A 72089-nucleotide genomic window follows, 5' to 3' on the forward strand; every position below is an offset into this window, starting at 1 on the left:
CACCTTCACATGTGTGAGACTTTTAACAGCAGCTGGCCACATACAGAGGGCCCCAACATGCAGGGAGCACCTTCAGGCGTTCTGGAGCACCCAGGCCAATTCTGACATTTCTCTCCTACATGGAAAAATCATCATTTATTTGCTAGAATATGACATAGAACCCCAAAACATTATGCATGTTTTTTTTTAGCAAACACCTTAGAGAATACAGTGGTGGTCGTTGCAACTTTTTATCTCGCACGGTATTTGCGCAGCAATTTTTAAAATGCTTTTTTTTTTTTAAAAAACAGTAAAGTTAGCCCAATGTTTTTGCATAATGTGAAAGATGAAGTTATGCCAAGTAGATAGATACCCAACACGTCACCCTTCTAAATTGCACACACTCGAGGAATGGCGCCAAACTTCGCTACTTAAAAATCCCCATAGGCGACGCTTTATTTTTTTACTGGTTACATGATTTGAATTACAGAGGAGGTCTAGGGCCAAAATGATTACTCTCGCTCTAACATTCGCAGCGATACCTCACATGTGTGGTTTGAACACCGTTTTTATATGTGGGCGGGACTTACGAATGCGTTCGCATCTGCATGCAAGCACACGGGGATAGGGACAGTCGAACAGCCCGCTAGGATCATTCTATGGTGTAGGGAATCGCTGGCTGAAAAAGTTGATAACTGAATGTTGCCTGTAGCTGCACCCATCATTCAGATATCCCCGCACAAATGTCAAGGACGTCCTATGACGGCCGGCGGGCGGGAAGTGGTCAAAACGCATTTTTTTTTAACACAAAGTTGTCCATTTATACAATATTTCTAACACATAGCATGTACATACCATAAATGACAAAATACATTCTCCTCCTCCTCCTGAGTACGGCGATACCACATGTGTGAGACTTCCACAGCCTGGCCACATATAGAGGCCGAGTACAGCAGAGCATGGCCGAGTACAGCAGAGCATGGCAGAGTGCGGCCGGGTATGGCAGATTACAGCAGAGCATGGCAGAGTATGGCTGGGTATGGCAGAGTACAGCAGAGCATGGCAGAGTGCGGCCGGGTATGGCAGATTACAGCAGAGCATGGCAGAGTATGGCTGGGTATGGCAGAGTACAGCAGAGTGCGGCCGGGTATGGCAGAGTGCGGCCGGGTATGGCAGAGTGCGGCCGGGTATGGTAGAGTATGGATGAGCATGGAGGGATGACTGAGCATGGAGGGATGGATGTGACTGCAATTGTCACTGAGCGCTGTGGGCACTACAGATCCAGCCCACAGTGCTGCTGCCACAATCTCTCCTCTCACACTGTACCGATCGGTCCACAGAGGGGGAGAGAGGAAGCGGCGTCAGGACATGGCGCCGGTTTGTTTACAAGTGATCGCTCTGTCATTTGATGGAGCGATCACGTGGTAAACGGCCGCTATCAGGCGCCATTTTCCATGATTGACGTCCACCCAGGGCATGCGATTCTGGGATGACGTCAATGTACGCACTGAACCGCTCTGTAGTCGTCAGTTGGCTATGGGCCGGTCGTTAAGTGGGTAACACTAAATATATTCCACCACCCATACTGCTCACTGATTGGTCCAGAGTAGGGCGGGGACTGGGTGATAATCTTCCCTCTCTGTGCTGCAGACACAATTTATGTCTCTAGACTGGATTTATGGAGATTCTGGGGTTCAGAAAAAGATTGATTTTCACCATAGATGTTGCTCTACCTAGGCACCTGGTGTATGTGCTTTGGGTCTTCTACCCCATACCCGGGTCTAGCATGATCTCTGACAGAACAATTCTCCCAGGATTACTTGTTCTGTTGTCTGCTGTCTGTGCCGGGTGGAGGGATATGTCTATATAGTCTCAGACCCAAGTCACTGAGTGCAGTCTCAGGAGATGGGAGGCAGCGGTGTGGGATCTCTGCAACTTGTCTCCAGTAAACATTTAATCTTCCACTGATTACTGAATACCAATATTATGAATCCTGATCCCTTACACTGTATAATTTATATTGTACATTACATACTCCTGACCCCTGCACCATATATTCTATGTTGTACATTACATAGTCCTGACCCCTGCACTATATACTATGGTGTACATTACATAATTCTGATACTATATAGTCCTATCTGTTGCATCTTATACAATATGTTGTAGATTACATAGTCCTGACTTCTCCTCTCTCCCCTCTACCCACTGCTATATATACACATAATATGTATTCTCTTTTCATACACCACATTTCTACCAGCTGGACATTTTATATCTGATGATGTGATTGGAGCACAGACTTTTAAGTGGTGATAATAATGTGATAACATCCTCAAACTTTGGAACCTTAAACAGAAAGTGATAATGAGGGAGGAGTCAATAACCCAATGATGGTGGTCTTCAGGATCAGTCAGTCTTCATCTTGGTTGTTCTCCCCCATCCTCACTCTCTGACCTCTGGTGGGGCTCAGCACCGCTGTTATTCATGACTAAATCATGGACTAAATAAGGAAGTGCAGGAAGATGGCAATGAGTGATAGAGGGGGTGGGGACACTCGTCTTATAATCCCCTCATCACTGTCACTCCTATAAAAGACAGTTCTCGTTGTTTCCTCACTCTCTGACTAAGGTCCATGAATAAAGAAATTATCTGGTAGGAGATCAGAGGACCATTACTAGTTACCTTGAGGGGGGAATTGTAAGATCCTCAGAGACAAAGCTGTATGATGTGGGCGGAGTCCTGGTTTAGGGGGAACCAATCAGCTCATGTCTAGTAATAATCTTTGTATTTCTAATTTTAGTAGATGGACGGGGAGATGAGGAAAAACCTCCAGAGGATTGTCTCACTTTGTCTCCAGACTGTAAAGTAGAAGATGAGGACATCACACAGTATAGTCCAGGAGAAACCGCACTACCTCAAATGTCCATCCGGCACCACACAGTGTAGATGTACCATCGTATTCCTCTTATCCTGAGGAACCTCAGACTGTGCGGGACGGTGCTGGACCATCGTATTCCTCTTATCCTGAGGAACCTCAGACTGTGAGGGACGGCGCCGTCCTTCCAACAGAGAAGAGGTTTTCCTGTTCTGAGTGCGGGAAGTGTTTCCGATTGAAATCTGATATTAACGTGCATAAAAGATCTCACACAGGGGAAAAGCCGTATTCCTGTACTGAGTGCAGAAAATGTTTTTCAGATAAGTCCAGTCTTTCCACACATCAGAGATCTCACACAGGGGAGAAGCCGTATTCCTGTCCTGAGTGCGGGAAATGTTTTTCACAGAAGTCTGATGTTTCCAAACATCAGAGATCTCACACGGGGGAGAAGCCGTATTCCTGTCCTGAGTGTGGGAAATGTTTTTCAGTGAAGTCCAGTCTTTACACACATCGGAGATCTCACACAGGGGAGAAGCCGTATTCCTGTCCTGAGTGTGGGAAATGTTTTTCACAGACGTCCAGTCTTTCCAAACATCAGAGATCTCACACGGGGGAAAAGCCGTATTCCTGTACTGAGTGCAGAAAATGTTTTTCAGATAAGTCCAGTCTTTCCACACATCAGAGATCTCACACAGGGGAGAAGCCGTATTCCTGTCCTGAGTGCGGGAAATGTTTTTCAGAGAAGTCCAGTTTTTCCAAACATCAGAGATCTCACACGGGGGAGAAGCTGTATTCCTGTCCTGAGTGCGGGAAATGTTTTTTCACAGAAGTCTGATGTTTCCAAACATCAGAGATCTCACACGGGGGAGAAGCCGTATTCCTGTCCTGAGTGCGGGAAATGTTTTTCACAGAAGTCCAATCTTTCCACACATCAGAGATCTCACATGGGCGAGAAGCTCCTGTCATGAGTAAGGGAATTGCTCCTCACTGAAGTCCTTTCTTCCTGTACATCAGGGATCCCACACAACCCTCGAGGTGTATTAGTGAGTGCGGGAAAAGTCTTGTATATGAATGTTGCTGGACATCACAGCTCTCATGTGGGGAAGAAGCACACCCTGATATACACCTCAGATATACTCCATGGCTGATCTTCATCATGGAAGAAACAGTCATAAGGAGATCAGAGATCACCAAATGACATGGATGAAGTGTTGTACCGTGTTGGCCATTGATAGCAGAGAAAAAATAAAAATGAGTCATGACCTCTCATTGGCTGAGTACATTTTGGGGTGGAAGATTTCACAAACACTTAGAGGTCGGTATAAAATAAAAATAGTTGAATGAATGTGAGCGGCCATGATGAATATTGGATGTATTTTATTTCATATACTGATTTCCTTGGCTCCATCTAGTGGCCATAAAGCTTTATGTGCTATTTTTACTGATTGAGGGTATTTAATGAAAAATACTGTTTTATGGCCACTAGATGGAGCTGACAATCATAGGAAATCACTGTGTTACATTCTAGCAATATGTGTAAGAGCTGAATGAATTTCCTATAAGGTAGAGCCCTCAGTTTGCTCTGTCAGACATGATTTCATACTAATACCTGAGATCATACTCATACACTTATCAGTACAGCAGATATTGGGGGATAGAAGGGAAAGTGTATGGGAAGCCTCACCTTCTAATACAACCCATTCAGTTTATAATAGAAATGAAAGGCAAAACATTTGTGTATAGATATAAAATATATTAGAAGTACTTTTCTCCCCTTTTTTATAAGTGATCACATTCCCTCTGTTCTCAGCTGCATAAGATTTGGGATAGGAGAAACAGCAACACACCGGTCTTCCCAGTGAATGGCTGTGCAGGGGGGAGGTTGTAAGCACAAGTCTGATCTTTGGAGGAGAGCAGGTGTACTTCCAAGCACAGCCAGCAAACTGACCATGTTGTGCTCTCCTGCCTAGCGTGGTCAGTTCTTAACCGGAAAGTAGAGGGAGTGGCAGGATCACCAGGGATTTCACACAAAGGAAGCAATACAAAGAGAACAGGAGACTTCTTCATACCAGTACATGGGACAGCAGACACAGATCAGGAAGAGGAAATGTTGAACTTATATATTCTTTACCCAGTTCAGCCTTGGGAAGGTTTTACCCCCCTCCCTTCATGACCAGCCCAGGCCATTGTTTGCTATTTAACACTGCGCTCCTTTACCTGGTAATTGCTCAGTCATGTGACGCTGTACACAAATGACATTTATATTATTGTTTCCCACCAATAGAGATTTCTTTTGGTGTTTTTTGATCACCTCTGCGTTCTTTTATTTTTTATTATATAAACAAAAAAAATTAAATTTAAAAACAAAAACAATATTTTTACTTTCCGCTATAAAACATCCAACAGAACAATAAAAACATTGAATTTCTTTATACATTTTGGCCAAAATCTATTCTGCTCCATGTCTTTGGTAAATAAATCCTAATAAGTGGATATAGACTGGTTTGTGTGAAAGTTCTAATGTCTACAAACTATGGAATATATTGGAATTTTTATTTGTTTATACTACTAATGGTGGTGATCAGCGACTTCTAATGGGACTGCCATAGTGTGACGGAAATCTGACACTAACTGATGCTGGGGGGGGGGAACTGACACTCACTGACATCACCAGTGACACCAATACAGAGATCAGTGATAATACTATGCACTGTCACTGTACTAATGACACCGGCTGGGAACTGACATCACCAGTGACACCAATACAGAGATCAGTGATAATACTATGCACTGTCACTGTACTAATGACACCGGCTGGGAACTGACATCACCAGTGACACCAATACAGAGATCAGTGATAATACTATACACTGTCACTGTACTAATGACACCGGCTGGGAACTGACATCACCAGTGACACCAATACAGAGATCAGTGATAATACTATGCACTGTCACTGTACTAATGACACCGGCTGGGAACTGACATCACCAGTGACACCAATACAGAGATCAGTGATATGTATTGTGTGTATGCCTGTGTGTCCCTAGCGTGTCATGATCCTACCGGGTAAAAATGACCGCACCAGCCAAGTAGATACTGGCTGGAAAAAGCGCCCAGAGGCGATTCAGTTCGCATGCGTTGCGCTATACAATTCATTCATTCAGTGATAATACTGTGATGATTAGGTAAAATGCCCATTTGCTATGCATCTTTTCTATACTATAAAGTCTATATTTTTCCTGTATATATAAATTGCTTTTATATTCCTTGTTTAAAGAGTCAACTGGCAACAACCTGGACACCCCCACCCATTCTGGGCCAAATCATCACCCCTAGCTCCAAAGTCAAAAGTCTCGGGGTCATCTTCGACACCTTCATGACAATGGACGCACAAATAGGGCCAGTAGTCAGCGGAGCGCACCATCTGTTGCGCCTACTACGCAGACTTATTCCATTTATCCCCAAAGAAGACGTAGCAGTCGTGGTGGGAACAATTGTGAACTCTAGACTGGCCTATGCAAATGCCCTTTACCTCGGACTCCCAAAGTACCAAATCTCCCGTCTGCAAGTCGTTCAGAATACGGCCGCCAGACTGGTGACTGGGGAAAAAAAATGGGAATCAATCTCACCTTCGTTGAGAACCCTTCACTGGCTGCCAGTAAAAGACAGAATTGCATTTAAAGCACTCTGCCTGACACATAAGTGCATCCATGGGAAGGCTCCGCAATATCTTTGCGACAAGATAGAACCTCACAATTCGAATCGCGTTCTGCGATCCACTGACCAAAATCTGGTCAGGGTACCAAAAACCAAATACAAGTCCAAAGGAGAAAGAAGGTTTGCTTTTCAGGGTCCTAGACTATGGAACGCTTTACCAACCAGCATTCGGTTGGAGGAAAACCACCTGACTTTCAGAAGACAGATCAAAACTCTGCTCTTTTGATGTCATGAGACACGAACAACTAGCGCCCAGAAGCGATTCAGTTTGCATGCGCCGCGCTTTATAAGTTTTTCATTCAAAATGGCCGCTAGTAGCACCCCCTCCCATCGAGCGCAGAATATAACTAAACAATGGCGCCTCCGCCCAAGACTACACCCTATCTGATGACACTCAGATCCTGGAGGAAGTTCACCTTACATGGACACAACCAATCAGAAGCTACGAGTATCTAGATAATGTTATGCTAATGATACATTTGCTTACAGCATTAGTCGCTCACCTATAAAACCTCCCATGTATCCGGAACCAATAAAGAGAGTATCTCCAATCTGAGCACAGTCTCACTGTGGTCCTTTTCTCGTGCATGCACTATATCATATAGGCCTAATCAGGACGGGGAAGATACTCGCCAGACGATTAGTCTGATCCATATCAGCTGGTGCCCTAACGTGAGGGCCCCGGGTTGTGAACCAACGGACAGCCGATCGCGAAGGCGCCGAGGTGGACCAGTGCGGACGAACTGGAGACTTATCACCTCCAGAGTATGGTAAGACATACCTTTCAGTACCTTACCAGTACGTGACCCATCTCTGTTGTTGGTCTATCTATGTCTGATGTGGCTGCCGGCGGTCACCAGAGACAGGTAATTGCTTGCCGAGGTCTAATTTGTATCGAACCTGTTGTGCTTTTTTAAGGTCATTTTTACCCGCACAGTAATTTATTTTGAATTATTTTCTAATAAAGATATTTTTGAATACAAGTCAATCTATATGACATAGTCTATAATATGAAACTTATTCACGGAGACGTACGATCATACAAAATAGCTAATTTATTGGTAGACAAAATATGAATATTTTACATGAAATTAAAATACCGATTGCGTTCCATAAACGACTTGAAAATAAATCAACATACCCCCAAACTGGGCATTTAGTATACTTGATAGTTGTGCAATGGTAGGTTCTCAATTTAGTTACAATAACTTTATGTAAATGACAATGAAACGAAAGCGTCTATTTCACATGTCCATCCGTTACTATACTGCAGGTAAGTAAGTGATTAACAATGTGAAATATATTGGACGTTTGTTTTGTCAATAAAATTGGAACTATGTAAGAAGAAAAATATATAGTGAAAAATTGTACTCTTTAAAGAAAATGGCATAATTACCAATTCCAAAATGACTATTTCCTACTGGCAAGTGACCAGAGCTAAATGGCTACAGTGGCTTTCTATGGATCTTCATGGGACAAGAATATGTCCTCATGCATAGTGCAAGTGTGCCCCTCCCTGTCAGAGTCAGTCCTTAATCATCCCTGCATGGGTCCTCCTTCAGTCATTGATCCATTGATTGATTGATCCCTCATCGATCTCTTTCATCTGATCCTTTATACCCGTCAGGACAATAAGACTATAAAATTATACCAAGTTCTGCCCAGCCGATATGTGTCCTTAACTCATAGGTTGGTGGCCCATATGGGAATTCCTGTCAAGACGTGTCTGGTTTCTATTGGCTGACAACGTAATGATTAACTGTTCCCTAGGCTTTGAGGACCTCAAGTGATATCACTTTCAACCACTAGGTGTCTGACCTTTATTGTGAGATTATCTGTATCTTAATATTTATATTATTGTGGAGACTATCTACATATATGTGTATATATATCTATATATATTGTAAGGGGTTAGCTCGGTAGCGGGGTGTGTGACCCCCTGAATGGGTTCACTAAACACTGAATTTATATAGACAGGCAGTCGAAGACGGTTGAAAACAAAGATTTTGGTTTATTCTTCCATCTTGCTGGAAACAAGTGCAAGCATCCAAACAGCATAAACAAAATCAAACATAAAATACACCCTGGCCACTTGGGGTGTCTATCTTCACCACACAGGAACCTATCTATGGAGTCTGGCACAGCCTAGTGCTGGGCATACACTGCTGGTCATACAGCAGAAAAACAATAGTCTTTTGTCACACAGAAAAATCAATCCTCCTCACCTCCTCAGAAGACTTTCAGCTACTGCTCTCTTTCACTCAGGATGCACCAAATCAGTGGTAATCCTCTGGATTACTTATAGAGGCCTTAATTGCCTCATTCTGAACAGCTGAAGTCTTCCAACGCCCTTAAACCTTTTCTGGCTACTTCTGCAGCCGACGCCTAATAATAATTGGTGTATTGTCTAAACAAGGCAGAAATGTATCTCCCATCTGTGACCACGCCTACAGATTTTCCTGACTTCCTGTCACATACCCCCCCCCTCTTGTTTCAACCCTAGGTTTGGGACACAGGTTGGCAGGCAGGCATGCACTCGGGACAACCCATCTGCATTCCCCATTTTAGCACCGGGGCGATGCGTTACCACAAAACTAAATTCCTGGAGTGCCAGGAACCACCTATTTATTCTTCTATTGGTCTCTTTGTTCTGTGCCATCCACTTCAATGGGGCATGATCCGTCACCAGTTCAAACTGTCTACCCACGAGGTAGTATCGGAGAGAATCCAAAGCCCATTTCACCGCCAAGCACTCTTTTTCAATGGTGGCATAATTCTCCTCATGGGCCTTCAACTTTTGGCTGAGGTACATAACAGGGTGTTCCTCTCCCTTGATAATCTGAGACAGTACAGCTCCTAAGCCCACATTTGACGCATCTGTCTGAACCACAAAGTCCTGTGAAAAATCAGGCAAATTTAAAACTGGCTGACTACATAAGGCCTGCTTTAACACCTGAAAAGCTGTTTCTGCTTCGGGAGTCCATTTGGTCATGACAGACTCCTTCTCTTTGGTCAAATTGGTCAGGGGAGCAGCCTGTGAGGCAAAATGGGGGATAAAGCGGCGATAATAGCCGCCATCTCCAAAAATGCACGAACCTGTTTCTTGTTGGTGGGACGTGGCCAATCCTGAATAGCCTCAACTTTGTTTATTTGGGGCTTGATTAGACCTCTTCCAATGGTATACCCCAGATACTTTGCCTCTTCTAGCCCAAGGGTACATTTTTTTGGATTGGCTGTAAACCCGGCTTTCCAGATGGAATCCAACACAGCCTGAACTTTTGGCAAGTGTGATTCCCAATCCGCACTGTGGATGACAACGTCATCGAGGTATGCAGCAGCATAGGCTCGATGAGGCCGAAGGGTCTTATCCATGGTGCGTTGGAATGTGACGGGGGCATTTTGTAACCCAAAAGGCATCCTCCGATATTGGAAAGATCCGTCTGGAGTTACAAATGCTGTTTTTTTCCTGGCCGACTCCGAGAGAGGAATTTGCCAATAACCCTTGGTCAGGTCTAACGTTGTCATATATCCGGCAGTGCCTAGGCGATCAATCAGTTCATCTATGCGGGGCATAGGATAGGTGTCATACTTAGTGATTTGATTCAGGTGGCGAAAGTCATTACAAAACCGCCAACTTCCATCTGGTTTGGGCACTAAGACAATGGGTCTGGACCAATCACTATTTGACTCTTCTATCACCCCCAGCCCAAGCATTTTTTTTACTTCCTGGCGAATTGCCTCTCGCCGAGCTTCTGGAATTCTATAAGGCTTCAACTTGACCTTATCCCCTGGTGTGGTGATAATGTCATGTTCAACTCCGGAGACCCAACCTGGCAGGTCTGAAAACTTCTCCTTATTACGGAGCACAAATTCTTTAACCTCCTGTTGCTGAGTTTTGGATAGAGTCTCCGCTATCCCAACTTCAGGGACAGCCAGGTTAAATGGAGCAGAAAATCGGGTAGTTTTAGCGACCAAGGACTCTCTATCCTTCCATGGTTTCAGCAAGTTCACGTGATAGAGCTAATTTTATAATTCACCACTCCCATTTTTTCCAACACTTCATATGGACCCTGCCATTTGGCTAGGAATTTACTTTCAACCGTGGGGACCAGCACCAACACCCTATCACCAGGTGCAAAGGAATGGACCTGGGCCCCACGATTGTAAATACTTTGTTGAGCCAATTGGGCTTGGGCTAAATGTTCCTTCACAATCGGCATCACTTGGGCAATTCTATCTTGCATTTGGGCCACATGTTCAATCACACTTCGATGAGGGGAACTCTGACTCTCCCATGTTTCCCTGGCAATGTCCAGTAGGCCCTGGGGGTGCCTCCCATACAGTAGCTCAAATGGAGAGAACCCTGTGGGCGATTGGGGAACCTCTCCTATTGCAAACATCAGATAAGGGAGCAGATAATCCCAATTCTTTCCGTCTTTATCCACCACCTTCCTCAACATTTGTTTTAAGGTTTTATTAAACCTTTCCACTAACCCGTCTGTCTGAGGGTGATATACTGATGTACGTAATTGGGTCACTTTCAGGAGTTTACAAAGTTCTTTGGTCACCCTAGACATAAACGGGGTGCCCTGGTCAGTTAGGACTTCCTTAGGAAGACCCACACGGCTGAAAACCTGAAATAACTCTTTGGCAATGGTTTTAGCAAAGGTGTTTCGGAGAGGAATCGCTTCTGGGTAACGGGTGGCATAGTCCATTATTACCAAGATGTGCTGTTGCCCTCTAGTGGACTTCAGTAAGGGGCCAACCAAGTCCATGGCGATCCTCTCAAAAGGTACCTCGATAATGGGCAGGGGTACCAACGGACTGCGGAAATGTGGCATGGGTGCAGTAATCTGACACACTGGACAGGAAGAGCAGTACAATTCCACTTCTTTAGTGATCCCAGGCCAATAAAACCTCTGGGTGATCCTCTCCCGGGTTTTTTCTGGTCCCAAATGTCCCCCAAGAATGTGCCCATGGGCCAGTTCCAAAACCATCTTGCGGTACGGTTTAGGCACTACCAGTTGCTCAATGGTGTGCTCTATCCTCTGTGACACTCGATATAACAGGTCCCTTTCAATAATGAAGTAAGGGAGGGCAACCCTCTCGTCAGGGTTAACTAACTCCCCATCTATCTTCACTACATTCTCCCGGGCTCTTAGCAATTTGGGGTCCCTCAATTGCTCAGTGACAAAATTTTCTCTGTGCACCTCGAGATCATCAAACCCTATCGGCCGCTGTTCCTCTTCTGAGGTAGCAGGCTCCTCCCTAGGGACTGGTGTCTCCCCTGCTAAGACTGAGAATGGAAACTCAGGAGAATCCTCACAGTTAGAGGTTTCTGGAGTAGATGGTTCAGACTCAGAAGAACCACCTACTGGGGAATCTGGACAGTCCTAGAGTTGCCAGAATTTTGGGAAATCCCTTCCTACAATGGCGTCATATGGCAGTTTGGGAACTAAACCCACCTGGTGACACAAGTTACCGAGGGAGGTTTCAAAGGAAACCGTAGTCACCGGATATTCTCGAGTGTCCCCATGTACACAAACTACAGCCATTTTCCTCGGATGTAAGGTTTTTCCCACCACTAGATCACTTTTCACTAAGGTGACCAGGCTACCTGAATCCAACAATACCCCAACATTTTTACCATCTAAGCACATTCTATATAAAGGTTTCTCATTTCCCTTTTCTGCAGTGCATGTGGTTGCAAAAAGGGACTGTCGTCTCTCTGTCAGAAAGTCACACTGCATGGGTTCATCACCCGCTGGGCAAACCGCTGCTACATGTCCCTCTTCCCGGCAACGGTAACAAATCAACCTTCTGGTCCTCTCCTGTGGGATGGGTCTTCCAGGCCGCTCTCGCCAAACATTAGCAGTAGTCCCGATAATTCCTCTAGTTGCTCTTTGGTCCCTCTTTCCACCCCCATCCCTTGATGCAGTCTTACCTATAGGTGGGGAGGGTCTGGTCTTGGGGTGGAAAGTCTGTGCGTCTCTGGTGGAAGAGGACAAATTCTCTGTTGTTGGGTACCTTTCGACCAGGTCTACAAGTTTGTCTGCGGTTTCCGGACCACCATGGTTCACCCATTTCTGCAAGGTGTTAGGAAGAGACCTGAGAAATTTGTCCATGACTACTCGCTCCAAAATTTTTGGTCCGGACAGAGTTTCTGGCTGCAGCCATTTCTTAGCCAAATGGATATGGTCATACATCTGCGACCGAGGTGGCTTCCTCAGCTGATAACTCCAATTGTGGACCTGCTGAGCACGGACATCCAGGGTTACACCAAAACGTGCCAATATTTCCTCTTTTAATCGAACATAGTTTTTTGCATCTACAAGCTCCAAATCAAAATATGCCTTTTGGGCTTCTCCAGATAATAGGGGGCCACTAGTTCAGCCCACTGGTCTTTAGGCCAACTCTCGTTTTCCGCTGTTCTCTCAAACGTGGTCAGAAACATCTCAGGGTCCTCATCTGCAATCATCTTTGGCAATAAGTGTCTTACCCGAAAAGTCGGTATGTTACTGGCCTGACTCCCAACCTCGGTCTGCTGTCTCTGAAGCTGTGTCACGATGGCCTCCATTTGCTGCTGGTGTCTCTGTTCCAAGCCTGCAATGCTCTCTCGGTGAGCTGCAAGGCTCTCTTGGTGAACCTGTTGTTGAGCTGCCATGCTCTCTTGGTGAGCCTGTTGTTGAGCTGCAATGCTCTCTTGGTGAGCCTGTTGTTGAGCTGCAATGCTCTCTCGGTGAGCTGCAAGGCTCTCTTGGTGAACCTGTTGTTGAGCTGCCATGCTCTCTTGGTGAGCCTGTTGTTGAGCTGCAATGCTCTCTTGGTGAGCCTGTTGTTGAGCTGCAATGCTCTCTCGGTGAGCTGCAATGCTATCTTGGTGAGCCTGTTGTTGAGCTGCAATACTCTCTTGGTGAACCTGTTGTTGAGCTGCGTAAGCCTGTTGTTGAGCTGCGTGAGCCTGTTGTTAAGCTGCCATGCTCTCTTGGTGAGCCTGTTGTTGAGCTGCGTGAGCCTGTTGTTGAGCTGCAAGGCTCCGCTGCAAACCTGCATTTCTCTGCTGTTAATTTGCATTTGCTATAGCCAACTGTTTCAGTATCTCCTCCATTTTGGGTTTACTTTAACTGCCCATGGCACTCCACCGTGTGTAAGGGGTTAGCTCAGTAGCGGAGGTGTGTGACCCCCTGGATGGGTTCACTACACACTGAACTATACAGAGAAGCAGCCGAAGACGGTTGAAAACAAAGATTTTGGTTTATTCTTCCATCTTGCTGGAAACAAGTGCAAGCATCCAAACAGCATAAACAAAATCAAACATAAAATAAACCCTGGCCACTTGGGGCGTCTACCTTCACCACACAGGAACCTATCTATGGAGTCTGGCACAGCCTAGTGCTGGGTAGACACTGCTGGTCATACAGCAGAAAACAATAGTCTTTTTGATTTTATCACACAGAAAAATCAACACCACCTCACCTCTTCAGAAGTCTTTTCAGCTACTGCTCTCCTTCACTCAAAAAGCCATAGGCCTCGTACACACGACAGAGTTTCTCGGCAGAATTCAGCGAGAAACTCGGTCAGAGCCGGATTTTGCCGAGAAACTCTGTCGTCTATACACTTTCGGCCCGATGGAGCCGCCGAGGAACTCGTCGAGAAAATAGAGAACATGTTCTCTATTTTCTCGTTGTTCTATGGGAGAACTCGGCCCGCCGAGCTCCTCGGCGGCTTCAGGGCTGAACTCGCCGAGGAACTCGATGTGTTTGGCACATCGAGTTCCTTGGCCGTGTGTACGAGGCCTCAGGATGCAGCAATCAGTAGTAATCCTCTGGATTACTTATAGAGGTCTTAATTGCCTCATTCTGAACAGCTGAAGTTTTCCAACGCCCTTAAACCTTTCTGGCTACTTCTGCAGCCGACACCTGATAATAATTGGTATATTGTCTAAACAAGGCAGAAATGTATGTCCCGTCTGTGACAACACCCACAGATTTACCTGACTTCCTGTCACAATATATATATGTACTTATACATCATCATATAGCATATATATATGTGTGTGTGTGTTTATTTCTATGTGTATATATATATATATCTATAGATATATAATACACACACACACACATATATATATATATATATATATATATATATATATATATATATATATATTAATACAGTGCCACACCAGGCCTAGTGACACACCTCAGCGCCAGGATGCGAAGCCCCAAATGATATGTTGACAATTCAGTCAATCACCTAGAGGTTAATGGTCTGACACACAAACCTCCAAGTAGTAAATGTGGATATATTAGTATTTACCAAAATATCATATAAATAGGTAACAGTGTGTGAAAAGCAGCTATTTAAAACATACTATCAAAAGGACGTATGCTTTAAAACATAATAATGAGAGCACCACTCTAAAAAACAGAAAGTTCAATGTGGTCAAACAGCGCTAAAAATTGGTGATAACTGTCCAATTTCAATAAAATCACGTGCAGGCATTCATCTGAAACGAATTAAGAAGATCAAGGTAGTGAAGATAGTTGATAGAATATCCTACACCTCTTCCCAGGATAAGTCACCACTTGTGGGGCACACTCCCCTTCGGGGTACTCACTCACCAAAAGGCATAATATAGTATACACTGAAAGGTATCTTTACTCTCTGGATCCTCCGCTTCTCAAGTAGGTATCAGGCAAAGGATAAGGCTCCACATAAAAACAAAGAAGGGTACCAGACAATAGTGTAATCCCGTTTTTATTCCATAAAATGAAGCAATCCTTTTTAAAACAACAGATCCCCGCTCTAAATGCACGTACCGCAAAATAGATGGTAACAAACGTAAATCCTCGGTAAGTGAAGGTGTCCTCTGACCGGCATCCAATTCCCCAGGTAAACTCCACAAACAAACTTGCTGACCAAAGTTTGCAGGAAACCGTCGCATAGAAAGAGTACACTTTGAAACGCACGCTTGGAGCGCACGCGTCACTTCCGGGTCGCCGTTCAGAATCCTGCCCTGACCAGTTTCGCTGTCCAATCAGCTTCTACAGAGGGCGTGAGCTGACGTTGAGAATAGCTACTATATATGCACAGCCCATTGCTTACGTAGCACATATGGGCGGCGCACCTTAGCAGCATCCACAATAACACCGATACGGAAGCCAAGAAGGCTCAGAAAGGTTTCTATATATCGGGGATTTAAATCTTTACTGCACAAGTCGGTGGACAGAAAAGATGACATTTCTTTTAATATCACTATTCTGTATATAAAAGAGTTAATATTAATATAGGATGAGCATATAATAATGCTTCAAAGTATATCATTAACACCTTATTAGAAAGAAAACTTCATATTTAAAAAACAAAGTATCTATAGAAGAAGCGGATGTTATATGTAAAGTGCCCTGGGGTCAAGGATAACCAATCAGATACACCTCCTAAAAAACAGGAAAATACAGTATAAACTTAAGTGAATATTACTCCTAATATATACAATCTCATTTGCAATGAACAAATCGATGTATATTCAGTAGGTGTATATAAATATTCCAATGACTGGTTTAAAACGCATTAAAATACATTACATATACATTAGAAAATTACATTATGAATATATAACAAACACGGAGGCAACAGGTTTAAAACAAGAGACAATATTCAAAACCAAGCCCAACTCTATGTTTACGTTTCTAAATTTCATAATTAGAGGAAATCAATTCATAGAAACTGGAAAATGAATAAATAAATAATGAATATTGAAGGAGATAGTATAATGATATCATAATTGATATAATATTAGAAAATCGTTAAAATTGTTAAAAATGTATTAAAAAATTATTAATTTTTTTTTATTAAAAATCACTAATAAAACAATTGATATCCAATTCCACGTTCAGGCCTCTCGGAGCTAATGTGTCAATACAGTGGATCCATTTAGTTTCAAGCTTGGAGAGCTCTCTTACTCGGTTACAGCCCCTCCAATTGGGGCTCAGATGCTCTATTCCCCAAAATTTCAATCCAACTGGATTTTCATCATGAAACATCTTAAAGTGTAGAGACACGTTATGGTCCTTATAGCCAATCTTTATGTTGGCTATATGTTCCGCAATCCGTATCTTAAGTTTCCTTTTTGTACGGCCTACGTAGAGTAATTTACAAGGACACTCTAATACATACACTACATAAGTGGTGTTGCAAGTGATAAAGTCCTTAATCTGGAATATAGTATTATTACGGGAAGTGAAATTATCAAGCCCTCTCATTTTGCATGCTACCTCTTTGCACGGGCCACATTTTCTACATGCAAAAAAACCATCCTTTTGCCAAACAGTGGCAGGTTTAGTAGGTGGGTCTAAGATTTTTTTCACAATCCTATCACCGTAATTCGGGGCTTTCCGATAAATAAAATTAGGTTTTACAGGAATCACATTTCTTAAAATTTTGTCCAACATTAAAATGTGCCAGTGAGCAATAAAGATCTTCTCGACTTCTCTATACTGTGAGTGGAAGCCGGAGACGAAGCACCATTCATGATTAGTCAATGGTTTAGTTGAAGGTACATTATTAAGATTAGAGGAAGAAGGTAGAACAATCAGTTGTTCAATAATGACATCCAACTTATTTTCATTGTATCCCTTTTCCACAAATTTATTCTTTAATATTAGGGCCTGTGAGTGGTAATCTTCGTCATTGGAGCAGTTCCGTCGGACCCTCATAAACTGCCCTCTAGGGATGTTTCTTAGCCAAGTTGGATGATGGCCACTTTGGGTTGGTAAAAAACTATTGGCATCGGTAGGTTTAAAATAAACTCTTGTTCCTAGTTTATCCTCATCTCTGTATATCTGCAAATCCAGGAAGTGTACACTTAATTTGTTATATTCACAAGATAGTCTGATATTTCGGTTATTATTATTTAGTGTAATTAGAAAGTTTTCCAACGAGGTCAAGGTTCCTGTCCAAATAAAAAAGAGGTCGTCTATATACCTACGGTATAATAATAACTCATCTATTTTTATGTTAAAAATTGTCTTATCCTCCCACTCAGACATGAATAGGTTTGCGATGCTGGGGGCAAATTTAGCCCCCATTGCAACGCCAGTCTTTTGGGAGAAAAATGAGTCATTATACCAAAAAAAGTTGTGGCTCAAACAAAAATCCAATGCATTATGTAAAAAAACTTTTTGGGTATAGCATAGATCATCCCTCTTACATAATGCCCAATTCAAGGCCAACAGAGCGTCGTCATGTTGTATAATTGTATATAATGAAGCGACGTCTGCGGTCACTAAATAAACGTCATCCTTTCCAACAAGATTGATGTTACTCAACAGGGCCAATAGATCCTTAGTATCTTTTAAATAGGCCTTTGTGCATTTAACACTGTCCTGTAAAAAGTGATCAAGATATTGTCCCATCCGTGACATTAATGAGCCAATACCATTGACAATAGGACGTGCTGGGGGGTGGAGTTTATCTTTATGGATCTTGGGGAGGGTATAGATCGTAGGGATCCGTCCGTTACTCGGTATAAGGTACTTCCTCTCTTTATTTGAGAGTACTCCTGTGCGGTGTCCCTTTTCTACTAGTATTTTAAGATCTATTTCATATTGAGCGGTAGGATCTTTGTTTAATCTTTGATATGTCGCATCTTCCATCAGCATATTTGTTAATTGATCTTGGTAGTACGATTTAGTCATGATTACTACCCCTCCACCTTTATCCGCTGGTCTTATTACTAGTTCTTTTCTCTTTTCCAGAGATTCTATACCCTCCTTAATGTAACGTGGATTAACATTCCTTTTAGGTACAATGTTCTCCAAATCACGCAATACTAGACCTTTAAACACGTCCAAAGGTTGATTCGACCCCACAAGGGGGTTAAATAGTGATTTGTTACGTAATCCTGAATCAGTTGGTAATACCATTGTATTGGTCGTTATACTGGTGCTGACGGGAGTATTTAGATTTAAATTTCTATTAAGGAAATATTTCTTCATGTTAATCCTTCGCACATATTTATGAACGTCGATATAGACCTCAAATTTGTTAATTGGGCGATGTAGACCGCATTTTAGTCCCAAATTTAGGACATTAGTTTCTTTATCTGAGAGTATTGTGTCTGTCAAATTGAAGATGCCGTTTAGTCGTGATTCTTTTCGTATTCGTTCCTTCCTCTTTTTTTGGACGAACCGTCCCGCCCTGCATCCTCTTCTTCTACTCTCGTGGATCTTGGTTGTACTTGTTGTTCCTTCTCCCGTTGTGGTGGATTCCTCCAATATTGGTTTTCGTTGTAAGTGTGATATTGTTCCCTGTGTTGAGGATTGTGTTGGGGCTGCGAGGAAGACCTCCCTCTGTGGGGGTTCGAACCTCTGCCCCTCCTCTGCCATCCTCTGCCTCTTCCTAAAAAAGGTTTCGGGGACTGATAATAATGACTATTATTCTCATCTCTTATAGGCTCAAACCTATTATATACAGGTGGATAATAGTCATTAGAGTAGTGTTCGTGAGAATAATTTGAAGAACCCGCATTCACTGATCTACCCCTCCCAGAATTCGTCTCTTTTCTGTTTGGTGTAGATTGGTGAGTTGAATTTTTGTGAACCGGTGGCACTTTGGATCTTACTACATTAGGGGGTTGACATACAGGCATCTGTGATCCCATTGCACTTGCTCCCTGTTGTGTTTCCATATTGTTGGTCACATCTTCTTCATCACCTGTAGTGACCAAGTGAGTAGCTTGCCATGAATATACATTCTTGGTCCTAAAATCTTTAAGATCACGGTGAAACTTTTTGGTTTTCTTTTTTTGCGTCTCCTTATCTACTTTTTCCAGTTTCTTTTTAATACGTATATTAAAATCAATGATTTGTTGCGACTCTTTAATTGGGTCTAATTGGTTTTTTAAATCATTGATTTTTTTCTCTAAATTAGTCATCTTCTTCTTTTTCCGCTTTAAAATCAGTTCTTGGAGTTTACGTCCCACTCCATTAAAAAATTCAAACCATTCTGTCATTGAAGTTTGGTCCAACAAACCGTCCTGTGGTGCTACTTCCCACCTCAAACTTCTAGCTATGATATCCTCTTTTAAATAGTATTCAAAAGAGCAAATGTCCCACCAGGTACGAACCTGTTTTTCTAGACAATTGCCCAATGCATTCATTACTCCATTATAATTGACCTGTGCAGGTGTTTGTTCATCTATTGAAAAAATATTATCCATATCCAAAGATCTACTACTCAAAAATGACACCGCGTCCATGGCAGCTCAAAGGAAAACTAAATAGATATATAAAAAAATATAAATCTATCTAAGGTACAGTATTAATACAGTGCCACACCAGGCCTAGTGACACACCTCAGCGCCAGGATGCGAAGCCCCAAATGATATGTTGACAATTCAGTCAATCACCTAGAGGTTAATGGTCTGACACACAAACCTCCAAGTAGTAAATGTGGATATATTAGTATTTACCAAAATATCATATAAATAGGTAACAGTGTGTGAAAAGCAGCTATTTAAAACATACTATCAAAAGGACGTATGCATCAAAACATAATAATGAGAGCACCACTCTAAAAAACAGAAAGTTCAATGTGGTCAAACAGCGCTAAAAATTGGTGATAACTGTCCAATTTCAATAAAATCACGTGCAGGCATTCATCTGAAACGAATTAAGAAGATCAAGGTAGTGAAGATAGTTGATAGAATATCCTACACCTCTTCCCAGGATAAGTCACCACTTGTGGGGCACACTCCCCTTCGGGGTACTCACTCACCAAAAGGCATAATATAGTATACACTGAAAGGTATCTTTACTCTCTGGATCCTCCGCTTCTCAAGTAGGTATCAGGCAAAGGATAAGGCTCCACATAAAAACAAAGAAGGGTACCAGACAATAGTGTAATCCCGTTTTTATTCCATAAAATGAAGCAATGCCTTTTAAAACAACAGATCCCCGCTCTAAATGCACGTACCGCAAAATAGATGGTAACAAACGTAAATCCTCGGTAAGTGAAGGTGTCCTCTGACCGGCATCCAATTCCCCAGGTAAACTCCACAAACAAACTTGCTGACCAAAGTTTGCAGGAAACCGTCGCATAGAAAGAGTACACTTTGAAACGCACGCTTGGAGCGCACGCGTCACTTCCGGGTCGCCGTTCAGAATCCTGCCCTGACCAGTTTCGCTGTCCAATCAGCTTCTACAGAGGGCGTGAGCTGACGGCGAGAATAGCTACTATATATGCACAGCCCATTGCTTACGTAGCACATATGGGCTGCGCACCTTAGCAGCATCCACAATAACACCGATACGGAAGCCAAGAAGGCTCAGAAAGGTTTCTATATATCGGGGATTTAAATCTTTACTGCACAAGTCGGTGGACAGAAAAGATGACATTTCTTTTAATATCACTATTCTGTATATAAAAGAGTTAATATTAATATAGGATGAGCATATAATAATGCTTCAAAGTATATCATTAACACCTTATTAGAAAGAAAACTTCATATTTAAAAAACAAAGTATCTATAGAAGAAGCGGATGTTATATGTAAAGTGCCCTGGGGTCAAGGATAACCAATCAGATACACCTCCTAAAAAACAGGAAAATACAGTATAAACTTAAGTGAATATTACTCCTAATATATACAATCTCATTTGCAATGAACAAATCGATGTATATTCAGTAGGTGTATATAAATATTCCAATGACTGGTTTAAAACGCATTAAAATACATTACATATACATTAGAAAATTACATTATGAATATATAACAAACACGGAGGCAACAGGTTTAAAACAAGAGACAATATTCAAAACCAAGCCCAACTCTATGTTTACGTTTCTAAATTTCATAAATAGAGGAAATCAATTCATAGAAACTGGAAAATGAATAAATAAATAATGAATATTGAAGGAGATAGTATAATGATATCATAACTGTGACTATCAATGACTATTATCCACCTGTATATAATAGGTTTGAGCCTATAAGAGATGAGAATAATAGTCATTATTATCAGTCCCCGAAACCTTTTTTAGGAAGAGGCAGAGGATGGCAGAGGAGGGGCAGAGGTTCGAACCCCCACAGAGGGAGGTCTTCCTCGCAGCCCCAACACAATCCTCAACACAGGGAACAATATCACACTTACAACGAAAACCAATATTGGAGGAATCCACCACAACGGGAGAAGGAACAACAAGTACAACCAAGATCCACGAGAGTAGAAGAAGAGGATGCAGGGCGGGACGGTTCGTCCAAAAAAAGAGGAAGGAACGAATACGAAAAGAATCACGACTAAACGGCATCTTCAATTTGACAGACACAATACTCTCAGATAAAGAAACTAATGTCCTAAATTTGGGACTAAAATGCGGTCTACATCGCCCAATTAACAAATTTGAGGTCTATATCGACGTTCATAAATATGTGCGAAGGATTAACATGAAGAAATATTTCCTTAATAGAAATTTAAATCTAAATACTCCCGTCAGCACCAGTATAACGACCAATACAATGGTATTACCAACTGATTCAGGATTACGTAACAAATCACTATTTAACCCCCTTGTGGGGTCGAATCAACCTTTGGACGTGTTTAAAGGTCTAGTATTGCGTGATTTGGAGAACATTGTACCTAAAAGGAATGTTAATCCACGTTACATTAAGGAGGGTATAGAATCTCTGGAAAAGAGAAAAGAACTAGTAATAAGACCAGCGGATAAAGGTGGAGGGGTAGTAATCATGACTAAATCGTACTACCAAGATCAATTAACAAATATGCTGATGGAAGATGCGACATATCAAAGATTAAACAAAGATCCTACCGCTCAATATGAAATAGATCTTAAAATACTAGTAGAAAAGGGACACCGCACAGGAGTACTCTCAAATAAAGAGAGGAAGTACCTTATACCGAGTAACGGACGGATCCCTACGATCTATACCCTCCCCAAGATCCATAAAGATAAACTCCACCCCCCAGCACGTCCTATTGTCAATGGTATTGGCTCATTAATGTCACGGATGGGACAATATCTTGATCACTTTTTACAGGACAGTGTTAAATGCACAAAGGCCTATTTAAAAGATACTAAGGATCTATTGGCCCTGTTGAGTAACATCAATCTTGTTGGAAAGGATGACGTTTATTTAGTGACCGCAGACGTCGCTTCATTATATACAATTATACAACATGACGACGCTCTGTTGGCCTTGAATTGGGCATTATGTAAGAGGGATGATCTATGCTATACCCAAAAAGTTTTTTTACATAATGCATTGGATTTTTGTTTGAGCCACAACTTTTTTTGGTATAATGACTCATTTTTCTCCCAAAAGACCGGCGTTGCAATGGGGGCTAAATTTGCCCCCAGCATCGCAAACCTATTCATGTCTGAGTGGGAGGATAAGACAATTTTTAACATAAAAATAGATGAGTTATTATTATACCGTAGGTATATAGACGACCTCTTTTTTATTTGGACAGGAACCTTGACCTCGTTGGAAAACTTTCTAATTACACTAAATAATAATAACCAAAATATCAGACTATCTTGTGAATATAACAAATTAAGTGTACACTTCCTGGATTTGCAGATATACAGAGATGAGGATAAACTAGGAACAAGAGTTTATTTTAAACCTACCGATGCCAATAGTTTTTTACCAACCCAAAGTGGCCATCATCCAACTTGGCTAAGAAACATCCCTAGAGGGCAGTTTATGAGGGTCCGACGGAACTGCTCCAATGACGAAGATTACCACTCACAGGCACTAATATTAAAGAATAAATTTGTGGAAAAGGGATACAATGAAAATAAGTTGGATGTCATTATTGAACAACTGATTGTTCTACCTTCTTCCTCTAATCTTAATAATGTACCTTCAACTAAACCATTGACTAATCATGAATGGAGCTTCGTCTCCGGCTTCCACTCACAGTATAGAGAAGTCGAGAAGATCTTTATTGCTCACTGGCACATTTTAATGTTGGACAAAATTTTAAGAAATGTGATTCCTGTAAAACCTAATTTTATTTATCGGAAAGCCCCGAATTACGGTGATAGGATTGTGAAAAAAATCTTAGACCCACCTACTAAACCTGCCACTTTTTGGCAAAAGGATGTTTTTTTTGCATGTAGAAAATGTGGCCCGTGCAAAGAGGTAGCATGCAAAATGAGAGGGCTTGATAATTTCACTTCCCGTAATAATACTATATTCCAGATTAAGGACTTTATCACTTGCAACACCACTTATGTAGTGTATGTATTAGAGTGTCCTTGTAAATTACTCTACGTAGGCCGTACAAAAAGGAAACTTAAGATACGGATTGCGGAACATATAGCCAACATAAAGATTGGCTATAAGGACCATAACGTGTCTCTACACTTTAAGATGTTTCATGATGAAAATCCAGTTGGATTGAAATTTTGGGGAATAGAGCATCTGAGCCCCAATTGGAGGGGCTGTAACCGAGTAAGAGAGCTCTCCAAGCTTGAAACTAAATGGATCCACTGTATTGACACATTAGCTCCGAGAGGCCTGAACGTGGAATTGGATATCAATTGTTTTATTAGTGATTTTTAATAAAAAAAATTTAATAATTTTTTAATAAATTTTTAACAATTTTAACGATTTTCTAATATTATATCAATTATGATATCATTATACTATCTCCTTCAATATTCATTATTTATTTATTCATTTTCCAGTTTCTATGAATTGATTTCCTCTAATTATGAAATTTAGAAACGTAAACATAGAGTTGGGCTTGGTTTTGAATATTGTCTCTTGTTTTAAACCTGTTGCCTCCGTGTTTGTTATATATTCATAATGTAATTTTCTAATGTATATGTAATGTATTTTAATGCGTTTTAAACCAGTCATTGGAATATTTATATACACCTACTGAATATACATCGATTTGTTCATTGCAAATGAGATTGTATATATTAGGAGTAATATTCACTTAAGTTTATACTGTATTTTCCTGTTTTTTAGGAGGTGTATCTGATTGGTTATCCTTGACCCCAGGGCACTTTACATATAACATCCGCTTCTTCTATAGATACTTTGTTTTTTAAATATGAAGTTTTCTTTCTAATAAGGTGTTAATGATATACTTTGAAGCATTATTATATGCTCATCCTATATTAATATTAACTCTTTTATATACAGAATAGTGATATTAAAAGAAATGTCATCTTTTCTGTCCACCGACTTGTGCAGTAAAGATTTAAATCCCCGATATATAGAAACCTTTCTGAGCCTTCTTGGCTTCCGTATCGGTGTTATTGTGGATGCTGCTAAGGTGCGCCGCCCATATGTGCTACGTAAGCAATGGGCTGTGCATATATAGTAGCTATTCTCGCCGTCAGCTCACGCCCTCTGTAGAAGCTGATTGGACAGCGAAACTGGTCAGGGCAGGATTCTGAACGGCGACCCGGAAGTGACGCGTGCGCTCCAAGCGTGCGTTTCAAAGTGTGCTCTTTCTATGCGACGGTTTCCTGCAAACTTTGGTCAGCAAGTTTGTTTGTGGAGTTTACCTGGGGAATTGGATGCCGGTCAGAGGACACCTTCACTTACCGAGGATTTACGTTTGTTACCATCTATTTTGCGGTACGTGCATTTAGAGCGGGGATCTGTTGTTTTAAAAGGGATTGCTTCATTTTATGGAATAAAAACGGGATTACACTATTGTCTGGTACCCTTCTTTGTTTTTATGTGGAGCCTTATCCTTTGCCTGATACCTACTTGAGAAGCGGAGGATCCAGAGAGTAAAGATACCTTTCAGTGTATACTATATTATGCCTTTTGGTGAGTGAGTACCCCGAAGGGGAGTGTGCCCAACAAGTGGTGACTTATCCTGGGAAGAGGTGTAGGATATTCTATCAACTATCTTCACTACCTTGATCTTCTTAATTCGTTTCAGATGAATGCCTGCACGTGATTTTATTGAAATTGGACAGTTATCACCAATTTTTAGCGCTGTTTGACCACATTGAACTTTCTGTTTTTTAGAGTGGTGCTCTCATTATTATATATATATATATATATTCGTCTACCTGCATTAAAATGTTAAAATGCTATTAAAGTCATTTTTATATAATTTTTTATTTATTAGTAAAAAAAAATTGTAAACCCTAAAATATGGTTTTACCCATGGACTGTTCTATTACAGTTATACAGGGTTTATATTTGTATACTTTATTAAAATGTAATGATTATAAATGTACTTTTCATTGATATGAATGGTGTATAGCTACATATGTGGGATTCCATTCATTTCCTATACACCATTCACATGTAAATAGGCACATGTATGAGCTTTAAATATTGATAAAAACAATGTTTTTTTTAATAATTAGGTTAATGTATATTGTTTGGTGGGAATGTAACTTTATTATTTTATTAATATGTGGTGTATAATGTGTGCTGATTCGTGTTCAACTTTTTCTGTATTTTTCACTTCCTCATACTGTAATCCCGCTACATCACGCGAGATTACAGTGAGAGAAGCAGTTCTCAGGAGTTTCCAGCCGTTTGTAGACCGCTCCTCATCTCAACATGAGAATCGATCTACAAAGCTTCATAAACAGGCACTCAGAGGAGAGCGATCTCCCCTGAGAATGCCTGAGAACTGAATAGCGGTATTTTACCGCACTTTCATGAAAGGACACCTATGAGAGGTTTCTCTGGGCTGCAGTTCCTCTGATCTCCACAAGATGGTGATCTCACTTCTACCATAGAGAGTAGAAGTCTCTATGGAAGACAGGAAGTGATGTCAGAGACAGACAGGAAGTTTCGGGTGAGAGGTGAGTCGGGAGGAAGTAGTGAGGAGACATCTTTGGAATCGGCAGCAGAGGAGGTAATAAGATCTTATCTTCTATTTACACCCAGTAACCCCGTCATGTCCGTCCTCTTCCTCCATAGTCACTGTGACGTCTTTTATCTCCAGCAGATGATGATACACACATATATAGTGTGGAGACCTAGATTAACCCCTTCAGGGTCAGAACATTCCCCCACTTACAGGGCCAGAACATTCTCTTCATTTCAGTTTATACTAACAGATTATATGATAATACGGGTTGTTTTTTTTTTTTTTTAGAGGTGGACTTATGATTAAGAATGAGCTCCGGCGCGTTCGCATTGAACACGTGCAGAGCCCGCCAAGAAGTCGGCACCCGCGCTGCGCTAATCATTTCCCGATGCTCGGCTGCAGAGATTGGGAAATGTCTGCCTGGCTGTGATTAGTGCAGCGCGGGTGCCGACTTCCTGGCGGGCTCCGCACGTGTTCAATGCGAACACGCCGGAGCTCATCCTTACTTATGATAGTTGATTTTGATTTTATAATCTTTATGGAGGAGGAAATAACTATTCCTGATGTCTGTGAAGGTTCAACACAAGGAATGTGTCTGGATGATGACTTTATCTTTGTAAGTATCAGGTGATGTCACTGTCTATTTCCCTATGTAGGAGTATTTAGAAGGACACAAGGATCTCTACAAGGACGTCATGATGGACAATCAGCCGCCCCTCACATCACCGGGTAAGAGGAGACTTTATTGTAAAGGAGAGAGCAGTACGGAGGCTCCACCTAGATCCCCCATCATCTGATAAACACATAGAAACAATGTATTCAGTCAGTGTGTGTGTTTCCTACAGATGGATCCAGTAATGGAAACCCCCCAGAGAGATGTCCCCGTCCTCTGTATTCCCGGGATTCCACACAGGAAGGTCACACCATCCCTCACCATCATCAGGTAGATGAGGAACAATCACTGATGGTATCATTAGGATCTGTACATTATCTGCATTGTTACCATTGATGTCATTTTTATTCTATATTCAGAGTGGAGACCTGAGAGATCCTAAAGTTGAGGTTAAAGAAGAGATAAAAGAGGAGGATGATGAGGATGGGGTGATGGAGGAAGGTCACACCATCCCCCACCATCATCAGATAGATGAGTGACAATTATTGGTGGTTATGATTTATACACAAACATGTTTATTATAATGAATGTTTTATTATATATTCAGAGTGGAAACCTTGAAGATTATATTATTGTTGTCAAAGAAGAGTATAAAGAGGAGGATGAGGAGTATGGAGGGATGGAGGAGTTTTCAGAAGGACACAAGGATATGATGGAGCCACCTAATACCAGGAACCCCCCAGAGAGACGTCCCCGTCCTCTGTATTCCCGGGATTCCACACAGGAAGGTCACACCATCCCCCACTGTTACAAGGTCGGTGGGGCGGAGCATCTAGAACATGGACTGGTGGAGATGATGCGTGGATTTTGTATGTAAGTTTATATCTTACAGATGATATTCTCTCTCATTCTCTTGGTTTAGAGTGGAGATCCAATCGATATAGAATTTGAGGTGAAATCAGAAGAAGAAGAGACGTATGTGAGGGATGATCAGCAGTCTATGGAGGAGGATGGAATAACGGGGACATTTATAGAGGAGGACACTCCTACAGAGATCAGCACAGGTGGGTCATTAACACTAAACCCATTCCTCCTCCCATACTGCTCACTGATTGGTCCAGAGTAGGGCGGGGACTGGGTGATATCAGCCTGTAATCCCCTGGTCACTTTCCTGAGCTGTGTTCCCCGTCCTGTATTTCTCTCGGATGATCTTCCTTCTCTGTGCTGCAGACACAATTTATGTCTCTAGACTGGATTTATGGAGATTCTGGGGTTCAGCTGGCAGCAAAATGTTGATTTTCACCATAGGGTTTGCTTGACCTAGACACCTGGGGCATGTACCTTGGGTCTTCTGCCCCATGCCCGGGTCTAGTGAGATCTCTGACAGAACAATTCTCCCGGGTTACTTTCTTTGTTATTTGCTGGCTGTGCCGGGTGGAGGGATATGTCTGTATAGTCTCAGACCCAAGTCACTGAGTGCAGTCTCAGGAGATGGGAGGCAGCGGTGTGGGACCTCTGCAACTTGTCTCCAGTAAACATTTCACCCAACACTGATTACTGAATACCAATATCATGAGTCCTGACCCCTGCACTATATACTCTATGTTGTACATTACATACTCCTGACCCCTGCACTATATACTCTATGTTGTACATTACATACTCCTGACCCCTGCACTATGTACTCTATGTTGTACATTACATACTCCTGACCCCTGCAGTATATACTCTATGTTGTACATTACATACTCCTGACCCCTGCACTATATACTCTATGTTGTACATTACATACTCCTGACCCCTGCACTATATACTCTATGTTGTACATTACATACTCCTGACACTCGTCCTATAATCCCCTCATCACTGTCACTCCTATAAAAGACAGTTCTCGTTGTTTCCTCACTCTCTGACTAAGGTCCATGAATAAAGAAATGATCTGGTAGGAGATCAGAGGACCCATTTACTAGTTATCTTGAGGGGGGAATTGTAAGATCCTCAGAGACAAAGCTGCCTGATGTGGGCGGAGTCCTGGGTTAGGGGAACCAATCTGTTGATGTCTAGTAATAATCTTTGTATTTCTATTTTAGTAGATGGACGGGAGATGAGGAAAACCTCAGAGGATCGTCTCACTTTGTCTCCAGACTGTAAAGTAGAAGATGAGGACATCACACAGTATAGTCCAGGAGAAAACCCGACTACCTCAAATGTCCATCCGGCACCACACAGTGTAGATGGACCATCGTATTCCTCTTATCCTGAGGAACCTCAGACTGTGCGGGACGGTGCCGGACCATCGTATTCCTCTTATCCTGAGGAACCTCAGACTGTGCGGGACGGTGCCGGACCATCGTATTCCTCTTATCCTGAGGAACCTCAGACTGTGCGGGACAGTGCCGGACCATCGTATTCCTCTTATCCTGAGGAACCTCAGACTGTGCGGGACGGTGCCGGACGATCATATTCCTCTTATCCTGAGGAACCTCAGACTGTGCGGGACGGTGCCGGACCATCGTATTCCTCTTATCCTGAGGAACCTCAGACTGTGCGGGAGGGTGCTGTCTTTCCAACACATAAGAGGTTTCCATGTCCTGAGTGCGGAAAATGTTTTTCAATGAACTCCCAGCTTTCCACACACCAGAGATCTCACACGGGGGAGAAGCCTTTTTCCTGTTCTGATAGGTCCAGTCTTTCCACACATCAGAGATCTCACACGGGGGAGAAGCCTTTTTCCTGTTCTGAGTGCGGGAAATGTTTTTCAGATAAGTCCAATCTTTCCATACATCAGAGATTTCACACGGGGGAGAAGCCTTTTTCCTGTTCTGAGTGTGGAAAATGTTTTTCAGTGAAGTCTAATCTTTCCACACATCAGAGATCTCACACGGGGGAGAAGCCTTTTTCCTGTTCTGAGTGTGGAAAATGTTTTTCAGTAAAGTCCGATCTTTCCACACATCAGAGAATACACACGGGGGAGAAGCCTTTTTCTTGTCCTGAGTGCGGGAAATGTTTTTCACAGAAGGCCAATCTTTCCACACATCAGAGATCACACACGGGGCTGAAGCCTTTTTCCTGTTCTGAGTGCGGAAAATGTTTTTCAGATAAGTCCAATCTTTCCAGACATCAGAGATCTCACACGGGGGAGTGGCCTTTTTCCTGTTCTGAGTGCGGAAAATGTTTTTCAGATAAGTCCAGTCTTTCCACACATCAGAGATTTCACACGGGGGAGAAGCCTTTTTCCTGTTCTGAGTGTGGGAAATGTTTTTCAGTGAAGTCCAATCTTTCCAAACATCAGAGATCTCACAAGGGGGAGAAGCCACTTTCCTGTCCTGAGTGCGGGAAATGTTTTTCACAGAAGGCCAATCTTTCCACACATCAGAGATCACACACGGGGCTGAAGCCTTTTTCCTGTTCTGAGTGCGGAAAATGTTTTTCAGATAAGTCCAATCTTTCCAGACATCAGAGATCTCACACGGGGGCAGTGGCGGTCCGTCCATAGGGGACGCCCGGGTGCCACCCCCCCCCCCCCCCCTCCTGTAGGCACAAAAAAAATAATGTTTTTTTTTAAATTGCCCCTTTAAGAAAAAAAAAATGTCCTTTAACAAAGTCAACTTAGGCGCCTGACACCAGTGCCCTTGGAAGCGCCACGTCAATGCAATCACGAAATTGCAGACATGGCGCTTCATTTGCGGGCTTTTTACCTGCCTTGCGGCGCATTGCAAAGCTCCGATTAGCTTCCCGTGCATCCCTGGATCCACTATGGGCGCTGGGAGCTTTGCACGGCCCGAGCGGAGCTGCAAAGAAGGTAAGAGAAGAGCTGGCTACCACCATGCCTGGTTTACTATCCAGTATTCAGATATCTGGATCCAAATCATCCGAGAACACTGTATGGAGCGAGGAAATCCCCAGCTACTGTATAACACCAGTGGGGGGAGGAACCAAGATCTTTCTGCCGGGTTCCCGGGGACACAGTTTGCAGTGCACTGAGGTACTGTGTTATGGGAAGAGAATAGAGATGGATGACCAAGGCTGTCCGAGGTGTAAGACCACCAAATATCTCAACCCCTCCCTGAAACTGATGGTGGATGTGTGCAGACATACTCTGTAAGTGCAGACAGAATACTTTTACTGAGAGCACTGTCATCTATGCTGTGCTGTGTACACAGGGGCCCCTGACATCCATGCTGTGCTGTGTACACAGGGGCCCCTGACATCCATGCTGTGCCGTGTACACAGGGGCCCCTGACATCCATGCTGTGTTGTGTACACAGGGGCCCCTGACATCTATGCTGTGCTGTGTGCACAGGGGCCCCTGACATCCATGCTGTGCTGTGTACACAGGGGCCCCTGACATCCATGCTGTGTTGTGTACACAGGGGCCCCTGACATCCATGCTGTGCTGTGTACACAGGGGCCCCTGACATCCATGCTGTGCTGTGTACACAGGGGCCCCTGACATCCATGCTGTGTACACAGGGGCCCCTGACATCCATGCTGTGTTGTGTACACAGGGGCCCCTGACATCTATGCTGTGCTGTGTGCACAGGGGCCCCTGACATCCATTCTGCACTGTGTACACGGGGGGGACCCCTGGCATTCTGCACTGTGTACACGGGGGGACCCCTGGCATTCTGCACTGTGTACACGGGGGGGGGACCCCTGGAATTCTGCACTGTGCACACGGGGGGGACCCCTGGCATTCTGCACTGTGTACACGGGGGGACCCCTGGCATTCTGCACTGTGTACATGGGGGGGACCCCTGGCATTCTGCACTGTGTACACGGGGGGCCCTGGCATTTAAAAAATAAATGTTTTAAAGGTGAACTTATTCTTTACTCACGCACTGCAAATCGCTGTAGCTATACGTCATTATTTTGACGCTAAATACCATTGTTATGGTAGCAGCTAGCTTTTTTTGTTTGTTTGCACCCCCCAAAAATTTTGACCGCCAGCCGCCACTGCACGGGGGAGAAGCCGTATTCCTGTCCTGAGTGAGGGAAATGTTCCTCACTGAAGTCCTGTCTTCCTGTACATCAGGGGTCCCACACAACCCTTGAGGTGTATTAGTGAGTGCGAGAAATGTCTTGTATGTGAATGTTGCTGGACATGTGGGGAAGAAGCACACCCTGATATACACCTCAGATATACTCCATGGCTGATCTTCATCATGTAAGAAACACTTCATAAGGAGATCAGAGATCACCAAAGACATGGATGAAGTGTTGTACCGTGTTGACCATTGATAGCAGGAGAAAAATAAAAATGGAGTCATTCTCTCATTGGCTGAGTACATTTTGTGGTGGAAGATTTCACAGACATTTAGGGATCTATTATAAAACAAATTGTAGAATGAATGTGACACGCGTTCCTCCAATCATGACACATATTGGATCATCGGCTCCATCTAGTGGCAAAAATCTGGCCCTGTGGTTTTAATACCGACCATTGACGTAAAACAGAAAATACCACATTTGGCCATTAGATGGCGCTAAGTACCATAGAAATTGTCTCCATCTAGTGGCCAAATGCAATCATTTCTATTTTAAATGAATGGAAACCATTCGACCAGCACAGCAAATATCCTAATAACATTCATCTTTCCCCCATTCACACAGAAGGAATGTACATGGACTTTCCCCGGGGGAATTGCTATGCACATATTTTATGAATAGACCCCTAAATGTCAGGAGACGTTTATATAAAGATGGGAAGTATGGAGCAGATGAATGAATAGACCTCCTAGCAATGTTATTACCAGGCTGCAGCTAGGGGGAGCACTAATGTGTGAGCACAGCAGAGTGATCCCATCTAGCTCACATTAACCCTTTCACTGTCAGTTGTTTTCGCACATTTTGGGTCTGAAGATTAGATAAAACACCCAAACATATATTATGTGAAAGCAGAGGCCCTGGAGAATAAAATGGTGGTGATTGTTAAGGTGTTCCTCGTACACAAATTTCCCCTTAATATCCGGGTTTATTTTCTCCTTTTCCCCCATTTTCTATGGTGTGATCTTTTCTACAATACTTTGTTATAATAATGTAACACGTTGTGTATTGTATTGTATTGTACGACTCCACCTCCACATTCCAAACAAGTCATTTTCCTGACCAATCGCATTTCTACCTTTTTACTATTTCCTGATTCTATGACTGTAATCTGTTTAAAAGTAAAATTATAATAAAAAAATGGATGTGTGTGTCGGTAGTGTAAGGCTTGATAGAGTTTCCCCATAATATCAATGCATTGTAAGGCTTGCTAGAGTTCCCCCATAATATCAATGCATTGTAAGGCTTGCTAGAGTTCCCCCATAATATCAATGCATTGTAATGCCGCGTACACACGATCACTTTTCGGCATGAAAAAAAAGTAATTTTTTAAAAACGTCATTTAAAATGATCGTGAGTGGGCTTTACATCGTTTTCCGTCTTTTGAAAAACGACAAAAAAAATTTGAACATGCTTCAAATTTTTTATGTCATTTTTTAAAATGTAATTTTTCGTGTTGTAAAAAATTATCGTGTGTGGGCAAAAACGATGTTTTAAACCCGCACATGCCCAGAAGCAAGTTATGAGACGGGAGCGCTCGTTCTGGTAAAACTACCATTCATAACGGAGTAAGCACATTCATCACGCTGTAACAGACAAAAAAGCGCGAATCGTCTTTTACTAACAAGTAACCAGCTAAAAGCAGCCTCAAGGCGAATAGAACTTCCCCTTTAGAGTGCCGCCGCTTTTTTCATAATTTTTCAAAAACGATGGTGTGTTGGCAACATCATTTTTAATGATGAAGTTGGAAACATTTCGTTTTTTTTCATGATGAAAAATTACATTTTTTTTCATGCCGAAAAGTGATCGTGTAGGCTTGCTAGAGTTTCCCCATAATATCAATGCATTGTCAGGCTTGCTAGAGTTCCCCCATAATATCAATGCATTGTAAGGCTTGCTAGAGTTCCCCCTTAATATCAATGCTTGTAGAGATGTATCCTTTAACCCAGAACCATTGGGATTAATTACACAGAAGCTAGAAACAGCCTTGCAATATGTTATTGTGTACGTGAAATAGAACAAATACATCTTGCATAACAAGATAGGGCATGCGGTAGAACAAGTCTTAGCTGGTTACACGCTCAGGAATGTTGTATAATTGTGACGTACTGTATTACTTGTATAAACTAATTACTTTACTACGATTGGCTAAACCAAGGGTGTTTCTTTTCTTGTATGTTTTGAATAAGTGCAGTGCCCACGAGGAATAAAATTGTAGTTTTTGATTCACCATATCCTTGTGTCTGTCTTGACTAACCGATGCATCAGAGACTCTCCATACATCCAGAAGTCCTGAAGCCCGGGTCCAGTTGAACCACCAACCTCACAGGTGGAATGACAACAATTGCTGGTGGTGTTGTCACCTGTCACAGCAGTCACACCTGGTTTCCCGGCCAATGCACCAGATACATTTTGCAGCAAAACGGCTCTTTGAGTTCTGGGAAACCAGGAATGGACTCCGGACATGGACTCCAGGAAAACAAACCTTTTATTTCACCAGGGAAATGACCCAGCACCGACTTCTTGCTTCTGTGATTCCGACCTATCACGTTCTTGCAGTCGGTCTATAATCTCTCGTCAAATGTTCCCTTTGGCCCATAGCAGGGCCAATCTTTTTCACACAATACATCTAATCTTTTAGGACTGAGTTTCAGTTTGCAACCTTTGCAGAAACCCTTCTTAAAATGTGCGGTTAAACACTGTAAGGGGACAAAACGAATGACTGGTTTCCACCCATTATGTAGCCTACAGACACTAAGACAGACACAGAGGGTTGGGTAAGGTTTTGAGAATCCGGTGAGGGGTCTGAATTCTCTACACAAATAGGGTTACTACACAACACTTTCCCCTATCAGCGACTGACGCGGTCTTCCAGGTGAGAAATGCGCTTACACGGGGGGTCCACACTCACTTCGTTGCTGAGCAACGTCTCAAACAGACACAATTCATACCAACCTCTACCACCCAATTGTTACTGACTGAGTTCTGCCCGAGAAGCGCAACCTTCCAATGGGTTTTCCTCGAGAGATGATCAGGCTCTCCTTCCCTCAAATATCGTTGAGAGGCCCCACCTGACAGATATCCCAAATCAAAAAGTAGAGATCTCACCTGTTCCTGATGTTGGAGCTCCAATTGTTTGGTTCCCGAGTCCGATTCGAGACAGGGTGGTCCTGGAGCAGACAATTGAGATGTAGTGTGGTCTCCCAGACAATTGGTCTGGGGGGGGGCGCCAGAGACAATGCGGCAACTCAAGAGGCTGTCTCCAGCAGGCCAGTCACCGTGGGTCTGGTGGAATGACACCTGCCACATCTGGTTTCCTGGCCAATGCACCCAGAGAAATGTTGCAGCAAAATGGCTTTTTGAGTTCTGGGAAATCAGGAATGGACTCCGGACACGGACTCCAGGAAAACAAACCTTTTATTTCACCAGCAAAATTACTTCGCACCGACTCCTGCCAGAATGCCAAGTGGGCTCTTATAGGTGTTTACAACGTATATACACTGCTCAAAAAAAATGGAAGGAACACTTGAAAACACATCAGATCTCAACAGGGAAACATATCATGTTGGATATCTATACTGGTATGGACTGGGTAATGTGTAATGTGTTTGGATCTATACTGGTATGCAGTGGCGGCTCTCCTCTACTCGCTTCTGTCAGATGCGAATGAGGAAATGTCGATAAATGTCTCTTCCTGTATACACTGTGATCAGCCGTGATTGGGCACAGCTGATCACGTGGAAAAGAGCCTCTATCAGAAACTTTTTATCGAGATCGGTGTTTTGCGGTGTATCAGACTGACACACAACAATAGCGATTGTCACGCTGCGCGCCCCCATAGGGCACGTGATCGAGGCTTATCCTGCTGGACATCATATGACGCCCAGTCAGGATGACTGAACCACTTCCCGGCCTTCATTTTGCTATAGGCCGGGTAGGAAGTGGTTAAAAAGCCTTCACAGGTCATCAGGTTAAAGGTAACTCTGAATAATGGGCCTAGAGTGCAGTGGTCAGGAGTATATCATATACAGAGGTCAGGAGTATATCATATACAGTGGTCAGGAGTATATCATATACAGTGGTCAGGAGTATATCATATACAGAGGTCAGGAGTATATCATATACAGGGGTCAGGAGTATATCATATACAGGGGTCAGGAGTATATCATATACAGTGGTCAGGAGTATATCATATACAGGGGTCAGGAGTATATCATATACAGTGGTCAGGTGTATATCGTATACAGAGGTCAGGGTCTTCTACTGACATTAATTAGAGAGAAAAGTCTCTCCTGTACGGTTCTCTCCTTGACATATCGTAGAATGAAGCCGTATTGTTCTTTCAGTGTCATCATCCCGTGTTCTGTCCATTTCCACACCGACACCAACATCTCCTCCACCATCCCGCTGTATTTGTTGTCTCGCCATGTTTCCAATGATGGAGATCCAGAGACTGACCGGAGTCTTCTTCTCCATGTCACCAGACCACCTCTTCCTCTACTATTGGGGTGCTGGGCCTTTCTATGACTACTCAGGACCCCCAACCTCTTCTATAGGATTGTGAAGATTTCTATCCCATTTACTAAGAAGCTGAAGAAGATGTCCATGATGTAGATGAGGGTTACATATAGTATGAGCAGCATCACCCTTCACTCTGTCACCAAGACCTAGTCTGGCAATGCCCAGAATGATACCAATTAGTCTCTGACCAATCTCACGGTTTGGATGGAATTTCTCCTTATATCAGTGGTCAGTGTAGTGGTCCCTTACATTGGTGACCAATGGGAGAAGGACCCTCTTATATGTCATCAGTGGGAAGAGTGCCCTCCTTACAGATCATTGATGTCAGTTGTTACCGAGAGACAGAAATTGTCCATTGCTCAAGGAACCCCTAGAACCCTTTGGAGGAACCCTGGCTGAGAAAGGCTGGACTAGGCAGTAATATATTTCTCTCCCCCTTGCATACCTCCCAACTTTGGAACATGGGAATGAGGGACACCTAGGGATAGAAAACACATGCGGAGTGCACCGCGACAAAAATGTGTGTGGATAAAATGTGCTTAATTATGAGGTGGCTTAAAACAGCATGGTTAAACAGAGACTAAATGTGATGGCTGCATTGGTTTTATTTTTCTTTCTTTTTTAGGCTTTCTTCTATTTTCATCTGATGATCCAGCTAGTACATCTGTTGTTTTAAAAAAAAAAAAAAACAAGCTGTCCTGCAGATGTAGAAGTTAGTGTGTTGAGACAAACTATTTACCACGGACAGGGGTGCTTACAATTATCAGCTTTTATTTAATCTGTGTGCAACACCTTATAAAGTGTTAGTGTATCTAAATCTGCTAGTCCAGCTAACACTCCCCTCCCCCCAGACTGACAATGCTGCCATCCAAAGGTGCCCCCTGTGTTCCTTATTCCAGAGTGTCGGCACTCTAATACAGGAGGTGTGTTGCTGGCCAAATCACCAGGTGACAACAGAGGGGAAAAAAGCCTAAAAAATAAAATTATTGCAGCCACCACATCTAATGATTGGTAATCTGGCCTGCAATATAAATTTTCTTTTTTTGGGGGGGGTGGGGGTAATACCGCTTTAAGTCTACATATGGTATATGGTGTACACAGTCTGTAGTCCTTGTACCCACAAAATACTCCCTCATTTCTGTGCTATGAGACCCCGTACACACGTCCGAGGAACTCGACGTGCCAAACACATCGAGTTCCTCGTCGAGTTCAGTGTGGAAGCCGGCGAGATCTCGGCGGGCCGACTTTCCTCATTGAACAACGAGGAAATAGAGAACATGTTCTCTTTTCGGCCCGACGAGTTCCTCGTCGGCTTCCTCGCTGAAAAGTGTACTCACGACCGAGTTTTTGGCAGAATCCAGCTCCGACCGAGTTTCTGGCTGAATTCTGCCGAGATACTCTGTCGTGTGTACAGGGCCTGAGTGAGAGGCTCACTGACATAAACCTGCCATGTATACACTCAGATACAGACAAGGACTGGTGTATATTTAGTCACCCTTCACTTCAGAAGTCCGACCTTTGACATCAGGTGTCCTCCTTCACATTAAACAAACCTCTTTTCACACCATAAGTCCCCTCCTTCATTCACATCAGCAGTTCCTCCTTACATCAGGAGTCTCTTCTTCAAATGATTGGTCCCCCTTTCATATCAGGAGTTCCTTCGTTCACATGAGGAGTGTCTTCCTTCACAATAGAATCCCCCAAATGGCAGAGTTCCCCTTTCACATCAGGAATCCCCTCTTGTATTAAGAGTCCCCCTTTAAATCAGGTGTTCCCCTTTCACATCAGAGTCCCCTTTTACAGTAGGAGTTCCGCCTTCACATCAGTAGCGGTCCTTTAAATTAGGATCCCCCTATACTTAACATCAGGATTTCCCCTTTCCCATTAGGGATTGGGACAGGGATCCTAAGCTTAGGATGTAGGGAGCTGATAGGGAGATACTGCAGGCTGGATTATAATGTTACAGAAAGTGGAGGGAGTTGGGCTGTGGATGGGGAAATATCTAGGGAATGGAGGAGTCTATTAGGAATTAGTGGCAGGGAAAGGGGGAATGCTGGTGACTGAACCAGAGTGCCTATGAGAAGGGAGGTCTGATGTGTCAGGACAGGAATGATTTATGACTGAGAAGGAGAGATCTGTATTCAGATCGGAGATGCTCCTGATTGCAGAGAAAGGAGAATCGGAGGAGCTGGAGAATTAGTTGTGGGGAAGGAAAGCAGAGAACATATGTGGCTAAACCAGGATGGCAGGGAGGAGAGATCTGTATTCAGATCGGAGATGCTCCTGATGGGAGAGAAAGGAGAATCGGAGGAGCTGGAGAATTAGTTGTGGGGAAGGAAAGCAGAGAACATATGTGGCTGAACCAGGATGGCAGGGAGGAGAGATCTGTATTCAGATCGGAGATGCTCCTGATTGCAGAGAAAGGAGAATCGGAGGAGCTGGAGAATTAGTTGTGGGGAAGGAAAGCAGAGAACATATGTGGCTGAACCAGGATGGCAGGGAGGAGAGATCTGTATTCAGATCGGAGATGCTCCTGATTGCAGAGAAAGGAGAATCGGAGGAGCTGGAGAATTAGTTGTGGGGAAGGAAAGCAGAGAACATATGTGGCTGAACCAGGATGGCAGGGAGGAGAGATTGTGCAGACCAAAGGATAATGGGGGGGGGGGGTTGTACCATCCATTTTCTATCTAGAAATAATCATCTTGTCCCCTGCTACTACAAATACTCTCATCCTCAGAAAAATCACCTTTAATACTCTAACCCCCCCCCCCTAATTGTGTCCTAAGTGTCCCTAGAGCACTCTTCTCTCCCTCAGACACACAGACCTCAGATACAGCAGTGTCTTGTCCTTCTTCCTAGGCTCCTCCTCTAGACATGTCAGAGTCTAGGGGGAAGCTGATTTCTAACCCTTTCTATGGGCAGCTGGGGGGAGAGATGCAGCTGCTGAAGAGGTATGGGAGCATGACTCACAATACACTACTGGCTTTCAGATCGGCACTTTACAGTTTCCTTACCTTTCCATTGCTGGGAGGAGATGGGGGATGGGTAAGCAACCTGTAAAGTTCCGATGTGACCGTGCCAATGCAGGAGTGCTACAGAAGCTACAAGCTGCAAAGGAATGAGAGCTCTCTCCTGCTCGCCTGATTTGACGATTCACATTCAAGCTGACAGGAGTAGCGATGCCTCTGTCACTACTTCTGTCAGCCTTTGCAGCAGCAGAAACACTCCTTCTGCCCCCCCCAGATCACATGTTACAGTCACCCTCCTGCTTCCCCCTTGTCCCTGCTCTGTGCCACCGCCACTGCTGCCTGGAAAATTATGCCTGCAAAAACTATACCCCTTCCACGTACCTGGTTGATGGTTGGCTACGGTCCCTCACACACAGTCACCGACAGCTGCAGCTCTGCCTTTTGCCCTCAACACTTACAGAGGGAGTGAGGCAGACAGGCATCCCCTTCATATCACTCCGCCAGGGACAGGCTGGGGGCCGGAACTTTAAAATGACTGTCAGAAAATGCGTCTCTAGCTGCCTCCACATCTACCTATAAAAAAAAGAGTCCCCACTCTGCTACTGCCTCCTGGGGCCCCACTGATGGAAGGATGGGGCCCTAGCAAATGTTTTTTAATGATCAGTCAATCTAGGATTTTCTCACAAGCATTTCTCCTGCCTGTGCTGTGCAGAAGAGTGGCAGTGCAGGCAATGCGGGAAACAGGTCAGCTGAGCGGGACTGCGGGACATAAGTCTGAATTCGTGGCTGTCCCACAGAATCCGGGACTGTTGGGAGGTATGACCAAGGTAATGTGTAACAATCCTTGGTAGGGGTGAGAGAAGACCCCATGCCATTCCTCCAAGTCCCGTACCTGTGAGAGGTCTCTCTCCCATTCCACCATATAGAGGGGCTTAGTGAGATCAGCGGATAGTGACTTGTAGATCACAGATATTCCCCCCTCTACTCCATGGTCTGGTCACACCATTGTTCATAGGCCGTGATTCTGGGGGGTTCGGGTTTAGTCCCCCATAAAGAGTGTAAAAAATGGGAGATCTGGAGAAATCTGAACTTCTCTGTCAGGGACATATCCAGTCTACTTATACATGTAGCGCTGCCCCCTCAGGAGCCGCTGGTTGTTTTGGGATTGGCGTATTAAGTTACCTCTTATCATTGTCTAGGGTGATTGTAGTGAGTAGAGCAGTAAACGAATGTCCAATCAGTGAGTAAGATTTTCTGAATGCTTTATTTCTCAGCCCAACACGACCAACATCAACACGAGGTAGAGAGAAAAGGTTGATGAAATAAGAGAACTTTGCAGTATCAGGCCTGGATATGAAAAGAGCAATCCTGCTCTCAGTAGTAGTATATACAATTCGTCACCACTCTAGCCAGAGTGGGTGAAGTGCCCCCGGAAAAACTTCTGCCACAAGTCTGGCAGCCAAAGTGTCACTTTTGAAGTTGCTGGGAAAAACAGGCCTCTGCCACCGGCCTGGCTCTAGTGAGGCCTCTGCCACAGGCCTAGAACTTGGATGAGCTGAATAGTTGAGCTTATCCTCCCAGTAAATTGTGCTTGGGGTCACTGACTGACAGTACTGAGGTTATCTGTCAGTGTTCGGTCACCCAGATCCCTGATGGTTCGTTCAAGCTTCTCAGACAACCTGCCTCTGGGTTCTCCTTGAGCCGATCCCCCACCGCACAGCACGTAGCTTGGGATCTCTTCAGTAGAGTTGGGGACCCAGTAAGTCACTGGGGCCCCTGGTAGCATCAGTTGCTCCAGGCCATGAGGGCCCAGAGTCAGGAACTTCGCGTTGCGCACGACCCCAGGCCATGTGGGCCATAGTGGTGGGGCCCACGATGTGCGCACACCCTAAAGGTGGGTGCCACACCCGGAACCAGGAACCCGTGAAGAACCAAAGAACAATGGCGTCTGCCACAGATATACCCTCCCCCAGCATGCCCGCGAGGGAAAACCCCACTAATTGGATACGGGGGGAAAAGTGGCTCTGTCAAAACCCCTCTAGCGCCAACTGTCACCCAGGGATGGGATAGCATCCCTGGAGCGCAGACTGACCCACAGGACAGTTCAGGAATGACAGCAGCCCAAATTTAGCACAATTAGGAATGAGAGCAACTTATCTCTCTGATTCCCCCACTAACTTTAGCGTAGTGCCCATACTGAAAGTAAGGGGGCGCTACATACAAAAGCTCAGAGAGATCGCATCTGAAGACTTGGAAAGTGACCAATCCTATATAACCCGCCATGTAAAAGCTTTGATGTCCATCCCTGGAGGAAATTGAGGTTATGAAACAGATGGGCTAATGGGTGACTATCGGTGACCTCTAAGTCCCCCCCATAGGGTTACTGAATGAGAGAGAGTTGGAGATAAGATAGAGGGACAAGGAGGACACCACATTAGGTAGTCCAGAGTGACCTGGGGATCCGCCTGTCATTCCATATCCACCCAATCGGGTTCAGTAACTCGGGAATATATGATTGAGATCTGGGCTAGTTGAGCGGCTTGATAGAACCATAATAGGTTTGGCGACCAAGACCACCTTTATCACGAGCATGAATCAGAACCCTCTTAGACACTCGATGCCTTCCGAACCCCAGATGAGGTCAGGAATGTCGGCCTGAAAATGCTGTAGATGGTGATTAATGATAGGGAAGGGTAGAGAGCGGGAGAAGTATAGTACATGGGGGAGGAAAGTCATCTTATTGGAATGACCCGACCTCACCAGGACAGGTGGAGCTGTGCCCATTGTTGTAGATCTTCTTCTGATTTCTTATATATCGGGGGGGTTGGCTGTATACAGTTGGTCTATGCTGGTGGCTAGATTCACCCCCAGGTAAGGAATGACTGAGGGGTGAGTCAAAATGATCATTCAAGTTTTTTCGTGATATTTAATTCCTGCCATGTGGACATGTTGGAGTACAGGCCAGAGAGCGCTCCGTGCTCCAAACTGTGCCAGCTGTAGTGTAGCCACGGCCTTCTTCCACCTCTTACCATAGTTGCCAACATTTGAAAAAAAATTCCAGGGACACTTTGGAGCACAGCTATTAATTAATTACCACACTCACTTCCCCGAAGCTCCACCCACTCCGCAGTGTGTACAGGAGAGGAGGAGTGCAGAGGGTATGATGGGGGCAGTGTGTACAGGAGAGGAGGAGGAGTGCAGAGGGTATGATGGGGGCAGTGTGTACAGGAGAGGAGGAGGAGTGCAGAGGGTATGATGGGGGCAGTGTGTACAGGAGAGAAGGAGGAGTGCAGAGGGTATGATGGGGGCAGTGTGTACAGGAGAGGAGGAGGAGGAGGAGTGCAGAGGGTATGATGGGGGCAGTGTGTACAGGAGAGGAGGAGGAGGAGGAGGAGTGCAGAGGGTATGATGGGGGCAGTGTGTACAGGAGAGGAGGAGGAGGAGGAGTGCAGAGGGTATGATGGGGGCAGTGTGTACAGGAGAGGAGGAGGAGGAGTGCAGAGGGTATGATGGGGGCAGTGTGTACAGGAGAGGAGGAGGAGTGCAGAGGGTATGATGGGGGCAGTGTGTACAGGAGAGGAGGAGGAGTGCAGAGGGTATGATGGGGGCAGTGTGTACAGGAGAGGAGGAGGAGTGCAGAGGGTATGATGGGGCAGTGTGTACACGAGAGGAGGAGGAGTGCAGAGGGTATGATGGGGGCAGTGTGTACACGAGAGGAGGAGGAGTGCAGAGGGTATGATGGGGGCAGTGTGTACACGAGAGCAGGAGGAGTGCAGAGGGTATGATGGGGGCAGTGTGTACACGAGAGCAGGAGGAGTGCAGAGGGTATGATGGGGGCAGTGTGTACACGAGAGGAGGAGGAGTGCAGAGGGTATGATGGGGGCAGTGTGTACACGAGAGGAGGAGTGCAGAGGGTATGATGGGGGCAGTGTGTACACGAGAGGAGGAGTGCAGAGGGTATGATGGGGGCAGTGTGTACACGAGAGGAGGAGGAGTGCAGAGGGTATGATGGGGGCAGTGTGTACACGAGAGGAGGAGTGCAGAGGGTATGATGGGGGCAGTGTGTACAGGAGAGGAGGAGGAGTGCAGAGGGTATGATGGGGGCAGTGTGTACAGGAGAGGAGGAGTGCAGAGGGTATGATGGGGCAGTGTGTACAGGAGAGGAGGAGTGCAGAGGGTATGATGGGGCAGTGTGTACAGGAGAGGAGGAGTGCAGAGGGTATGATGGGGCAGTATGTACAGGAGAGGAGGAGGAGTGCAGAGGGTATGCTGGGGCAGTATGTACAGGAGAGGAGGAGGAGTGCAGAGGGTATGATGGGCACAGTTAGTACAGGAGAGGAGGTTGGAGGGTATGGCGGTGGCAGTATGGGGAGGGATTTCTTGCGGTGTCTATGGGGTAATCAGGAAGTGATGTTGGGAAGATAAGTGACCATGGAATGATGTCCCTCAGCGGGGGGGGGGGGGTATTTTGCTCGGAGTGATGTCTGTATGATGTGATCTGGGGGTGATGCAAGATGGGGGGAGTATGTACAGGAGAGGGGGACTGAGAAGTGGTCAGATAGTGATGTATATAATAAAAAAAAAAAAAACTCATCCACTAAAAACATTTAAAACAATGAATCATACAACAGTACTAGATGTAAGTACAGATCTATGTAATCCAGTTTATAGCACTCTGTATCCAATCCAATTGCTCAGACTAGATAATGTGGGGTCATTTATAGCCATTCATGTAACCTGTGTGTGTATGTGGTGAGTTCACACTTCTGATTGCATAGACTCAGAACCTGTATACATGTACAATCAGAGGTGTGAACTCACCACATACACACACAGGTTACATGAATGGCTATAAATGACCCCACATTATCTAGTCTGAGCAATTGGATTGGATGATGTTTGCACAGAGTGTTCCTGCTTAGAAGTGATCTGCCAAAATGTGTTTGGGCTGCAGACCTCACCCCGCCCCCTCCCCCACACTCAAACTCACTATCTCCTTTGATCCTTCTCCTAAGAAAAAATCTCCTTGAAAGTTTGTACTACTACTATCCACCCTAGGAAACTTCTCCCAGAAAAGTTCAGCTCACTCACCTCCTCCCTTCCTCTGGCCAGCCGACAGGAGCTACAGTGAGCTCCGCCTCCGAGGTCTCACAGCACACCGCGCTGCTGATTGGAGGGGGAGGCTGAGTCAGAGATAACAAGGATCCGCACAGCACGAGACTGGAAGGAGGGGAGGGAACAGAAAGGAGCTTTGCATCCCAAACACACAGCGCAGGCTCAGGTCCCTGCTGAGACCCAGAAGCCGCACCTGCCTTCCCCAATAGCCGGGACAAGTCCCGGCAGGCTAAATTAGCTGGGACTAGGTCCCAAATAACGGGACTGTCCCTTTAAAAACGGGACAGTTGGCAAGTATGATATCTATGAACTGGTGATAGAATTTGATTGGAATCTATCTAGTATCACAGCTCTGTCTGTGGCTATACCATCACCAATCCAGTCCCTTGATATCCATCATCATGCCCCAGTTCTCTGACTGGTCCCTTTAGGTGTATGTAGGCAAGCTGTGTGCATGGCTGTGGTGGCCACCTGTCCTTTTTAGACTAACGTCTAATTTTATTAGTGCTGTGGAGACACTGGCACCTCTGTGTAATTAAATGTGTTTTTTTATTTGCAGTCTTAATCCGTATTCCTCTCTGACTAATTCTGGGTGCCTTTGGCCAATTATGTCTCTCTTAGCTGAGGGTGCTGGGATTGGCCAAAGCATGCGATCTCACATTGCATTATGAGGCGTTACGTGGCAGTCGAATTTGCAGCGAACACCCCATAATGTTAATTTTTTGACAAACGTGCGAACACCCGATGTTCGAGTCGAACTCATGTGGCATATAAAGCTTATAGCACCCTTCTGGAACTCGGCTGGAATACTCTCCTTCCATTCTATCGGGGCATATGTGCAGTCTTCTTCAACTCATGTTTCAGGTCCAAGAGGTAGGACCCCTTTTCCGGAGCGACCTTCCCCATCAACTGCCGTACCTCCCTGTCAAATCACCGGACTCCTGGTAATCTCAGAACTATGGTTTGCTCTGGTCGACTCCAATACTCCTGACTCCACTGTGCGGCTGTGGCTGAGTCCAAGGTCTCTTCCACTCTGGACGCATCATCTGAGATGGGGTATCTCGTGGGACCTCCAAATGTAGCGGTACCCCCATGGGGGCTGCTGATTGACTCTATACCCACTGGCCACCCGACTCTGCAGGCCCTCTCTTACCTCTGACACCTTGGGTTCCATTGTAAAATACCACGTTAGTAATGAGAACCTCAGACAAAGTCACTGAACCACTCAAAGAACGTTTACTATGGTAAAAGATAACACAACGGAATGGTACGATTAAACACTGAATGAACACAGGTTATGATTGACAGAGGTATTTGTTCAATACAATGATATCATACACTTGTACCCAGTAACAACCTCATGAGGGTATATGTGAACAGGTACACAGGAGATAGATCTTCAATACCTTTTCACACATGTATTGAATACTAGTGATGTCGCAAACCTAAAATTTTCGCGAACGCGAACTTCCGCAAATGTTCGTGAACCAGGCGAAACGCCATAGACTTCAATGGGAAGGCGAATTTTAAAACCCACAGGGACTCTTTTTTAGCCACAATAGTGATGGAAAAGTTGTTTCAAGGGGACTAACACCTGGACTGTGGCATGCCGGAGGGGGATCCATGGCAAAACTCCCATGGAAAATTACGTAGTTGTCGCAGAGTCCGTTTTTAATCCATAAAGGGCATAAATCACCTAACATTCCTAAATTGTTTGGAATAACGTATTTTAAAACACCAGGTATGATGTTGTATCGATCAGGTAGTGAAAGGGTTAGGGTTACAGATAGGGTTAGGGTTACAGATAGGGTTAGGGTTACAGTCTGTCCAGATAGGGTTAGGGTTACAGTCTGGTTACAGTCATACCCTGTCTGTAACCCTAACCCTATCTGTAAGCCTAACCCTGTCTCTAACCCTATATGTAACCCTAACCCTATCTGTAACCCTAACCCTATCTGTAACCCTAACCCTGTCTGTAATAGGGTTAGGGTTCACAGTGAAAGACCAAACTCTGACTATGTCCTCAGAACTTTTCGAGTTCAGGGTACGTGGCCTCTGAACACTTATTCTAGGGCCAAAGGGAATCACAGCACCATGAACACGACAACCCCTGCAGGGTGGCCTGCCTCTGCCTGTCATTTTTTTTAGATTAGTTTAGTTGTACTATGCGTGCAAGCTACTGTGCCACCAGATATGAGATGTGGCACTGGACAGGTGGGCACAGTTTACCTGTGAGGCAAAGACACCCTGGCAGACAAATGACTACTATTATGTATTGCAGTGGATTTTGTTTTTATATCTTATCAACTGTGCCAACACAATATAGATGAGATGTGGTACTGGCAGGTGGGCACAGTTTACACAGTGAGGCTGGGCCCCTTACATTACACAGCACCCCACAGCTCTGGGCCCCTCTACATAGCACCCTGCACCACTGGGCCCCTTTATATTACACAGCAGCTTGCACCACTGGGCCCCTTTATATTACACAGCAGCTTGCACCACTGGGCCCCTTTATATTACACAGCAGTTTGCACCACTGGGCCCCTTTATATTACACAGCAGTTTGCACCACTGGGCCCCTTACATTAGACAGCACCCCACAGCTCTGGACCCCTCTAAATAGTACCCTGCCCACTGGACCCCTTTATATTACACAGCACCCTGCACCTCTAATCTAACTAAACTATACAGTGTATAAATATATGTACAACTCCTGGGATGTATATATATCCTCTACACACTGTAACATTAACTGACTAGCCTGCCTGCTCTATCTACCTCCAAAAAAATACACTCTCTCTCTCTCTCTCTTCTCTCTCTCTGTCTCTCTGTCTCTTCTCTCTCTCTCTCTCTCTCTCTCTCTCTCTCTCTCTCTCTCTCTCTAAACCATGCAGCACAGATTACAGAGAAAAAAAAGCAGACTGATTGATTGTTTGGGGTGCAGTTCTAACAGCAGAGATCAGATGAGTCTTTCAGGACTGGAGTACACTGGCCTAGCTATCGCTTTCCCTATAAAATCAGCAGCAGCAACACTGTCCCTCCTCTCACTAAGAATGCAGCTTCAGAAAGAATCTAAAATGGATGCTTCCCTAGAGGTGGGAGGGTCAGGGAGGGAGGGTATGCTGCTGATTGGCTGGAATGTGTCTGCTGACTGTGAGGTAGAGGGTCAAAGTTTGCTCAATGTTAATTAATAGGAGGCGGGTCAAACATCGTTCGTGTTCGTCGGCGGCAAACGCAAACAAACGAAAATCGCTGCGAACCGTTCTATACATCACTATTGAATACCTTCCCACTGAGGCCTCAGCACACAGACCAATGCACTAAGAGAATGCACAACAGTGAATACAGTAATACAATACAAGTTCTAACTATATCTCACTAAATGGCGCCCCCTAGGTTGCAGCTCAGAGCACTTCTCCAATGTAGAGCAGTAAGCTTTGTAAAGGAATAACGTGGTGAATGTTCCTCAAGTTCCAGTTTGTCTTCAGCTAGCTTATTTTATACTGCAGTGTTGAGTTGTGTAATTCTTTGTAATCCAAGAGAAACAGAGGGAAAGCAATGACTGTAGAAATACGAGGCTATGGATTCCTTAGCTGAAGAACTCTTCCCACTTGTAATTCCTTTAATATGTGAGTAATACAGTACTGACCTTACAGCATGGGGGAAAGGAAAGCAAGGCCCCAAAGTCTGGTTGTAAGATGCTCAGGTGCAGCAGATCCATAGCCGTGGAACTACAGGTCTCAGCAGCAGTCTGTAGGAAAGAAACTCACTCAGTGATACTGCAGTCACTACTTAGATAGGCAGGTCCCCTTTCACCACTGTGGATCCCAGCTGGCTGGCAGACTCCATCCGGAATCCCCTCTCGGTGCTTCCGTCAGTGAAGATGGCTCCACCATGCCGTGCTGCCACTCTAGATGGGCAGGAAGGCAGATGGCCCCAAACACTCCGAAGTGCAGGTCGATCAACACGCTCGATTAGCAGGGCTGTCCACAAGGATCCCTGTCGGGCAGTCAATCCGACTCTCCACTGTAGGCCGCAGTCTCTCACTCCTGGTCACACACACAGACCTCCTGCTGGCAATTGAATGGCGTCCAGAGAGGCCAAAAACAGGCCACGCCTGTCCTTTTATCTCTCTACCCAACAGGCTGTTCTGTAACTTGGCATTGTGGGTCTGTGACCTGGCATTGTGGGTCTAGTAGTTCCCAGACTGATTTAACAACATGAGTCACTTCCTCATCAAACTATATATCCCACAATGCATAACTGTTTGCTTCATAAACAGAAGGAAGGTTCTGATAGAGTTCAGCGGTCACTAGAGGGAGACAAACCCTTACTTAAGGAACAATAAACTACTCAACATAATAACTTTATTAGCAACCCTTGGCTACAAATGTCTTAGCGGAGGGGGGGGGGTCATACAGTTTTTTGTGCCTCTTTTAATATTTTGTTTACATTAACTGGCCAACCAGCAAATCCCCAGTATACAGCTGAACAAGCCTGGTGGGTGTACATCACTGGGTATTCGGAAACTTGTGGTAACCAACCTCCTATCAACCAACCTGAGCAGGAAGCTGCCACATTTAGAGGCGATAGTAATACTGCAGCAAAAAGTTGCAATTGGCTGAACACCTATTTAGTTCATCCATTCGCCATCCACCTAAACAAGCCAAATTCTGTTCAAACATGGGTTCCGTCCACACCCAGAGCTCTAGTTTTAGTGGTCTGTTTATTGGTCCCTTACAGTGGTGACCAATGGGAGAAGGACCCTCTTACATCTGTGGTCAGTGTAGTGGTCCCTTACATTGATGACCAATGACAGAAGGACTCCCTTATATCAGTGATCAGTGGATAAGGACATTCTTACATCGTCATCGGTGGGAAGACTGCCCCCCTTGATGTCAGTTGTTAGAGAGACAGAAATTGTCCATTGCTCAAGGAACCCCTAGAACCCTTTGGAGGAACCCTGGCTGAGAAAGGCTGGACTAGGCAGTAATATATTTCTCTCCCCCTTGGTGGGAGTGGAGATGACCCATCTATAAGGATATACAGTACATACACACACAGCACAAGGCCGTGTTCACACTACGAGACGTTTCTTGGGACTGCAGTTCCTCTGAGATCCACAAGGGGGTGATCTCACTTCTACCATAGAGAAAGGAAGTCTCTATGGAAGACAGGAAGTGATGTCAGCTTAAAACAGGAAGTGATATCAAGTATAAATAGGAAGTTCCGGGTGAGAGGTGAGTCGGGAGAACAAAGAGGGAAGACATCGCTGGAAGATGCAGCAGAGGAGGTAATAAGATCTTATCTTCTATTTACACCCAGTAACCCCCGTCATGTCCTTCCTCTTCCTCCATAGTCACTGTGACGTCTTTTATCTCCAGCAGATGATGATACACACATATATAGTGTGGAAACCTAGATTAACCCCTTCAGGGGCAAAACATTCCCCATAGAGAATTCTCTTCATTTTGTCACATGTCCCACCAATCATCTTCTCACCTTATCAGTCTATACTAACGGATTATACCACTTTTATGGGGGGGGGGGGGTGGTTCTATAGAAAAGGGTTAGAGGCGCCCGGACGCTAAAAACCATTACAAATGCTAACAGGAATGTTCCTTTATGTGTAATCCCATGGGGGGGGTGTTCTTACATGATAGAATCCCTCATATTACCCCCCCACACACCACCATCCTAATATTGTACAACCAGTACAGTCCTCATGATTCTCTTTCATCAATTATTGGTCTATATGTATCCTGTATAGATAGCCTGACCAATGAGGATGGAGGAGGACCGGAGTCACATGACTGAGAAGATACTAAACCTCACCCTGGAGATCATCTACCTGCTGACCGGAGAGGTGAGGAGGGTTCTGGGAGGTCACATGACATCACTCTTATCTCTATTAATAATACAGACCTGACCGGAGAGGTGAGGAGGATTCTGGGAGGTCACATGACATCACTCTTATCTCTATTAATAATACACAGACCTGACCGGAGAGGTGAGGAGGATTCTGGGAGGTCACATGACATCACTCTTATCTCTATTAATAATACACAGACCTGACCGGAGAGGTGAGGAGGATTCTGGGAGGTCACATGACATCACTCTTATCTCTATAAATAATACAGACCTGACTGGAGAGGTGAGGAGGATTCTGGGAGGTCACATCACATCACTCTTATCTCTATTAATAATACACAGACCTGACCGGAGAGGTGAGGAGGATTCTGGGAGGTCACATGACATCACTCTTATCTCTATTAATAATACAGACCTGACTGGAGAGGTGAGGAGGATTTTGGGAGGTCACATGACATCACTCTTATCTCTATTAATAATACACAGACCTGACCGGAGAGGTGAGGAGTAGGGTTGAGCGAACCCGAACTGGAACCCGAATAATTGAAAAAAGTTTGCGTCCGGGATCGGCGTTCGGGAAAAAAAAAACTGCGCGGAGGTTCCCGCAAATGCAATAACCAGACCCTTTAGGTGTGGTATGGATATTCAGGGGAACCCTGCCGTCAATTTAAAACAAAAATGACGTGCGGTTCCCCCTAAATATCCATAACCAGACCCGTTATTCGAGCACGTTGACCTGGCCGGCCGCAGAAAAGAGGGGGGGACAGAGTGCGGCCCCCCCCCTCTCCTGAACCGCACCAGGCCACATGCCCTCAACATGGGGAGGATGTCCCCATGTTGATGGGGACAAGGGTCTCATCCCCACAACCCTTGCCCGGTGGTTGTGGGGGTATGCGGGCGGGAGGTTTATCAGAATCTGGAAGACCCCTTTAACAAAGGGGACCCCCAGATCCTGACTCCCCCCCTGTGTGAAATGGTAATGGGGTACACTGTACCCCTACCATTTCATGAAGGAAGTGTAAAGTACTGTAAAAAAACACACTGACACCATAGAATCCTTTATTAAAAAAAAAAAACCTCCAGCGGTGAGAAATCCACTCGTTCCCGGCTTCCTGCGTTGTCCTGATCCTGCGACGGCTGCGGGTGATCTCCAGCGATGAGAAGATCCTGCGTCGGGTGATCTCCAGCGATGAGAAGATCCATCCATCCGGAGCGCAGCATCCCCGACTGCCTCTCACCGCTGGACACAGCCCAGCGAATGAGCGGCTGAAGCTGTGACATTACTTATATAGAGGAGGCAGGGCCACCCGTCACGTGACCCCGCCCCCTCTGACGTACCTCTGCTAAGTCACTGGGGAAGCCCATGAAGAGGAAAGACCATGGGCTTACCCAGTGACGTAGCAGAGGGTAATGTGTTAAAGGGGTCTTCCAGATTCTGATAAACCTCCCGCCCGCATACCCCCACAACCACCGGGCAAGGGTTGTGGGGATGAGACCCTTGTCCCCATCAACATGGGGACATCCTCCCCATGTTGAGAGCATGTGGCCTGGTGCGGTTCAGGAGAGGGGGGGGGCGCACTCTGCCCCCCCCTCTTTTCTGCGGCCGGCCAGGTGAACGTGCTCGGATAACGGGTCTGGTTATGGATATTTAGGGGGAACCGCACGTCATTTTAGTTTTAAATTGACGGCGGGGTTCCCCTTAATATCCATACCAGACCTAAAGGGTCTGGTTATTGAATTTGCGGGGACCTCCGCGCATTTTTTTTTTTCTAAAAGTCCGTGTCCCATTGACTACAATGGGGTTCCGGGTTCGGGTTCCCGAACCCAAACTTTTTTTTTAAAGTTTGGGTTCGGACCCGAACCCGAACATCCAGGTGTCCGCTCAACTCTGGTGAGGAGGATTCTGGGAGGTCACATGACATCACTCTTATCTCTATTAATAATACAGACCTGACCGGAGAGGTGAGGAGGGTTCTGGGAGGTCACATGACATCACTATTATCTCTATTAATAATACAGACCTGACCGGAGAGGTGAGGAGGATTCTGGGAGGTCACATGACATCACTCTTATCTCTATTAATAACACACAGACCTGACCGGAGAGGTGAGGAGGATTCTGGGAGGACACATGACATCACTCTTATCTCTATTAATAATACAGACCTGACCGGTGAGGAGGATTCTGGGAGGTCACATGACATCACTCTTATCTCTATTAATAATACAGACCTGACCGGAGAGGTGAGGAGGGTTCTGGGAGGTCACATGACATCACTCTTATCTCTATTAATAACACACAGACCTGACCGGAGAGGTGAGGAGGATTCTGGGAGGACACATGACATCACTCTTATCTCTATTAATAATACACAGACCTGACCGGAGAGGTGAGGAGGATTCTGGGAGGTCACATGACATCACTCTTATCTCTATTAATAAAACACAGACCTGACCGGAGAGGTGAGGAGGATTCTGGGAGGTCACATGACATCACTTCTATCTCTATTAATAATACACAGACCTGACCGGAGAGGTGAGGAGGATTCTGGGAGGTCACATGACATCACTCTTATCTCTATTAATAATATACAGACCTGACCGGAGAGGTGAGGAGGATTCTGGGAGATCACATGACATCACTCTTATCTCTATTAATAATACACAGACCTGACCGGAGAGGTGAGGATGATTCTAGGAGGTCACATGACATTACTCTTATCTCTATTAATAATACAGACCTGACCGGAGAGGTGAGGAGGATTCTGGGAGGTCACATGACATCACTCTTATCTCTATTAATAATACAGACCTGACTGGAGAGGTGAGGAGGATTCTGGGAGTCTAACATGATATTCCTATTGGTTCCTCAATACAGAGATTTCCTCTTGTGGAGTCCGGTGATCACATGACCATCACAGTGCCTCCATGTGACTCCCTAAAACCCGAGAGACACAACATGGAGAAGATTCTAGAAGTCACCAAGAAGATGATGGAGCTGCTGACAGGAGAGGTGAGGAGGATTCTGGGACATTATCCAGTAACAGACAAGGGGTGTGTCTGGATGGTGACTGTATCATTGTGTGTGTCAGGTTCCTATAAGGTGTCAGGATGTCACTGTCTATTTTTCCATGGAGGAGGGGGAGTATTTAGAAGGACACAAGGATCTCTACAAGGACGTCATGATGGACAATCAGCTGCCCCTCACATCACCGGGTAAGAGGAGACTTTATTGTAAAGGAGAGAGCAGTACGGAGGCTCCACCTAGATCCCCCATCATCTGATAAACACATAGAAACAATGGATTCAGTCAGTGTGTGTGTTTCCTACAGATGGATCCAGTAATGGGAACCCACCAGAGAGATGTCCCCGTCCTCAGGATTCCACACTGGTCAATATTAAAGAAGAGATAAAAGAGGAGGATGATGAGGATGGGGTGATGGAGGAGTCAGAGTCTCCAAAAGGACACAAAGATCTGTACCAGGACACCATGGTGGAGTCATCCAGCTACAGAAACCCCCCAGAGAGATGTCCCCGTCCTCTGTATTCCCGGGATTCCACACAGGAAGGTCACACCATCCCTCCTTATTTAAAGGTTGGTGGGACGGAACATCTAGACATGGACTTGTGGGGGATGTGTGGATTTTATAGATGTGATGTCACAATAATAAAGATTATATCTTACAGATGATATTCTCTCTCATTCTCTTGGTTTAGAGTGGAGATCCAATCGATATAGAATTTGAGGTGAAATCAGAAGAAGAAGAGACGTATGTGAGGGATGATCAGCAGTCTATGGAGGAGGATGGAATAACGGGGACATTTATAGAGGAGGACACTCCTACAGAGATCAGCACAGGTGGGTCATTAACACTAAATCCATTCCTCCACCCATACTGCTCACTGATTGGTCCAGAGTAGGGCGGGGACTGGGTGATATCAGCCTGTAATCCCCTGGTCACTTTCCTGAGCTGTGTTCCCCGTATTCCTGTATTTCTCTGGGATAATCTTCCTTCTCTGTGCTGCAGACACAGTTCATGTATCTAGGATGGATTTATGGACATTCTGGGGTTCAGCTGCTAGTAAAATGTTAATTTTTCCCCCCCATAGGTGTTGCTTGTCTTAGTCATCTGGGGTATGTGTCTTAGGTCTTCTGCCCCATACCCGGATCTAGCGAGATCTCCGACAGAGGAATTCTCCCGGGGTTACTAGTTGTGATGTTTGCTGGCAGTGCCGGGTGGAGGGATAGGTCTGTATAGTCTCAGACCCAAGACAAGAAGAACTCTCCACATAGTATAGATCTATAAGATCTCTGACTTTATTCCATAGAAATATCTGTCACACACATCGGTAGACATGCACAGTGTCCTGTCTCCTCGCCGCACCCTCGCTCCGTTCACAATCATTATTTACACCTTTCTCTAGAATTGCCAAACCCATGATATACTCCTGGAGTAAAAATCCAATCAGATCTTCTTATTTCTGCTATGAAGGATTGAACACGCACTACAGACACACATTTAGCCCTTGTGATATGGAACGTCTTCAGAAATAAAACAAAAATATTGCTTTTTGACAAACAGAAGTGCAAATGTAAAATATAATAAAAAGAAATAAACTGTAAAGTCTATCGGCTGTAATGCCATTGCACATATGACCCGAATATATTACCAACATGGAGTATTAAGAAGAAAAATAAATGTTTGAACTTTAACCCCTTCAACCCCTGATTGCCAGGAACAGCAGATCTGTCTCTCCTCTCCTGTCAGAACGGGGATCTGTTTACACACACAGATCCTGTTCTTGCTCTTGTGCCCGCGATCGTGGATGGACGGCGGTCCTCGCGGCTGCCTGCCACGCGCATCGGGTCCCCTGCAGTGCAGCGGGCACACGCCAGCGCCTGGTATGGTTCTTAATGGAGCCGACATACCAGTATGGCGATTTGTTGGAACGAGCCGAGCCACTGACAGCAACTGGTCGGCAAGTGGTAAATGTACTATTACTATAGGCTGGGGGTGGAATTGCGTTGGCTGATTTAGAAAAGGCCAGCAGAGGGCACCAAAGAGATAATGTGAATGAGTGCAATGTGTGGAACTGCATTGGAAAGGGAAAGGATTGATGAGATCCTGCTTCTCCCAGCCAATACAGCTTGCCGATAGTGTCAGGGGGCTGGGGCTTTAAGAGACAGGCGGAGCTCCAAGGAAAGCAGAACTTCAGGTGAGTCCCTCTCTCACATTTCTGTTCTGTTTTTGTTCATTAACCAATATCAGAGCAGTTCTGTTATACTTCATATCTGGGTATTATATGAGCAGTTTCCTATTTACTTATTTCATACTGGTTTGATTTTATATCTGATGATGTGATTGGAGGACAGACTTTTACATGGTGATAATAATGTGATAACATCCTCAAGCTTTGGAACTTTAAACAGAAAGTGATAATGAGGGAGGAGTCAATAACCCAATGATGGAGGTCTTCAGGATCAGTCCAGTCTTCATCTTGGTTGTTCTCCCCCCATCCTCACTCTCTGACCTCTGGTGAGGCTCAGCCCTGCTGTTATTCATGACTAAATCATGGATTAAATAAGGAAGTGCAGGACTTCTTGTGTTGAGAAGACGGTAATGAGTGATAGAGGGGGTGGGGACACTCGTCCTATAATCCCCTCATCACTGTCACTCCTATAAAAGACAGTTCTCATTGTTTCCTCACTCTCTGACTAAGGCCATGAATAAAGAAATGATCTGGTAGGAGATCAGAGGAGCCATTTACTAGTTACCTTGAGGGGGGAATTGTAAGATCCTCAGAGACAAAGCTGCCTGATGTGGGCGGAGTCCTGGTTTAGGGGAACCAATCAGCTCATGTCTAGTAATAATCTTTGTATTTCTATTTTAGTAGATGGACGGGAGATGAGGAAAACCTCAGAGGATTGCCTCACTTTGTCTCCAGACTGTAAAGTAGAAGATGAGGACATCACACAGTATAGTCCAGGAGAAAACCCGACTACCTCAAATGTCCATCCGGCACCACACAGTGTAGATGGACCATCGTATTCCTCTTATCCTGAGGAACCTCAGACTGTGCGGGATGGTGCCGGACCATCGTATTCCTCTTATTCTGAGGAACCTCAGACTGTGCGGGACGGTGCCGGACCATCGTATTCCTCTTATCCTGAGGAACCTCAGACTGTGCGGGACGGTGCCGGACCATCGTATTCCTCTTATCCTGAGGAACCTCAGACTGTGCGGGACGGTCCTGGACCATCGTATTCCTCTTATCCTGAGGAACCTCAGACTGTGCGGGACGGTGCCGGACCATTGTATTCCTCTTATCCTGAGGAACCTCAGACTATGCGGGACGGTGCCAGACCATCGTATTCCTCTTATCCTGAGGAACCTCAGACTGTGCGGGACGGTGCCGGACCATCGTATTCCTCTTATCCTGTGGAACCTCAGACTGTGAGGGACGGTGCCGGACCATCGTATTCCTCTTATCCTGAGGAACCTCAGACTGTGCGGGACGGTGCCGGACCATCGTATTCCTCTTATCCTGAGGAACCTCAGACTGTGCGGGACGGTGCCGGACCATCGTATTCCTCTTATCCTGAGGAACCTCAGACTGTGCGGGACGGTGCCGGACCATCGTATTCCTCTTATCCTGAGGAACCTCAGACTGTGCGGGACGGTGCCGGACCATCGTATTCCTCTTCTCCTGAGGAACCTCAGACTGTGAGGGACGGTGATGGACCATCGTATTCCTCTTATCCTGAGGAACCTCAGACTGTGCGGGACGGTGCCGGACCATCGTATTCCTCTTATCCTGAGGAACCTCAGACTGTGCGGGACGGTGCCGGACCATCGTATTCCTCTTATCCCGAGGAACCTCAGACTGTGCGGGACGGTGCCGGACCATCGTATTCCTCTTATCCCGAGGAACCTCAGACTGTGCGGGACGGTGCCGGACCATCGTATTCCTCTTATCCTGAGGAACCTCAGACTGTGAGGGACGGTGCCGGACCATCTTATTCCGAGGAACCTCAGACTGTGCGTGACGGTGCTGTCCTTCCAACAAAAAGGAGACTTTCCTGTACTGAGTGCGGGAAGAGTTTCCGTTTTCAATCTGATCTTTCCAAACATCAGAGATCTCACACGGTGGAGAAGCAGTATTCCTGTCCTGAGTGCGGGAAATGTTTTTCAGACAATTCCAATTTTAACAGACATCGGAGATCTCACACGGGGGAGAAGCAGTATTTCTGTCCTGAGTGCGGGAAATGTTTTTCACAGAAGTCCCATCTTTACACACATCAGAGATCTCACACGGGGGAGAAGCCGTTTTCCTGTCCTGAGTGTGGGAAATGTTTTTCAGACAATTCCAGTTTTAACAGACATCAGAGATCTCACACGGGGGAGAAGCAGTATTTCTGTCCTGAGTGTGGGAAATGTTTTTCACAGAAGTCCATTCTTTCCACACATCAGAGATCTCACACGGGGGAGAAGCCGTATTCCTGTCCTGAGTGTGGGAAATGTTTTACACAGAAGTCCTATCTTTCCAGACATCAGAGATCTCACACGGGGGAGAAGCCGTATTCCTGTCCTGAGTGCGGGAAATGTTTTACACAGAAGTCCAATCTTTACACACATCGGAGATCTCACACGGGAGAGAAGCCGTATTCCTGTCCTGAGTGCGGGAAATGTTTTTCACAGAAGTTCAATCTTTCCATACATCAGAGATCTCACACGGGGGAGAAGCCGTATTCCTGTCCTGAGTGTGGGAAATGTTTTTCAGATAAGTCCAATCTTTCCACACATCAGAGATCTCACACGGGGGAGAAGCCGTATTCCTGTCCTGAGTGAGGGAGTTGTTCCTCACGGAAGTCCTGTCTTCCTGTACATCAGGGGTCCCACACAACCTTCAAGGTGTATTAGTGAGTGTGGGAAATGTCTCGGATCGCTGAGCCGCTGCAGGAACAGGAACATGTAACATCTTCCTGAAGGTGAACTTATCCTTTAACCCTTTCACTACCAGAGACGGTTTTGCATTTTTTTTTGCCCACATTCATCACCCCTTTAATACCGGGCACTTTTACCCCCTTCCTGCCCCAGGCCAATTTTCCGCTCTCTCACACTTGTCATACAACACTGTACCCAAATAATCTTTTTATCTTTTCCCCCCCAAATAGAGCTTTCTTTTGGTGGTATTTGATCACCTCTGGGGTTTTATTTGTTGTGCCACAAATAAAAAAAGACAGAAAATTTTGAAAAAAATAAAGTTTTTCTTTGTTTCTGTTAAAAAATGTTGTAAATATACCTTGTGTTATTAGGTTATAATTGTGTGTGTGTTTTTGTATTTATTTCTAGCCTGGGTATTCCCGATAGGCTTTGTTGATGTAATATAATCTTTAAAAGCTTAATAAAAAGAATAAAAAAATGCTGTAAATAAGTAAGTTTTCTATTTCACTGGTGGTCACTGACTGGCATCCCTGGTGGGCACTGATAGGTATGCCTGGTGGGCACTGATTGGCATGGCTGGTGGGCACTGACTGGCATCTCTGGTGGGCACTGACTGGCATCTCTGGTGGGCACTGACTGGCATCCCTGGTGGTCACTGATTGGCATGGCTGGTGGGCACTGGTGGTCATCACTGGCGATGGGCCTGTACTTATAATCAATGCTCAATATCAGTGCAGATCCTCCCTGTCAGGAGAGACACTGATTGGCTCTTCTCTACTCACGCCTTGTCAACATGAATAAAGGAAAGTCGATAACCGGCACTTTCTGGTTACGATGTGATTAGCTTTGATTGGACACAGCTGATCACATGGTGAAGCGCCAACGTCTTATGCTGCATACACACGATCGGAAATTCTGACAGGAAATCTTCTATGTGAGCTTTTGGTCGGAAATTCTGACCGTGTTTATGCTCCATCGGACATTTGCTGTCGGAATTTCCGCCAACAAAAGATTGAGAGCAGCTTCTCAATTTTTCCGAAGGAAAAAGTTCTTTGTCGGAAATTCTGATCGTCTGTATGCAATTCTGACACACAAAAAAAACACGCATGCTCAGAGTCAAGCAAAAGAGCCAAACTGCCTATTGAACTTCATTGATCTCGGCTCATCGTACATATTGTACTTCACCGCGTTCTTGACATTTGGAATTTACGACAAGATTTATGTGACCATGTGTATGCAACACAAGTTTGAGCCAACATTCCGTCATAAAAAAATCCACGGTTTTCTTGTCGGAATTTCCGATCGTGTGTACAGGGCATTAGGCTCTTTACCGAGACTGGAGATGCGGGTTTGTCAGAGCGACACACAACACCAACGATCGCCCTGCGCCCGAGCGGCTTATTCTTCTGGATGTCATGTGACATCCAGTCAGGATAATGGAACCCTGTCTGGCCGTCATTCTGCTATAGGCCGGATGGGAAGGAGTTAAAGAATCATTTTAGGCCTGAACATTATATAAAACCCCCAAAACGCGATATATTTTCTGAAAGAAGACACCCTAGAGCGTCCTTTGTGCTCTGCTGGCACTGCCAGCAAGGCTCAAAATTTCACCTCTAAACACGCCCTCATAAATTATCTCATGAAATGACACTTAAATGTGTTATGCAGAATTAAAAAAATATTAATAACAACTTTATCAGTGCAGCCTCACCAGTGCCCATCAATGCAGCCTCACCTATGCCCACCATTGCAGCCTCACCTCACCTGTGTCCACCATTGCAGCCTCACCTGTGCCCACCATTGTAGCCTCTGCTCACTGTGCCCACCATTGCAGCCTCTGCTCACTGTGCCTACCATTGCAGCCTCACCTGTGCCAACCATTTCAGCCTCTGCTCACTGTGCCCACCATTGCAGCCTCACCTCACCTGTGCCCACCATTGCAGCCTCTGCTCACTGTGCCCACCATTGTAGCCTCTGCTCACTGTGCCCACTGTAACAGAACGTCCCCCACACTCCGCTGAGTGCTTCCGTCATATACCGCTTCCTCTCAGTCTGGATATAGATATCAGATATTCCAGCTGCTCACAAGCACACAACGAGACGAGACTTGTTTGTCTGCTGAACATGGGGTGTTTATTAGAAACAAAATCAAGTCTTATACACAGTTAAAAAGGAGGTAACCAGAAGATAAATTAACATGAGCTAATGAACTAATCCTTTAGACAGACGAGGTGACTCAGATATGACCTTTTAGGGTAGACGTCACATCTCCTCGCTCACCGGCTATACAATACACATTATCATAAGAACAAGGACATCTTCACACAATAGCAGGAGCTTCCAGTAGGTGTCGGCTCGTCTCCTACATTGTACAGAGGCCAATGTGATCAGCTCTTTCAATTAGCATGTTGTTCAGAATTAACAACTAAGAATAGTCTTTACATCTATCCTGGCAGATATTGTGGAGAAATATTACTGTCCCATTTTAAGTAATCCAAGACATATTTTCTCAGTCACCCATCCTGGCACAGGGTAACTTAGACATAAGAGGTGCACGGGGAGCTGAAACAAGAGTATCCCATATTTTCCAAGGGATTCTGGGTTCCACGGGCCCTCCCGTCACATCTCTCCCGTTTCGGCAGAAGACTAAAGCCCTGTACACAGACCGATGGACTGTTTATATCGGTCAAACCAATCGTGTGTGGGTCCCATCGGTTTGTTTTCCATCGGTGAAAAAAAATAGAACATGTTTTACATTTTTCCTATGGATAAAATACTATAGAAAAAAAACCAATCATCTGTGTGGAAGTCCATCGGTCAAAAATCCACGCATGCTCAGAATCAAGTCGACGCATGCTCGGAAGCATTGAACTTCATTTTTCTCAGCACGTCGTAGTGTTTTACGTCACCGCATTTGGACACGGTCAGATTTTTGACCGATGGTGTGTAGGCAAGACTGATGAAAGTCAGCTTCATCGGATATCCGCCTAAAAAATCCATTGGATTAGATTCCATCAGATATCCGATCGTGTGTACAGGGCTTAACACAGGAGGAGACCCCAGACGGGTTGACTCTGAAGTCAGTCCATAGTTCCAGTCCTCTAATGCCTGTACCCACACAGTACCCCAAACATATTGTTCCAAACAGAGCATTACTCACCCAGCCAACCTCTGCCTCTGTCATAGAACATACCCGCCGCTGGGGAGATGCCTGGACTGGCCCTTCTCCCTGGTAGAGATGGCCTGGCGGTTCGCCCGGCGGTCATTTTGCGGCAAACTTTGCTCATTCGCGGTCAGCCAAACAGGTGGACATCTGGCAATATTCGCAGCGGTCCGCCATTTTACATGGAGAATAACTTTGACCCATGACACATCCATCAGGTGGTGCAGGACAGCCAATTGAGACATTTGAGCACATGGACATACCCCCTACCTTATAAATAGACCTAATCTGGCGGCCATCTTACATTCTGCGTTTTGTCAGTGTAGGGAGAGGTTGGTGTTCGGAGCAGGGACAGGCTGTATTCAATCAAATAGCTATCTAAAAGGTCCACAAAAGTCCTTTCAAGCCCTGGTATAGGTGTGCTACTTGCTGTGCAGTACATAGGTGTGTAATACATTCATATACTATTTGTCAGTGTAGGGACAGGTTGCTGTTTCCAGCAGGGACAGACTGAAGTGACGCAAATCGTTACCTAACAGGTCCACAAAAGTCCTTTCAAGCACTGGTATAGGTATACTACTTGCTGTGCAGTATACAGGTGTAATATACACTTATAATATACTTTTGAATATAGAAAGCATATTATAGTGGATTTGTATTGTCAGCATTGTGACTGGCGGTGTATTTGGGTACTGCTGGATTTTTGCCTCTTTCGCTGCGTTTCCTCTGCTACACACAGTGACAAAATTTCCTGAAATAAAGTTTCATAACTAGTGTGATAAACCAGTGGCCCCCCAAAACGACAGATTGAAGCAGGGTGTTATATACCTTCTTCCACATATACTGCGCTTCTCTAGAGACTTTTGTCATAGGGTCATTTATAAAATGACAGGCAGAGGAGGAGGCAGGGCCTTCCGCAGGGGTGGTAGGGCAGGAGCACCAGGCCGGAGCCAAAGTGGGAAGTGGCACAATGTTCATTCGATTACGTCAAAGGACGCACCAGACTTGGTTGAGTGGCTCGCCACCACTCCGCTTGAGTCACAGGAATTATTTTCCGATCCATCAGAAGACATTTCCAATGCGCAGACTTTCTTGGCATTGGATCAGGAAGAGGAGGTAGCAACAGCCGGCACTCAGCAGTCTGACGACAGTACTCAGATCAGCCCAAGGAGGTTGGTGCCCGCTGTTGCTGCCTACTCCGAGATCTCTATTGTTAGTGATGGGGAAGGTGACGTCGATGATAACAACTCTACAGACGTCACGTGCGTGCCCACAAGAGAGGAAGAGGAGGGGAGTTCAGAGGGAGAGATGGACCAGCAGATAGGAAGGAGAAGCAGGCCGAACTTACATTGCACAGGAGGGACAAACCAGACTCCTAATGTATCAGGAGCGAGCCATCAACCATGTACGGTCACATCTGGCGCTCCCAGGACGCCGGCCCATGGCTCCGCAGTGTGGGCTTCTTTTAATGTGTCCGCTGCAGACAATAGTGTTGCCACCTGCAGCCTTTGCAGGTCAAACGCATAAGTCGCGGTAAGCCCAACACTCACCTAGGGACAGAAAAGGGAAACTGCCGCTCTAGGTGAGTGCTCTCAGCAATCAGTGTCCTCTCAGAAACGTGGGTGCTGGCAATGCACAAAGCGAAGACCGGAGGAAAGACTGGACAGCCACACTTCCACGAAATTCTTAAAAAGTTGCTTTTAATGGTAAAAAATGGAAACAGCACTACAAATCACAACAGACAGTGGGGTGGATTACTGACGCGTTTCGCACTGGGGTATCAGGGCTTAGTCATAGCTGATGACTAAGCGCTGATACCCCAGTGCGAAACCCGTCAGATTTCGGTGGAAGTGCGGCTGTCCAGTCTTTTTTCCGGTCTTCACTCACCTAGGGACGACCGCCTTAAGAAGGCACCTGGCCTCCCATCACCGAGCCCAGTGGGAGCAACGCCATCAGAACCCACAAAGCCACACTCCAGGCTCTCACCGTCCAGCCTCTTCTCATTCTCCTTCCCCTCTATGCTTACAATTGTCCTCCACTCCACCTTCCATCATGCCTTCCTCATGTTTTTCTGCAAAAAGGCAGGCTTCCGTGGCCCAAATGTTCGATCGTAAAAAAAGATGACACGGATAACCCTCTTGCCCAATGGTTGACCGCTGGCTTGTCGGAACCGATAGCCCGCCAACTACTGCCATATAAACTGGAGGCCTTTCGAAAATTTGTGGCCATTGGAACACCACAATGGAAGGTCCCAGGAAGGAAATATTTTTCACAGAAGGGCATCCCAGAGCTATATGGCCATGTTCAGCAGCAAGTGAATGTATCTCTGGCACACAGTGTCAGTGCCAAGATACATCTGACCATAGGCAGGGACCGTATATAACTTTTACTGCCCACTGGGTGAACCTTATGACGGCCGTCAAGCATGTAACCTGTGGCACCAATGTAGATTTTGGTTTTACCGCCACGGATTGCATGCAGGCCTGCCTCTTCTTCTCCTCCTCCTTCTCCTTTTCCGATGCTACCGTCTCTTCCACTGCGCTGCCCAAGATCCCCAGAACCTATTTGACATGCCAGGTGAGACGTTGCCATGCTGTGCTGCGTCTGTTGTCCTGGAAGACAAGAGCCACACTGGTCCTGCACTCCTTTCAGCTTTGTGTTCACAGGCAGATCAGTGGCTAACACCGCTCAATTTGACAGTTGGTAAAGTGGTGTGCGACAACGGTGCCAATCTGCTGAGCGCGCTGAAACAGGGCAAAATTACACACGTGCCATGCATGGCACACGTCCTGAACTTGGTCGTGCAGCGATTCGTTGTCAGATACCCTGGGCTCCAGGACGTCTTGCGGCAGGCCAGAAATATCTTGGCCCATTTCAGAAGATCTTACACGGCCATGGCTCGCCTTGCTGACATTCAGCGGCGACACAACCTGCCCGTCAGACGTCTTATTTGTGACTGCCCGATGCGATGGAACTCAACATTGTATATGCTTGATAGGCTGCTCCAGCAGAAACGTGCACTTAACTACTACCTGTATGAACTCTGCGGCAGGACAGGTTCTGGGAGCTTGTTTTTTTTTCACTGCGCCAGTGGCTGCTCATGCAGACATCTGTGGCCATTTGATGAGATCACCAAACTGGTCAGTCGCAGCCAGGGCGCCATCAGTGACATCGTACTTTTCGCCTTCTTTCTGGAGCGTGCATTGCGTCGTGTCATTAATCAAGCTGTCGAGGAGCAGGAAGATGAGGAAGTCACAATGCTGGATGAATTCCCAGGGGGGCTACTCCACCTGAGACAAGTCAACAACGGGAGTCTGAAGAGGAGTCAGAGGAGGATGGTGCGGGGTGGAGGAGGAGCAAGAAGAGCATGCTTTAAACCTTTCTGGGATCCCTGGTGTTGCCCGTGGATGGGAGGGGAGGAGAACGAGGACGACATTATCCTGGATGATGAGCAGGAGCCAGGCCAGTACAGCTCTTCCAGTTTAGTGCAAATGGGGGGCCTTCATGCTCCAGTGTTTTAAGAGGGACCCCCGTACAAAAAGCATAAAGGACCAGTACTGGGGAGGCAACATACTTAGACCCCCGGGTACAAACAAAACATGCGGAAATGTTACCACCATCACAGAGGGCTATCAGAATGCAGCACTTCCAGGCCTTGCTTCGAGAAATCCTGCATTCTGCTTTTGCATCCGCTGGCAGAGGAATTTCCACTCACAGAGAAACAGTTTCGGGTACCAATCCAACAGCGCCTGCAAGAAGAGGGCGGTTTTGAAGATGTCTTGGTCCACTAATGATATAAGATCATCTTTCAGCCGACCCATCGACAGCTGTCCTCCGATCCAGCATCAGGGAACGCCTAGACCAACAGGGTGTCCGACTACATCGGGTTAACGGCCGATGTGGATATACTGAGAAGTGATGAACCCCCTGGACTACTGCTGTGGGCAGGCTTGACCTCTGGCCAGAGCTTGCACAATTTGCAATGGAACTGTTGGCTTGCCCCTCGTCCAGTGTCCTGTCTGAAAGGACGTTCAGCACAGCAGGGGGGGTCATGACCGATAAGCGCACTCGCCTTGCTCACAACAGTGTTGACTACCTCACATTTATAAATATGGAATGAGGCATGGATCTCGGAGGAATTCAACACATGTGACCATAGACCATGTTTCATCAAATTCAGGTGAACGCCTGTGGGCTAATTTTTGGGGCCTTGTAATGGCCGACACTTACTTCTGTATCCGATGAATGCCTAATGTACCACCAGCCACAGAATACAAAGTTGTTGCTGTCAGGGTGAACGCCTGTCGGCTAATTTTTTGGGGCCTGTAATGGCCGACACTTACTTATGTATCCGGTTGGTCACCTAAGTACTTCTGGTAGGTCATTGTCCATGTTGTGGGAATATTTGTGCACACTAGTAAGTTTTTTGTGGCTGCAAATATGACCTGCAGGTTTTTATATTCGCCTGCCATTAAGTCAATGGTGCCCGCCGCGATCTTGCGGTTCGCGGTCATTTTGCGTTAAGTTCGCGAACCGTCCCATCAGATGTTCTGGCGCGAGGGTGCGTGTGTGATTTCAGCCCTGGGACCACGTTGGTCCGAGGCTGTATTCCTATAAGGTAGGCCCAGCTATGCTGGCTGGGGCCTATGGTTGTAGAAGGAATCTCAAGCTGTCATCCAAGTGGGGAAGCTTCTTACAAAGGAAACCGGGGGAGACCTGCCCTGGAGGAGACCAAGCAAGGCAAGCTGATGTCTCGGGATAGGGCCTGGTGACCTTGTTAAAAGAAAAGGATCCACTACTCAAATTGTCTTACAGGTCCGCCGGATCGGCTTAAAGGCGCTCTTTTGCTGTAAGGCAGGAAGTTTGGGACTCAAATCCTGTGGCAGAGGATTCCTGGCTATCTATCGTTTGTTCTCAGACGGTCTGTAGCAGAGACTGTTTCCATACTGTCCGTCGCGTCACTCGGGCGGCTGCTAGGCCATGTGAGAGGGGTCTATCCGGGTGAGAGGGGTCTATCCGGGTGAGAGGGTCTAATCTGGTGAGAGGGGTTCTATCTGGGTGAGAGGGGTCTATCTGGGTGAGAGGGGTCTATCTGGTGAGAGGGGTCTATCCGGGGTGAGAGGGGTCTATCCGGGTGAGAGGGGTCTATCCCGGGTGAGAGGGGTCTATCCGGGTGAAGCAACACCCACTCAGGAGTTGAGTGGTGAATATTGGAGACTTTAGATACTTTTTGTGCATTCTGTCCAGCGTACCTGAACCTTCCCTTCTCTCTATACCTCTCTACTTCCCTTCACAAGTTTTATGCAGCAAAAAATAAAACCTAACAGTTGAAGGTTTTACATCTTGTGTGGACATTGCAATTCCTACAGACTTTCTTCCCTGGACAACGAACTTAGACGTAACGTGCATAACCCAAAATCTAAACCAGCAGCTCCTTCGGGGGTAGTGCTGCACACATATATATTTATATATATAGGGCCAGATTCAGGTAGCTGAGCGCATCTTTGTGCCGGCGTAGCGCATCTCATATGCGCTACGCGGATGTAACTCTGAGAGGCAAGAGCAGTATTCACAAAGCACTCGCTCCCTACGTTACGCCAGCGTATCGTAAAATGGCCGGCGTAAGCCCGCCTAATTCAAAGTAGGAAGGTAGTGGGCGTGATACATTTAAATTAACCGTGACCCCATGTAAATGAATGGCCGAATGAACGGCGCATGCTCAGAATCACGTTGCATATACTCCCTAAGATACGACGGCTCAATGCCTTCGACGTGAACGTAACCTACGCCCAGCCCCATTCACGTACGACTTACGTAAACAACGTAAAATACGACGGTTGTTCCGACGTCCATACCTTTGCATGGGATGCGCCTCCTTTTTGGTGGTTTATCTTTACGCCGGACGTACGCCTTACGTAAACAGCGTAGATTACAGCGACGGGCATTAGTACGTTTGTGAATTGGCGTATCTCGCTCATTTACATATTCAACGCGTAAATCAATGGAAGCGCCCCTAGCGGCCAGCGTAAATATGCACCCAAGATACGACGGCGTAGGAGACTTACGTCGGTCGTAGGAAACCAAAATTCAGGCGTATCTTGTTTGCTGAATAAGGCGCAGAGCTTTTTTTCTCAGAAAATAGGTGCAGGAACTTAAATACGACCCGTTCAGATTTCACAAACAGTAGAAGGGTCTTAAAGGGGGTATTAAATACCAGGATTGCATTACATACAGAATGCAGAGTTCAGGGGGTTACAGACAGTGCAGAGCTGTCACTTGTAAACACAGAAACCAGACTTGTGGTGAGCAGGCACTAAAGGGTCTGAGCCAGAGGTGGTGGAACTCAGTTTCCCCTGAAAAAAACCCCTGATAAGGCGCATAGATACGACGGCACATCCGTGGACTTGTGCGGCGTATCAGTAGATACGTTGGCGTAAGTCTTTTTGAATCCGGCTAATAGTATATAGCAGTGGCGGCCCGTTTATAGGGGCGCCCGGGCGCCGCCCCCCCTATCACACAGTCAGTAAAAAAAAAAAAAAAAAAAACAGTCCTTTAGGAGTAGCGCCACGTCTGTGCAATCACGGGATTGCAGACGCGGCGCTACATTGGCACAAAAAATATGACTTTGTGGCGCTCTCCATAGCGCCACTTGCTTCTGGCGCGATGGAGTGTATTGTTATGGCCGGGCGGGTGCATACACTGTCTGTGTGCACCCGCCCGTCTCTGTGCTCGTTCCGACGGCACTGTAAAAACCGGAAGTGACGTCGGGTCAGCGCGAGCTCACTGCGCCCGACTGAGGAACAGGTAAGCCTGCCTGTCTCTACATCGGCGGCCGCTTCACAGCTTCACAGCAGCATCCAACCCCTCCCGCGATTGGCACTATCGTATTATTCTTCGGTGGCCCCCCCCCCCCCCCCCGCTTATTCTAAGTTTTTTTTTTCTATTTAATATTTGGCGGCACCCCCCCCCCCCCGCTTGCTTATTCATAGTCTTTATTTGCATATAATATTCGTCGCCCCCCCCCCCCCCCGCTTATTCAAACTCTTTTTTTTATCTAATATTCGGCGGCTGGCATCCACCCTCCACCCCTCCTGCTTAATCCAATTTCTTTTTTATATATTTTTTAATATTTTTTTTAAATATTTTTTAATATTTAATATTCAGCGAAAATAATGCCAGGCAACAACCCCCCCCCCCCCAATGTTTTTTTTTATTTAATATTAGTTAAATATATTAAGATTATTAACAGTTTATTTTTTATATTTGATTCAATTTAGCATTAAGTATAAAAAAAGTTTTTTTTTTAATAACTGGGGGGGGGGGGGGTGGTCTGGTGGGGTAGTGTTACCGCCCGCTGTAGTGTTACTTGTGCTGTAATGAATTTTTACAAAGAAAAGAAATGTTGTTAATAAATGGGTAAATGAATTATAAAAAAAAGATTTTTCCAATAACGGTTATTAAAAAAATCTTTTTTTTATAATTAATTTACCCATTTATTAACAACATTTCTTTTCTATGTAAAAATTCATTACAGCACAAATAGCGGGCGGTAACACTACCCCACCAGACCACCCCACCCCCCCACCCCCCACCAGTTATTAAAATTTTTTTTTTTTATACTTAATGTACAGGGAAAATATCGGCCGTCAACACCACCCCACCCCCCGCTTGCAAATTGTCCTGCGACTTGGGACTGGAAAGTTGCAGGATAAGTTGGACCCAATGATTTCCAATGAGAACTGTTCATATCTGTGCAACTTTGAAGTAGTCCCTGCATTACTTTTGTCCCACCTTGATGTGACTTGAGGTCCATAGACCTCCAGAATACATAGGCATTGCTTCAAGTTGCTGCAAAATCGCACCAAAAAATTGTGTCAGAATCTTGCGACTTTCAGGCTAATGCAGTCTGAAAGTTGCACAATTCTACTGCAATTCTGATGTGACTTAAAGCAATGCCTGTGTATTCTGGAGGTCTATGGACCTCAAGTTGCATCAATGTGGGACCAAAGTAATGCAGGGACTACTTTGAAGTCGCACAGATATGAACGGTTCTCATTGGAAATCATGGGGTACGACTTGTCATGCAACATTTAAGTCCCAAGTCGCAGGACAAGTAATTCCTGCAGTCTCTGGTAATCTTGTGCAGTATGTCCGCAGTCTCTGGTAATCTTGTGCAGTATGTCCGCAGTCTCTGGTAATCTCCTGCAGTATGTCCGCAGTCTCTGGTAATCTCTTGCAGTATGTCCGCAGTCTCTGGTAATCTTCTGCAGTATGTCCGCAGTCTCTGGTACTCTTGTGCAGTATGTCCGCAGTCTCTGGTAATCTTCTGCAGTATGTCCGCAGTCTCTGGTACTCTTGTGCAGTATGTCCGCAGTCTCTGGTAATCTTGTGCAGTATGTCCGCAGTCTCTGGTAATCCTGTGCAGTATGTCCGCAGTCGCTGGTAATCCTGTGCAGTATGTCCGCAGTCTCTGGTAATCTTGTGCAGTATGTCCGCAGTCTCTGGTAATCCTGTGCAGTATGTCCGCAGTCTCTGGTAATCCTGTGCAGTATGTCCGCAGTCTCTGGTAATCTTGTGCAGTATGTCCGCAGTCTCTCTGGTAATCTCCTGCCCATTTCGAGTCCTTCATTACTAACAGTGTCATATTTTAGTTTGTTTGCACCGATCTGTAAGGCTGCGCTATATACCATGATTTGTGATGCTGGGGCTATATACTCTGTGCTGTGACGCTGAGCTGTATACTCCTGACATTGAGTGGAAGCAAGTGGAATACAGGGGACGGAGTGGTGGATTCTATAAGGGGTGTGGCTTATGAGAAGTGGGAGGGACCAAATGTGGAAGGGCGGGGTATTGCGCCCCCCCATCATAAAACTTCACCAGCCGCCACTGGTATATAGCCCCCTTGGTGGGAGTGGAGATGACCCATCTATAAGGATATACAGTACATACACACAGCACAAGGACGTGTTCACACTATGAGATGTTTCTGCAGTTCCTCTGATCTCCACAAGATGGCAGACAGGAAGTCAATATGGAAGACAGGAAGTGATGTCAGGTACAGACAGGAAGTTTCGGGTGAGAGGTGAGTCGGGAGGAAGTAGTGAGGAGACGTTGCTGGAAGACGCAGCAGAGGAGGTAATAAGATCTTATTTTCTATTTACACCCAGTAACCCCCGTCATGTCCGTCCTCTTCCTCCATAGTCACTGTGACGTCTTTTATCTCCAGCAGATGATGATACACACATATATAGTGTGGAAACCTAGATTATACAGGATTTATATAGCGCCAATATGAAAGGGAGACAATACAGTTAGAATACAATAAAAGAGGGTTAAGAGAGCTCTGCTCAGAAGAGCTTACAATCTACTAGGGTGGGGCAGGTGGTACAAAAGGTCGTAACTGTGGGGGATGAGTTGATGGAAGTGGTAAAAGATTAGTTGGAGGCGTGATCGGCTTCCCTGAAGAGATGAGCTTTTAGGGCTCACCTGAAGGCAGCCAGAGTAGGAGATAGCTGGACAGATTGGGGTAGGGAGATCCATAGGATGGGAGAGGCTTTGGTGAAGACAAGGGAGGTAGAGAGCAGGAGATCTTGAGAGGACGGTTTGGGTGATATTTGGAGACAAGATTGGTGATGTAGCTCGGGGCAGAGTTATGAATGGCTTTGTATGTTGTATTTTGAAAATAATACGTTGGGCGATGGGAAGCCAGTGGAGGGATTGGCGGAGAGGGGTGGCAGACACTGAGTGGTAGGTAAGGTAGTGTTTGGCAGCAGCATTCATGATGGAGGGGAAGGGAGGAGCCTATGGAGAGGTTGGCCAATGAGGAGGGAGTTACAATAGACAAGACGAGAGATAACGAGGGAGAGAATGAGGATCTTGGTGGTTTCATTCAGTAAAAAGGGATGAATTTTAGAGATGTTTACGGAGATGAAGTCTACAAACTTTTGACAATGATTGGCTTTGGGGCTGATAGGACAGGTCAGAGTCTAGGATTACACCAGGTACCCTGGCATAAGAGATGGGATTGATGGTCGTATTAGTGACCGTGATAGAAAAGTCACGGGGGGGGGGGGGGGAATATTATCAGCTCGGTTTTAGAGAGGTTTACTTTAAGGAAGTGGAGCGTCATCCAGACTGATATGTCAGTAAGTTAGAAATGGGAGAGGAGACTGAAGGAGTGTGGTGAGGAGTAGACAGATAGGATGTCATCGGTGTAGAGATGGTGAAATAAATTGAGGGGTCTCAAGGATTCCCCAATGAACCCTGGGACTCCGGTGAATAAATGTGGGCAGGGAGGACTATACCGGTACTTGATAATTAGCTTCAAAAGCCTGAGTAGTTCATGTTTAAGAAAATGTTTATTCACATATACACATTGAAGACAAAAATAAAATTACATCACATTAAAACATTACAAGTATACAAACTTGACCACAAT

Source organism: Rana temporaria, assembly GCF_905171775.1.
Source record: "Rana temporaria chromosome 4 unlocalized genomic scaffold, aRanTem1.1 chr4a, whole genome shotgun sequence".
Lineage (NCBI taxonomy): Eukaryota > Metazoa > Chordata > Amphibia > Anura > Ranidae > Rana > Rana temporaria.